Source organism: Sycon ciliatum, chromosome 9 (genome assembly GCF_964019385.1).
Source record: "Sycon ciliatum chromosome 9, ocSycCili1.1, whole genome shotgun sequence".
Classification (NCBI taxonomy): Eukaryota; Metazoa; Porifera; class Calcarea; order Leucosolenida; family Sycettidae; genus Sycon; species Sycon ciliatum.
In genome coordinates this window covers 24371114-24435087 of record NC_088651.1, presented here as the reverse complement: position 1 = coordinate 24435087, position 63974 = coordinate 24371114, and the positions used below count along the sequence as shown (strand labels likewise).

The window sequence follows — 63974 nt, the reverse complement described above, 5'->3', positions numbered from 1 at the left end:
ACTAGAGGAAGATGCCTGGCATCCAGTGGCTTATGCTAGCCGAAAATTGTCTGCTGCGGAACAGAATTATACAGCTACAGAAAGAGAAACATTGGCCGTAGTGTTTGCGCTAAAGACCTGGCGCATCTACCTCTTTCAACACTTTGAGGTCATTACAGACAACATGGCGGTAGTTTATCTGAAAACAAAACCAAGCATTACAAAGAGAGAGGCGCGATGGGTTGAATTCCTAGCTGACTATAACTACACAGTCCGTCACAGACCCGGCAGAGAGAACCCTGCAGATCCCCTTTCGCGTCGCCCAGATCTCCATGAGAGTAACCTCGTGGAGAATGCAGTACCACGTTTGAATGCTATTGAGTATGCTTTAGCAATGAATGATGACGTGTCCAATACAATATCAGATGCCTACCAGAGAGACAAAGAGCTAACTCCCATCATAGAAAGATTGAAGCATTCTCTCCGAGATAATTTGCATGATCGCTATTATTGGGACGAATCCACTGATCGCTTGTACCTCAAGGCATCCCCCAATAACCGGTTGTGCATACCACAGTGCGGTGTCCGGTTAAAGCTCATTCAAGAACACCATGAGTGTGCAACGGCTGGCCACCCGGGTCGTGATCGAACGTACCTCCGCCTAGCACGTTTTTTCTACTGGCCCCGAATGGGTCTCGATATCAAGAGATTTGTCAAAACCTGTGATCTCTGCCAGCGAACGAAGGGAGGTCAGCCACGAACAGGGCTTCTCCAGTCACTTCCAATACCTAATAGTCCTTGGCAGGATATCTCAATGGATTTTATTGTTGGATTGCCCCTTACTTCTCGTGGCTTCGACGCAATTTACACCTTTGTGGACCGACTTACGAAATGCGTACATCTCGTTCCAACAAACTCGAAGATTGATGCTAAGGGCAGCGCTCAACTGTACATTCAAAACGTGTTTCGTCTGCACGGGCTGAGCTCAACCATTGTTTCCGATCGCGATCCACGATTCACTGCAGCTTTTTTCAAAGAAGTATTCTCTCAGCTAGGAACTAAATTGGCATTCAGCACTGCTAACCACCCTCAAACGGATGGTTTGACAGAGAGAGTTAACCGGCAAGTGGGAGATGTTCTAAGAGCATTTGTGAACTTGAGACAGGACAATTGGGATTCGCTTCTACCACTCTGCGAGTTTGCAATAAATAGTTCACAACAGTCATCTGTAGCTAATACACCGTTCTATCTGAACTATGGGTTTGACCCTAAGTCCCCGCCCGAATTCATTCTTACGGGAGGGGAAAGGAGTGATTCGGTCGATTGGCTTCATGAGCAGGAAGCCGCACTAAGGATAGCTCGAGATGCTATGCTCGACGCCCAGGCAAGGCAAGCTCTATACGCAGACCAGACGAGAACGCCCAGTGATTTGAAGGTTGGTGATAGCGTTCTTGTCTACAGAGACTTTCTACTGACCCCGGAAGCTCGTGGCCAGCCCTCTCGGAAGTTGCAACCCAAGTGGTTTGGTCCGTATCGTATCCAGGCTAAGATTGGAGCGAATGCTTTTCGCTTGGAACTACCCCGTGAACTTCGCTGCCATCCCGTGTTTAATGTCACTGCTCTTAAACGCTACGAAGAGAACACGATTCCTGGAAGACACCAACCCCCGCCTCCGCCCTTCACAGATCTAGATGGACACACACGCTATGTTGTCGAAGCCGTTTTGAATCACCGACACCGCAGTGGTGAGCAACACTTCCTGGTGCATTGGAAGGGTTACCCCAGCAGCGAAGCTACGTGGGAGCCCGCTGGCAACCTATGTGATGAGTCTGGTCGGAATATTAAACCGCTGCAGAACTATCTAGCCTCACAACGACAGCAGCCTTGATCTAACTGGGCTGAGCCATATGCATCTCTTACTGAGATAGTTAATAATTATGTTATAGACTGATATCGTTTTGCGTCATCTCCTTGTGAGAGTGATGAAGTTGAGTTGGATTACACTTCAATGTGGTTATGCATGTGCATGAGTGATTATTTAATATTCCCCTTTCCACAATTGCATCTCCTAACTGGATTGTGTTATCTAATAGAACCTTGGGCTTCCTATGGGGCCGGGAGAGTGTAATAGTTTTACCTTGACACTTCTTGCTTGTCTTATGGTAACACCTTGTGTTCCTAGTATTCTCACTCCTGCGGTTCTCACCTTTCTTTTGCTTTATAACCTCTGGTTTGAACATCATTCGACGAATTCTCCAATCAATCAAGTCTATACTGTTACAATGACACCACCGAGGGCAGTTGCAAACCAGCACCGGCGCTCCACTCGCCACCAGCAAAAGAACCAGCACCAGCACCAACTAGCACCGACACTGCCTGCCGGAGCCCGTAATAGTGCTCTCCGATCATTCCCCCATGCCACGATCCAAGACTGGAATCGTCTCCCATCTGCCCTGCTACGCAACCTTCCCACGCAGAAGGGAATGCAGGCATTCAAGGAAGGCGCCTACAAGTCGCTCCGCAGCCGAGACTGGCGTTCAGCCACAGATGCCCTCTGAACACTCCCTGAACACCCTCTCTGCTTGCACCCTGGCTCCCCCTTTTTTTATTTATTTTTTTATTTCTTATTTTATTTATTTTTTATTTTTTATTTTTTATTTTCTTCCTCTATCACATGTATCATCTTTCCGTTTTTCCTTCCTCTATATAAATGTACCCCCCCCCTCCCCTCCCCCTGTGCCTACTCCTCCCCAGTTTTTGGTGCTCTGAAGTGTCGCTGAAGCCGAGACCTCAGGTCGGCGGAGATGCTCCAGTTTTCACCACGACAGTTGCGTCTGCAACCACCTCTACCATGCAGTATTCTGTTCTCGAGGTTCGTGGTTTCTCGTAAAAAAAAAAAAAAAAAAAAAAAAACCATAAAAGGGACGTACCTGCACAGCAATGTTCCTGACGGTCCAGCCCTCCAACAGCAGCCTTTGGAGACACTCTTCCTTATCCAGAGTTACTACGCAATGTCCCCGGATACGATCAAAATTTACCTGCTTAATGCAGTCAGGGCTCCTTATTTGGGCTGCCAAAGCATCAAGGTTGGGTCGAAAAGACTCTGGGCCGTAGCCATCTACCGGAAAAGACTCTGGGCCGTAGCCATCTACCGGAAAAGACTCTGGGCCGTAGCCATCTACCGGAAAAGACTCTCGGCCGTAGCCATCTACCGGGAAAGACTCTGGGCCGTAGCCATCTACCGGAAAAGACTCTGGGCCGTAGCCATCTACCGGAAAAGACTCTGGGCCGTAGCCATGTACCGGAAAAGACTCTCGGCCGTAGCCATCTACCGGAAAGGAACAGTAATGGTACATGTCAGCAGCACTGCTCGATCTGACCAAGGATGGATCAGAGCACCAAAATTCCAAACCGACTTCAAAAGCTACGTTCAGAGTGATGCAGCGGCAGCTTGTACGGCACCTCGACCACACCGACGCTATCAACTCTGTTTGTCCAATACCTGAGATAAAACGTCTTTCTTGTTGATTTTCCTTCTCCATGTAGCTGCTTCCAGCATGGTAAACGACAGTACCATGGCCTTTTCAGATTTTCATTGTACCTATTTGTTGTACCTCCCGTGATCAGTATTTTCCACTTGAAATAATATCCACCCCAATGCCTCATTCTTAGCATTCTTTTATTCGCTTCAATGTAATTGGACTTATTGCCCGTTTGGTATTGCGAATTCAAATAAAAAACAACAACAACAACAACAAAATGTGATCCATAAAGCATGTAAGGAAGTAAAGGGCAGAATAGAAGAGGATCGCTGGCATTCGGATAGCGACGGGCGGATGGTTCTCAGGGTGGTCAGCTTCTGGGAAGTTTTACCTACTACGTTGGACACCTGAGCTTCCCACCTAAGACAGGAATCGATCTGTAGGCCCGGAAAGCGAGCAGTGGTGGTCTGAGTGAGAGGCGTCCTGTTGCTGTTAACGTTGAGTTCCTGGGTACTACGGCGTGATGCCTCAATGGCTAAGACCTGCGTCTTGTCGGGGTTTAAAACCAGGCCTTTCCCGTGTAGATAATCAGCCAGGTGTGACACAGCAACTGACAAGACTTGATCTAGGATTGCTACGGATCTGCTTGCAGTGTCGAGAAGGATGTCATCGGCAAACAGCGGGGAGTGTGCTGGGGTGGTGAAGCTTTGGACGTCCATGGTATAATTATAGTCTGTGGGAAACACCCTCGTAAATAAATAAAAAATAATAATAATACGAAGTAGTGGTTGCGACTTCGGCGATGATTTGTAAGAAATGGTTTGCTCCCCACACCGGAGCTCGCGCTATTCCGCCGACTTTACTTGACACTTGACTGACTCACGACTGCCATCCAGAGCACACGAGAAGTCCATCGAACCTTCGACTCGGCAAACCTGCAAGAAAGCACCACTCCCTGCTCAATACACAGTGTTTCGGGGAATTCACCCCTCATCAGTTGAGCTTGAGTAGGCTGAGGAAGATTGTGCCTGAAGAGCACCACTTATATAGTGCTCTCCAGGCACAAACATCACCAGGGATACAAACTTACAGAGACGCTCCGTTTCAAGCGCGACAAACACCTCGTGAACACCAGATAGCAGCGTGAGTCAGTGTCGCTCCTGGACGGTGAGACAGACGTCGAGGACCCTCGGTCATTCGCAACGCTGTCACCTCCAAACCAACTAGTCGCAAGCCCGCGCTGGGCACAACATTACGAAGTAGTGGTTGCGACTTCGGCGATGATTTGTAAGAAATGGTTTGCTCCTCACACCGGAGCTCGCGCTATTCCGCCGACTTTACTTGACACTTGACTGACTCACGACTGCCATCCAGAGCACACGAGAAGTCCATCGAACCTTCGACTCGGCAAACCTGCAAGAAAGCACCACTCCCTGCTCAATACACATACTGTCACACAAAACTCGAAGTAAATAACAATAGTGACAAAAACATAGTTAGCAAATTAAGTTACTTTGTTAACACCTCGACGAGGAGTAACACCAAACAATTGTAGCGACAACACATTTTCTTTCTGTACACAAAGTTCAGGATTTAACTTACGGATATATAAAGCTTCTAACACAGCCAGATGCAACGCACATCTACCACGTGACAATATTGAGAACACATTATTGTGTTCAACGGAGCTAAGAATCGCACTTCGTCAATCAAGCAACATCTGTCAGCCCATACCAATTGTCGTGAGTTGTACAGTGATAATGTGTTCTCAATATTGTCACGTGGTAGATGTGCGTTGCATCTGGCTGTGTTAGAAGCTTTGTATATCCGTAAGTTAGATCCTGAACTTTGCGTGCAGAAAGAAAATGTGTTGTCGCTACAATTGTTTGGTGTTACTCTTCGTCGAGGTGTTAACAATGTAACTTAATTTGCTCACTATGTTCTTGTCACTATTATTATTTCCTTCGAGTTTTGTGTCGTGCTGAACTTGATAATTTTCCACCTTGTCACGAGTGTTGTTATCTCATATCTTTACGCTATATTAGTTTTAGTCTTTCCAACTTGAGCCATTCCCTGTATAATCCTTGATGAGAAGGGACCGAAAACGTTCGGATACTTTGACAAGTGCCTTATTTTGACTGGATGTGTGTTTGCGTGGATACTTACGACCCAACACGTACCTTCGTTATTAAAATAATAATAATAATAATAATAATAATGCACTTGTCATCAGTATCCGAACGTTTTGGGTCCCTTCTCATCAAGGATTATACACTGTGCCGTTAAGTTGTATTCCGCTTGATGCGCGCGATTGTCGTCCTCGCCGTGGTCGTCCTCCAAAATGTGCTGTCCAGTCCATCGGTGGATCTTCCTCTTTCCGTGAAGATGTGACTGCATGCCCGTCCTCCTCTGCGTGTGTAGGACAAGGGCCAGCTGAGACCAGCATAAAAGATGGTGAAAGACCCACACGTAAACCACCGAAACTGACAAAGGATCTGTCGGCGTCGGAAAGGGTGACGAGAAGCCAAGTGAAAATACGGACTGATGAGGACGAACGTACAACGACAACGGAAGTGACAACAACAGTCAATATTCGAAAACGTGGTAGACCGCGAAAACTAACCTCAATATCGGACACCGGACAAGTGGGATCAAGAAGCTCAATAGAAATCCGCAATGGAGGAGACGTAACGGAAAGGACACCGGGTATTGCGCACCCAACGGTTAGTGTCAAGAAACGTGGAAGGCCGCGGAAACGCGAAGAGACAGATAGTGGTGATGCCACGAAGAGGCGAGATGACGGGACATTGGAGGAGACAACACCCAATGGAGCTAAGAATCGCACTTCGTCAATCAAGCAACATCTGTCAGCCCGTACCAATTGTCGTGAGTTGTACAGTGATAATGTTTTCTCAATATTGTCACGTGGTAGATGTGCGTTACATTTGGCTGTGTTAGAAGCTTTGTATATCCGTAAGTTAGATCCTGAACTTTGCGTGCAGAAAGAAAATGCGTTGTCGCTACAATTGTTTGGTGTTACTCCTCGTCGAGGTGGTAACAATGTAACTTAATTTGCTCACTATATTGTTGTCACTATTATTATTTTCCTTCGAGTTTTGTGTCGTGCTAAACTTGATAATTTTCCACCTTGTCACGAGTGTTGTTATCTAATTATCTTTACGCTATATAAGTTTTAGTCTTTCTAGCTTGAGCACGTCCCTGTATAATCCTTGATGAGAAGGGACCAAAAACGTTCGGATACTTATGACAAGTGCCTTATTATGACTGGATGTGTGTTTGCGTGGATATTTGCGACCCATAACTTACCTTCGTTTTAAAGTATTATCCGCCTCCGACCTCTTTTAAAAAAAAAAATAATAATAATAATAATAATAATGTGGAAGAGAAAAGGACATATGGATACGAGTTAAGAGTAACTCTCCATCACTGTAACATGATACTATATACAGTCAGAAAGTGCAATAACTAGGCACAAAACTGACAGAGTACTGAAACATTCCACGTCCTGACACCTAGCTTCAACACATCTCCGTAGCGCTAACCGACAGCCTTCCAACTTGGAAGGTTCAAGGTTATGGAAAAGACCAAAGAGGGGAAGGCAAGCGCAACGAAAACGAGCAAAAGCTACAGTCCCAACGGAACAAAGAATGTCGATTGTTACTGGACGATGACGAGACCAGTACGATATTTGACACAGCGGTCTAACTACAATTCGAAGCAGCAAAGCAGCACACCACCCAACTTGGGTGGGTCATAAATATCAAAGATAAGTAAAGAAAGGGAAGCTTTGCGAAAACGAATTGTACAAGCCGAAAGCCAAATTTCTACAGTACTCCTCATGCATGACATTGTGATGGACTAGTTGACTACAAAACAAGTTGTTTCACACGACGTACGTTTCGCCGTATGGTTCGTGACGGCTCATCAGGTGTGCAATTTGAAACTCGGATGTTGAGCCATAAATAAATGTGGAAGAGAAAAGGACATATGGATACGAGTTAAGAGTAACTCTCCATCACTGTAACATGATACTATATACAGTCAGAAAGTGCAATAACTAGGCACAAAACTGACAGAGTACTGAAACATTCCACGTCCTGACACCTAGCTTCAACACATCTCCGTAGCGCTAACCGACAGCCTTCCAACTTGGAAGGTTCAAGGTTATGGAAAAGACCAAAGAGGGGAAGGCAAGCGCAACGAAAACGAGCAAAAGCTACAGTCCCAACGGAACAAAGAATGTCGATTGTTACTGGACGATGACGAGACCAGTACGATATTTGACACAGCGGTCTAACTACAATTCGAAGCAGCAAAGCAGCACACCACCCAACTTGGGTGGGTCATAAATATCAAAGATAAGTAAAGAAAGGGAAGCTTTGCGAAAACGAATTGTACAAGCCGAAGTTTTGTGCCTAGTTATTGCACTTTCTGACTGTATATAGTATCATGTTACAGTGATGGAGAGTTACTCTTAACTCGTATCCATATGTCCTTTTCTCTTCCACATTTATTTATGGCTCAACATCCGAGTTTCAAATTGCACACCTGATGAGCCGTCACGAACCATACGGCGAAACGTACGTCGTGTGAAACAACTTGTTTTGTAGTCAACTAGTCCATCACAATGTCATGCATGAGGAGTACTGTAGGAATTTGGCTTTCGGCTTGTACAATTCGTTTTCGCAAAGCTTCCCTTTCTTTACTTATCTTTGATATTTATGACCCACCCAAGTTGGGTGGTGTGCTGCTTTGCTGCTTCGAATTGTAGTTAGACCGCTGTGTCAAATATCGTACTGGTCTCGTCATCGTCCAGTAACAATCGACATTCTTTGTTCCGTTGGGACTGTAGCTTTTGCTCGTTTTCGTTGCGCTTGCCTTCCCCTCTTTGGTCTTTTCCATAACCTTGAACCTTCCAAGTTGGAAGGCTGTCGGTTAGCGCTACGGAGATGTGTTGAAGCTAGGTGTCAGGACGTGGAATGTTTCAGTACTCTGTCAGTTTTGTGCCTAGTTATTGCACTTTCTGACTGTATATAGTATCATGTTACAGTGATGGAGAGTTACTCTTAACTCGTATCCATATGTCCTTTTCTCTTCCACATTTATTTATGGCTCAACATCCGAGTTTCAAATAATAATGTAAAAGGGAAAAGGACATATGGATACGAGTTAAGAGTAACTCTCCATCACTGTAACATGATACTATATACAGTCAGAAAGTGCAATAACTAGGCACAAAACTGACAGAGTACTGAGACATTCGACGTCCTGACACCTAACTTCAACACATCTCCGTAGCGCTAACCGACAGCCTTCCAACTTGGAAGGTTCAAGGCTATGGAAAGACCAAAGAGGGGAAGGCAAGCGCAACGAAAACGAGCAAAAGCTACAATCCCAACGGAACAAAGAATGTCGATTGTTACTGGACGATGACGAGACCAGTACGATATTTGACAAAGCGGTCTAACTACAATTCGAAGCAGCAAAGCAGCACACCACCCAACTTGGGTGGGTCATAAATATCAAAGATAAGTAAAGAAAGGGAAGCTTTGCGAAAACGAATTGTACAAGCCGAAAGCCAAACTCCTACAGTACTCCTCATGCATGACATTGTGATGGACTAGTTGACTACAAAACAAGTTGTTTCACACGACGTACGTTTCGCCGTATGGTTCGTGACGGCTCATCAGGTGTGCAATTTGAAACTCGGATGTTGAGCCATAAATAAATGTAAAAGGGAAAAGGACATATGGATACGAGTTAAGAGTAACTCTCCATCACTGTAACATGATACTATATACAGTCAGAAAGTGCAATAACTAGGCACAAAACTGACAGAGTACTGAGACATTCGACGTCCTGACACCTAACTTCAACACATCTCCGTAGCGCTAACCGACAGCCTTCCAACTTGGAAGGTTCAAGGTTATGGAAAGACCAAAGAGGGGAAGGCAAGCGCAACGAAAACGAGCAAAAGCTACAATCCCAACGGAACAAAGAATGTCGATTGTTACTGGACGATGACGAGACCAGTACGATATTCGACAAAGCGGTCTAACTACAATTCGAAGCAGCAAAGCAGCACACCACCCAACTTGGGTGGGTCATAAATATCATAAATATCGTTTTCGTTGCGCTTGCCTTCCCCTCTTTGGTCTTTCCATAACCTTGAACCTTCCAAGTTGGAAGGCTGTCGGTTAGCGCTACGGAGATGTGTTGAAGTTAGGTGTCAGGACGTCGAATGTCTCAGTACTCTGTCAGTTTTGTGCCTAGTTATTGCACTTTCTGACTGTATATAGTATCATGTTACAGTGATGGAGAGTTACTCTTAACTCGTATCCATATGTCCTTTTCCCTTTTACATTTATTTATGGCTCAACATCCGAGTTTCAAATAATAATAATAATAGTAATAGTGAAAACGCCCCCCCCCCTCCGTCCTGATGGTTCGTGGGAGTCGCTGTGCATTCCGTGCACCTGGTCTGGCGGCGGGTGTGGATGCTGTTTCTGTGGAGGCCTGCATTCCCGCCACTACGTGACGCTAAGTCCTCCTGCGGTTTTTTTTCATCCCGTTCTCCCCTCTTTTTTGGGGATTCTTTGTACTCCCGTCTTTCTTGTTTTTTCTTGTTCCTTTGTTTTTTGTAAGACAGATTTTTGGTGTACTGATTTCGGTTGTTGTTGTGTCTGACTCTATTCCCAATATCTAATTCTGTGGTTGGTTTTCCAACTCATTGGGTTGTAGTTTCCATCATGAGTTTGATTTCATCGTGAGTTTGATTCCATCGTGAGTTTTGATTCTATTTGCTATTTTTCGTTCCATTTTTGAGCTCATATTTTATTTTCCTGATTTCTTCTCCAGTGTATGTTGTATTGCATTTTAATACATTGTGTTAATTTTGCCCGTAAAAGAGGATTGCACCCCATAAAAAAAAATTATAATAATAGTGAAAACAGCAAAGGACCCAGTACACTACCCTGAGGGACTCCACACTCGCCTGCAGTTAGGCCCGGGCACTGCTCACTCGCCAGAACTAATCTCTGTCGACGGTCCGTGAAGTAGCTCGCAAACCAACGCAATGCAGTCGAAGATGCACCCAAAGCAAACAAATCTTGGATCATGAGCTGGTTGACACTGGCCACAAGTCTGGTCACTCAGCTGAGTAAGCTGGGTGTTCCCGTGAAGAACATGGATGACCGTTCCAGCTGCCGACAAGACAGACTGGAAGAAACTGTGCAGCTCGACACCCCAGGAGAAATCAGTATCAGCAGCTAATACACATTGCTGATGAAAATCTCAAAACAGAAGGGGAAAACACTAAGTTTCTTTGTCTAGTGTTCTACTACGCGAAATGAGCTGTTATTATTATTATGGTCTTCCATTTCTTTTTTTTATTCCTTGGCTCTCCTTCCGAGTTGAATACCGTAGTGTAGTGTATCTTTCTGGTATAGAAGACTGGTTTAAATCCAATCCTGATTTTCAAGATACATTTACGGGATATCATCCCGATTATTTTAGTGTTGATACACATAGGATTGCCTAATTTTAGAAGAAGCCTAGCCCTGACTTCGGCTTCTTCAGGAAAATTAAAAAATTAAAAAAATTAAAAAGTTGCCACGGTTCGCGTGAGACTCCGCCAAAGGCCGAGTTTTCCGCATCCGCAGGAACATGTCCACCCTCTTGGATCAAGGCGCAGATGCAGCTCCCAGGCGGTGGTAGGCGAGTAGATCAGACCCATCACAAAGTGGTCAAACACCGAAATCCCATTCACTGCGTCCATGTTTCCATCGTGCCGAGCCACAGGAATATGCCCGGTTAAAAACATATATTGAGCGAAGTTTACTAAACCCTGCACATTATAGCAATTATGCAATCACACAAATTCTGGTGGTGTGCGTTGCGCATGGACCGCAATGAGATCGAGAAAAACAATGAAAATGTTGTACAAGAATATCTGATTGCTCTTATTATTATTATTATTAGTTATTACTCAATCTGCGGACAGCATGCTGTTTCGTTCTTTTTGAACTCATCAGCGCAGCACAGAGGAAATGAGGCCGAACCTGATAGCAATGGAAATAAAAATTTCCAATCAGGCCCGAACGTACCTTGCCAGAGTGCTCAAACTGACAAGTCAGTGAGCTCTGCATAACGCAAACAGCAAAGGCACTACCCCACGCAAGAGTGCTCAACTGCTACAAGAGCAGGAGCGAAATACTCAATCTGCGGACAGCATGCTGTTTCGTTCTTTTTGATTATTAGTTATTATTATTATGGCAAATAACGCCGAGTAATTACACGAATGCATAAAAACCAGCATTAGCTTCCGGGAAGAATTCACAAACATAAGGCAAAAACACCATGGCTCAATGTAACTGCACATACGGAAAGCAGATTCTATTGTCAATTTCGAGTGGCAATGTCAGAAAGACGGTAGACTGTTCGTGCACGTTGTTCACGATGCAGGGGTTAAGTCTAGGACGCTGCTCGGCAGAGGAAGATGAGTGCCGCGGGGTGCCATTCCACCGTGACTTATGGCCTGCCAACTGCCGCAGCTAATTAAGGCCTCTGTGCTCATACGTGTACATGTAAAAGAGAAAAGAAGAATGAGGCCCCAAAAGAAGGTGTTTGTAAAATTCTCTAGTAGAATATACCACCGCTTCTAAGGTGTGTTCAAGCCAATCTGGTAACGTTATGCTAACGCTTTGTTGTTCCGTATGTATTAGGGATTTCATATCATAGGAACATCAGCTCGGTGTTACAAATTTTGAATCACACCAGGAGCACCTCATACTCTCCAAGCAAAACAATGGACAACGGGAACTGGTAGGGTGGGAACGACATTTACATTTATATATTTATATTTATTACAACATCTCAAGACTCGGTGGAAACACCGGCAAATGTTAAGAGAGTGGGTGATTGCCAACCACGGCGATTAATAAAAATTAGGGGAGGAAAAAGAAAGAGAATGAAGTTGAAGAACCCACTGCAGCTGTACTTATGGTTGAATAATATGGTGGTAAAGACACACCTGGCAATATTGCGGTAAACACACGCCTGCCCACGCACGCTCTCTAGGCTGCAAAGTTCTGGCACAGAGCTCTCCTTCTCACCACCACCACCATCAATTCGCGCCTGGCGCCTGGTCGATGCATGGCTGGCGGTATCCGGCATAGCAGGCTGGTACATCAAGTAGCGCATGGCACATAGATGATGACACAGCAACGACATAGCTCAATTGCGACGTACGTTTCGTTTCGTCCCCGCTGGACTCATCAGGCAATCTTCTTCTTGGATGGCTTGACTCGGGAGAATGAAGTTGAAGACACCACTGCAGCTGTACTTATGGTTGATTAATATGGTGGTAAAGACACACCTGGCAATATGGCGTTAAACACACGCCTGCCCACACACGCTCTCTAGGCTGCAAAGTTCTGGCACAGAGCTCTCCTTCTCACCACCACCCCCATCATTTCGCGCCTGGCGCCTGGTCGATGCATGTGGTGTCTTCAACTTCAATTCCTTTGCAAGCAGCGTTTGCTCAAACTCTTCCACGGCTGAAACGCGTGCATAGCAGATACCAAAGTATTGGGTTTCGGCAATTGTGCATGCGTATACATCAACGCCCCTATCAGCGCACCAGTTGACAATGGACTGTGCCTTACTTCCAGGACTAACATTCCCGACAAAGAAGGCACATCGCTTGGGAAGATGTGTGCCAGTGAGTGTGTTGGGGTTGGAGTTTTCTGTGGCCATTTTTCCGTAGACAAACACAACTTTGGATTTTGTTGCCCGGGCAATGGGATCGCTGTGGGCCGCTGATTTATTGCCACTTCGCCGCTGTTCAGTCCGCTTATGCTCTTCCCTGCATCTATTCCGTAATTCAGTACTTTCATTTCTAGGGTACCCTGTAAGAAGGCCTAGGCCTGTGGGGATTGCCCTATCAAAATTTAATAATAATAATAATACGAAGTAGTGGTTGCGACTTCGGCGATGATTTGTGAGAAAGGTTTGCTCCCCACGCCGGAGCTCGCGCAAGTGTCAAGTAAAGTCGGCGGAATAGCGCGAGCTCCGGTGTGGGGAGCAAACCTTTCTTAATAATACTAATAATAGTAATAATAGCTATAAAGAGAACAAATTCTGCTGTCATCGCAACACTACAACAGAGTCATGAAGGTTTACCAAAATCGATTTTCTTGTCACAATCATCAGTGGAAAGCCGTGACTGAAGAATAACCATGCCAAATCAATAATTTATATACATTCAATAATGTGTTACGAGAACAAAACAAAGTGCTAAAAATAGAATGAGGGAAGGTGAGACAATCTCCCCCGCCAAGGCCTGGATAGTGTTAGCAAGGCTATCTAGCTTAGAATCATTAATCCACGACGTACCGCTGTCAGTGATGGGCTTCACGCCAACTCCGTGCTTCCGCAGTGCCTGCACCAGCTCTGGCCAGGCGAGGCTCGAAGGGGAGTCCAGGGACTTGCGTTCAGCGATGGCGATTAGTTCCTAGTACCCCATTGGGGAAAGATCGAGGTTCTGGTCCAGGGACATTCTTAGTTTCAACAAGGACAAAGGTAGAAGGGTAAACTGCTGTGGGGGGGGGGGGGGGGCTCCCGAAAAGCTGTTCCGAGGAGCACCAAAAACGTCAACCACCCCTGAGATTCAAAACTTTTTATTTTATTTTTTATTAGGGTAGATGATGAGACTCAGACAAAGACGAATGGAGCGATTACCAGCCCGCCCGCCCGCCCGCCCGCCCGCACAAGTAGCTTCCCAGGCCAACGGAACAAAAGGCGACAAAAGATGAGTACGATGTAACAAATTAGTATGGTGTACATGCAGGCCAGCTTGTAGGTTGTAGAACGAATGGGAGGAGGTACCTAACACAACATATTCCACACACGGAGTTACCACGATACAGCTTGGACAACAGGATGATCATTGGAACTCCTGAACAGCACTGCCACATAATGTTTACATGTGCGTTGGCACCTAGTGTATTCATGACTGGCGCTGGAAGTACTCATGATCCACCGATTCAATGAATAAAACATTTGAAAAATTATGTTGGACTTCTATAAGATGATGAACGCACGTTAAAAACTGTTCACCTGTTTTCTCCAGAACATTGCACTTTTCTACATTACTTCATCATTTAGTATCACCTGATTAATTGTGACAAACTTGTAACCGTGCGGGCTAAGTCGCACGTGTACACGTAATTGGATTCTGCCAAGCGATGGATGCTGCTCGGACAGAGGCGTTATGATGAGGTCTGAGACGATCACCGTCAAGTCTCCAGCCGGGAGGTTCGTAGAAGTGGCTTGTCCGAATAATGTGAACGTATATATCTGTCGCAATTCTACTAATCCCTGTATGACGCCCGCTGCTGAATGTATATTCGTATTGGTTCCAGCGTGACTGTAGAGCACACTCATCGTAGCGTTCTTGTTAAAGAAAGGCGATCCCCACAACAACGGGTAAGGACCCTGTCCGGGAACAGGTTGAAACGCCGTATCGTTTATATCAGCCAGATCTGCCAGCTGCGACAGTACTCCAAGGAACATACCCAGGAGTCTCTCGCTTTCGGAAGTGCTAAGTGTTACTGGATGTTCGTTCATTTTGATCAGGGCAACTCCAGTCCTCGTCAGGAAAAGAAATTGAAGTCGGTCCAGCACAAGACGTTAGAGAACGACGACAGATACAACATTTTACTATATCAGTTTTTCTGTACGGGAGAGCGAGTGACGCCGCTCGGTCATGGCCGTCAGCTTCGGTTAGCCCATGGGTAATGTCTCTTCGCCAGGAAACAGGCAAGCTTGTGGAAGTATTTTGAGTAGTGGAGCAAAAGGCGAGGGCTTGTTTCGCATTGGTACGTTCAACGTCCGTGGACTTACTTCAAATTTCAAAAAAAATCAACTTATTTCAGACCTCAATAAATACAGAGTTGGACTCTGCTGTCTTCAGGAGACTAAAATCTCCGAAGGGTACGATGGAAATATTGACAACTACCGTCTACTGTGTCTCTCGTCGTCGTGTCGACATTATGGACTCGGATTCGTGGTGGAAAAGCAGTTACTGCACCGAATATATAGATATTGGCAGGTGTCGGACCGTATCGCCGTGCTACAGTTATGGCTCTCCGGGAGAACGCTGTGCTCATTTGTAAATGTCTACGCCCCGACGTCAACACGCGTTGCAGCAGACCATTCATGCCTAGACGAGTTCTACAACAGCTTGCTGGAAACAATTCAAAAACTAAGGTCTTCATCGCTGCTGTTCCTGATGGGAGACTTCAACGCAAAACTTGGGAAACGACCACCCAGTGACTGCCACTCCGTATCCTATGCTGGTTCACACTCAAGGGGCCATCGCAACTACAGCGGCCAGACTTTGGCTGATTTCGCGTCCAGCAATTACCTATTTGCCTGTAACACGGCGTTTCAGCACCGTGCAGAACATATCACCACATGGACAGGCTGGCGCCACAACCCTAGTGGAGGTCCACCTTTACCCATTTACAACCAAATAGATTATATCCTTTGCCGTCACAGTGAAAGGTTTGTGGTGACGGATGCCAGATCATACGCCGGGACAAGCTTAGAAAGCGATCACCGTCTTGTGCTGGCAAACCTCAACCTGACTAAGTTGTACAAAAAGCTCAAGAGGCCGCCAGTAGCCATATCCAGCAACGCAAAATTCAATATATCGGAATTTAGTGACCCGACCAAGAAAGCAAAGTACAGAGAGGCTATCAACGAACATCTACAGGACCTCGGCAGAGAGCAGGAAGGTGTCAATGCGGAGCAACATCTGCAGTATATTGTGAATGCTATGAGTGAGGCAGCAAACACATCGGTGGGCCGCGTCCCTAAAACAAACAAGACGCATAGAAATGGCTTCAGCGGGGAAATTGAAAAGCTAGCAGCAGAGAAACGCAAACTGCGTCTCGACATTACGGTGTGCAGAGATGGAACGAAGGTAAAAGAAATGAAGACGCGACGCAACAGGCTGGCACACCAAATTCGCCGGGAATGCCTCAAGTTAGCATCGACTCGACTGGACGAACGTGTAGCTGAAATAGACCAAATGAAAGACGACGCGAAAATGTTCAAAGCAACACGACTACTGCGCCGACAGCAGCAGTCACCAGTTGTGGTTGAAGACTCTGATGGCAAACTCATTGCACAACCTAGTGAATCAGTCGAAGCATTAAGGCAACACTTCCGTGCTATATTCTGTGATCCTGCTCTGGAGTCATCTAGGCTCTTACGGACAGAGGAAGACCTTAAAAACCCTATAAAGCAGCCAGAGGTACATGCCGCAGCTAAGCACTTGAATAATGGCCGAGCTTCGGGACCAGATGGGATACCTGCTGAGCTTATCAAATATGGAACACCAGCACTGTTCTCGAACATTGCCACTACATTCAACAATTATGCCAAAGACAAATCACTCAAGCTAGGCGATGGGCTACTGATCCCGATACCAAAGCCGGGAAAGAAAAGAGGTCCTCCTGGAAATGTAAGACTAGCTACCCTGTTGAACACCCTACGTAAACTTCTTTCATTGGTCATCCTGACGCGGGTCCAGCCAGCTATCAATGGGTACTTGTCACTGAACCAGAGCGGGTTCCAGTCAGGGAGAAGTACTGGAGACGTGGTATATAGCTATCGGTGGTTATCAGCAAGATGCCAGCGTGTTGCGTCGGAGATCTCAATCTTAGGCATTGATATGTCAAAGGCATTTGACACTATATCAAGGGTCAGGCTGATCGATATACTGTCAACAGTCATTGATCATGATGAGCTGCACATCATCCAGTGCCTTCTGACAGACACCACAATAAAAGTAAAGCTGAATAACATTCTCAGCCAACCATTAGTCACACATAATGGAACCCCACAAGGCGATTCTCTATCGCCAGTCCTGCTTACTGTCTACCTCGAGGCTGCATTGAGGTTGATTCGAGAGCGACTCTCACCGCGACCAGCATTGGATATTCAGCTTCAATTGCCCAATGAAACAGCGTATGCGGATGACGTAGACTTCATCAGCACCAGCCTACAATATTTGCATGACAATCAACCCATACTATCATCCTCGTTAGCGGAATACAATTTAAAAATGAATGAAGCCAAAACCGAATATACTACAATTAAAAGAGAAAAGGACAGAGTAGACGAGCGATGGCGGAACACGGTCAAACTAGGATCGATGCTTGGAGTGGAGGAAGATATCAGTCGGAGAAAACGTCTAGCAACATGCGCCTTACATCAGCTGTGGGTGATATGGCTAAGAGGTAACCATGCCCGTGAACCCCTTCGGATTAGGTTATACGGCAGCTTTATTCTCCCAATACTTCTTTATAACTGCGGCACATGGAGCCTGACAGAGACTCAAGAAAAGAAACTTGACTCGTTCCACCGCCAGCAGTTACGAGCAGTCATAGGGGTCAAATATCACCGTATAATACGCAATGAAGCACTGTACAAGCGCACTGGCTCCAAGCCACTCAGCAGAATCATCCAGTCTGCTAGGTGGAGAATGTTTGGCCACATGCTTCGACTAGACACCTCATCCCCGGTCCAGCAGGCTATGTCAGCATACTTTTAGCCAGGAAGCTCAGGGTTCCGAGGCCGCCCGAGAACAACACTCCCGCGATCCATCAACAACGACCTGAAAAATTCCAGATCCACAAACTCCCTCACATCACATGAGGATCTAATTGCACTGAGGCAGCTCGCCCAGGATCGTCGAAAGTGGAAGGAACTAATGTGTGCTGTGAGTAATGGCTGAAGTTATACAATTACACTAGAAACCCTTAACAATAATAACGGATACAATTACACTAGATACCCTTAACAATAATAACGGATACAATTACACTAGATACTCTAGATACTAGATACTCGGTACTCTAGATACTAGATACTCTAACAATTTTATCAAACATTATGATAATTACCACATCAAATGCTGCGGAGACCTATCCAGAATCGGCAATATGCTGGCCCTGGCCTGGAGATCTGCGACTATAATCAGCTTCTACTTTGCAACACTAACGGATTAGTCCCCTTTGTCGATTGATGGATCAATCGGTAGATTCGGCTCTGTTTTTCTTTCCTTTCTTTCTTGTTTTGAATTGTACGTTGAGTTCATTGGATTTCTTTGTATTCTGTATCTCGTTATCGTTATATTTCCCTCTAGCCCTCTCGCTTAGGACGAGCTTTCTTTTTTATGGCAGCTTAACCCTTTGCCGGTCTAACTCAATGTATGTGAGGGGTGGTCACGCAAATACATGTACACACAACCAGCAATAACTCAAGAACCATGTGATGTAGGTATGGGTAAACCATATATTTTCAAAATCTGTGTGCCTGAACGCGTCCAGAAAATTCAAATATGACTAGGTCCAGGCAAGGATAGGGCCCATGGTAGCCCTTCAAGTTGAGAGAAAATACAATTGCGAATGAAATAATCGAATATCACAGCACGAAGGGCATACCAAGTTCGTGATGGAGCTGAAGTCGTACGATAAACAATCAGGTAAGGGCTACGTCTTTACAAGAAACGTAGGCTCTCTACAATACCGCCATTGAACACCAACACCTCGCCATGGGCGGTACGCCAGCAGCAGCAACTCCCATTGCACGATATCGCAGTTTCGGTTTGTTCATCTCAGCGCTGCTCGCGTCAGATTCACTCTCGCTCAGATGAGTACTCAGGCGCGAGCTTACGCATGCCGTGATTCTCACGGCCAGGCGAATCAGCTGATCGCACCTGACGAGTCCTTGTGACAGTCGCTGTCGCCGTGTCGGCAGCAAGAAGGCTTCCTCTCTGTTTGGAGAATTTTGTTTCTTCATTCGTGGACGATATATTTTTTGAACTAGCAGGACTCAACGGAGCTCTTTTTCTCAACACACTACACTGCAAAACCTCCCATGACATCCAGCCTCGACTGGTGATGTTACTGCTCTCAGAGCGCTTGTCAAACACGGCCCCAAGAGATGCACTCGCATTCTTGAAATGCGCGCATGGCGGATGATCGTCTTTTCCAATTTCAACAAACTTCAGTCGATCGATACGGCAAAAATTTGTATGGTAAGCATGGTTGTTTTGCACATCGTCAGAAAGCCTTGGACCTCAGCTACGCGTAGAGCGCCATTTTAGCTGTCTCCTAGCAACAAGACCCCAAAAAAATGAGGGCCAAACGTACCGATACTATAGTATCGGTACGCTTATGGTAGACCGGTAAAGGGTTAAGCGAAGGCTATATACCTGCTTTGTGCAGGTTGATGCCAACGCGAACAAGCAAAATAATAATAATACGTTTTTCTCATCTTGTTGATCTGTTTTAAGATCTCAAAGCATCAATGCTATAAGCTGTTTAGGTGCTATGTGTAGCTCTAAATTTCTCAAAATGGCGATCATCCTAGCGACATACGTGAAGCATCTTATCACAACCCGGATATGAAATTGCACATTTTCTGCGGCGTTCATTGCTTGCTGCGCCACATTATAACCACCTTTTCCGTTTCCCTTGGGCGGGATTGATCACGCAGCGTTGAGTCGTTGACACCAGCATACTGTGCAGGGCCTGCTCTAGACATTCAACACAGCCCGGTCAGAGTGAACCTGGCGCATGCAGGCCAGCCGGGTCAGATCATCCAGCACAAAAACAACCAAAAAGCCTGCTCAAAACGCAGGAAAACAGAAGGGCGAATTTATTGCCGGAAATCGGACATTTTAGAGAACAAGGCGAACTATCAAAATCCGCAAACGTAGAAGGTACCGGTAAACGACATTATGTGAAGAATGCAAAGCAGTTCCATTGGATTCTGATTTAACAAATTGAAAAAAGGAATTCTGTTAGTGCCAGTAGCAGGACGAACATGTTCACATAATGGATCACTGGGAGGTGCCTGCAGCACCTTGTGGAGTGGCTGCTTGCTGCTACCGCATCATCTGCATGGCCAAGCCGACAGGCATCTGCTGCACCATCTGCTGAAAGGCTTCAGCAGACAGGAGAACTGGTAGAGTTGCAACTTCTGCTGCTGCTGCTCCAGCTGCTGCTGGCGCTGCTGCTGTTGCTGCTGCTGCTTCTGGCGCTGCTGCTGGCGCTGCTGCTGCTTGTGCCCCTGTTGCTGCTGCCGCTGCTGCTGCTCTGGGTGTGCGGGTCAGGTCCCTTCGTTCAGACGAGGTTGACGTTGCAGTCGTAGTGCGCCGAGTCACCTCAGAATGCCATGCAGCCATAGCATTGTCGTAGTTGAAGTCAGCGACGGCAGGAGCGTCGAGCTTGATTGCCATGATCATCTCCAGATTCCTCGTCGACAGCGAGTTCCGCATCGCCGTCTTCACAAGCTTCAGCCAGGGTCCACCTTTCTTCCAAGAGTCTTGGAAAGCGTGAGTTATTTATCTCTCCAGTGCGGTCTCCATCGTCCAAATCACCAGTCGGCTGAAAACTTGCAACTGTGTCAAAAGCTATAGCCAAAGTAACTTAGTTGCGCTTTTGACTGACTGCCCCATCTATTTTGAATGTCCTGACTTCCTGCTCGCCGCTGGCCAGATCGCGCTCGAACAATTTGACCCCAGTTGACCCTAGCCGAGTTTCCGTCACTTGTACACTATATAGTGTAGTGCGTGCGGTTGCACTAGATTTCCAACAGATGGGGTCCGCGAGTCGTAAAATACCGGTATGTTAGGAATCCATTGTCAGTTGGAGACATTTTTCAGCCTTACGTTAATAAAATCCAAAATGATAAATTATGCTTATCGATTTTTTCGCTGCATAACTCGTTCTCATGTGGTTCTTCTCTTTTTTACATTTATTACTGGCTCAGTATCCGAGTATAAATTTTGCACACCTGATGAGCCGTTACTAACAACTCGGCGAAACGTACGTCCTGTGGAACTACTTGTTATTGTAGTCAACTCGTCCACAATAGTGTCATCCATGAGGAGTACCGTTAGATATTGTCGTCCAGTTTTGTACAATTCGTTTTCGCAAAGCTTCCCCTTTCTTTTATCTTCGATATTGCTGACCCACCCAAGTTGGGTGGTGTGTTGCTTTGCTGCTTCGAATTGTAGTCAGACCACATTGTCATGTTATTAACTGGTCTCGTCTCGGAACATTCCAACCATACAGGAAACCGAATAGTACACCCCTGTACGTCGTTGTGCGGTCCTGTCACCCACCGCAGGTGCTGAGACAAATACCCATTGGCGTCAACAAGAGGCTGCAACGTATCTCATGCAATGAGGAAGTGTTCAACGATGCTAAAACGTTGTACGAGGACGCACTGGCCTCAAGTGGCCACCCGCAAACCATGACATACAAGGATGAACCGAGCAACAAGAAGAAAAAAGCGAAGAAAGGGCGCAGCCGCGACGTCATCTGGTTTAACCCGCCGTACAGTACCACGGTCAAAACCAACGTTGGCGCAAAGTTTCTGTACCTCGTCAAGAAACACTTCCCTGAAGGGTCGGCGCTACACAAGGTGTTTAACAAGAACACAACAAAAGTAAGCTACAGCTGTATGAAGAACGTAGCGTCGATTATCAAAGGGCACAATGCTGCAAAACTTCACTCGCGACCGCCAGTTGTGCCATGCAATTGTCGGGTCAAGGCGTCGTGCCCCCTCAACGGTGACTGCCAGTCTTCCGACGTCGTGTACGAGGCGCATGTAGCATCCAACGAAGTCAAGACCTACGTCGGCATGACAGCTACCACATTCAAGCAACGCTACAGCAAACACACTTCGGACTTCCGCCATGAAAAGTACGCCGCATCGACTAAGTTGTCCAAGCACATCTGGGATCTGAAAAACGAGAACCGCGGATTCGACATCAGATGGGAGATCAAGGATAGAGCACCTTCGTATAGTAACATCAGCAAGAAGTGTGGCCTATGCTTAACCGAAAAGTTCCACATCCTGAAAGCTTCAAAAGCTACCTCCCTAAGCAAGAGAAGTGAGCTGGTATCTAAATGCCCTCACCAGCGCAAGTTTCTGCTGGCCACCCTATAACATAGACAACTATGACCGCTGCGGGTTTTTTGACGCGTGATTGCAGGAGTTTGTGTGCGCTTAGATTTGTCATACGAACGCAGATGCCTGTGTATACGTGAGGACATGTGTCTATAGGTGTGTGTATATGCGTGTGTGCGTGTGTTTGTGCGTGTACGAGTTAGGGTGTGTTGGGTGGATGGGTGTCCTGTGTGTGCGTGCGCCCGTGTGCAAGTTAGGGTGTTGTGGGTGTGTGTATGTGTGTGTGTTAGTGTGTGCGTGTATGTGTGTATGTGTGTGGGTGTTACTATGTGTGTGCGTGTTAGTATGTGTGTGTGTGTGTGTGTGTGTGTGTGAGCGAGATTAAGCGCGTACTTGTTAGTGCTAGACCTCCTCCTACTGCATCTGCCTCTGAAATAGCCCGTCCCTGTATATATGTAGGACTCAGTGAGCAGTCACGTCTCGATGACCGATCACGATCCCCGTGACCAATCAAACAGTCACAAATCCCTGAAGAGCAGTCATAAAGTCACACACCAGTTTGAATCCCGGTGACCAGTCACAAACAGCCGCGACTTTCTCTGTGAACGGTCACAGGGTCCACGTCAAAATATTACGACTCAACTGTAGGCATTCACGCGATCAGCATACTTTTTTCCTTCACAGGTTTCAGAAGTGAGCAAGAAAGATTTCGATCAACTCTCGATCTCCGCGTAGTTTACTTGTAGCTCGAGTCTGGTGTGTGTGGGCTCTTCAACGAAGAGTAGTCGAAAACCTTGCAGGCTTCAGATAGAATCTCTTTTGAGAGGACGTTCTGGCTAGTAGATTGTGCTGTTCATCATATTTGAAGAACAAACTTCGTCGTTCAGAAAAGCTATTTCGGAATATTTTCAGTCAAGTAATATTTTGCATGCCGATCTTGCTAGAACGGAGACTGATTTCAACTGATCCAGCATACAAGCAACACCCGCTTTGTGTTTTTGGAGATGATGGGTGACAAGATTACAGAGTCAGAAGTGGACATCGTCGACGATACAGAGACGAAAATATAATGAAGATGGAAAAGAAAATATGTTCATCTCCAAGAAGGTACTGAGTACATCAAGCACCTTCGTGTGTGTAGCTCTGTCTTTCTTGTGGAAGACTCCACAGGAAAACATGTCCAGCTTGTTGAAACTGAAACTGCCTCTCAGTTGAAGCCGTTCAGGGAAGACATCTATTCAAGACATCATTGATCCATTCTCAAGAACCATCGTAAGAAATTAAATCAAGTCATGTTAGCGATAAGAATGGCGAACTAGACCACAGAAGTGTGAGTGTCTATTTTTGACTGCAGGAAACTGTATTTCAATATTGTGGCTCAACGTAGTGCTTACGCAGTTTACTGCTTCAAACACATCTTCATTCCTGCTCCCAAAATAACTCTTACCTTAATTAATTTTGTCCATTACGTATTTTCCTTCTACTTATAAAAGGGGAAACATACCCTAAAATCAAATTTTCACCAATTGTAGTCTTCTGGGTGCTGAGTCAAATGGTCTTGGTCCGAGGAAGCTGCGACGCTCCCTTCCTTCTTTTTTCCCAATCGAACCCGCGCACTTCCACCGAAACTGGGTGACTGCGCCCTACTAGATGGGGATTTGTATGCAAAATGTCACTAAAAGTGCTATGTCGTTCTTATAAAAACACGGATGACCGCGATTGGCCCATATGTTGTAGTCTTTTGGACGCTGAGTCGACTGGTTTTAGTCCGAAAAGGCTGCGATGCAGCGTTCCTCCTTTATTCCCAATCGAACATGGTTGAACAAGCGGTCACGTGCTCCTGGGTGCCCAAATCACCTGGTCACCGCGCCAGCAGGCGACAACTTTCACATCAAGGTTCAACTCGAGTTCAACTCGAGTAACAGGACTGCACCCAGAAAAGGTCAAACAGGCTAGTAAGTTGTACCCTGCAGGTACGGTGACCAGGTGACTGGTGTACGCAGGAGCACGTGACCGCTTGTTCAACCATGTTCGATTGGGAATAAAGGAGGAACGCTGCATCGAAGCCTTTTCGGACCAAAACCAGTCGACTCAGCGTCCAAAAGACTACAACATATGGGCCAATCGCGGTCATCCGTGCTTTTATAAGAACGAAATGGCGCTTTTAGTGACATATTGCATACAAATCCCCATCTAGTAGGGCGCAGTCACCCTGTTTCGGTGGAAGTGCGCGAGTTTGATTGGGATTCCAGTAGGAAGGGAGCGTCTCAGCTTCCTCGGACCAAGACCATTCGACTCAGCACCCCGAAGACTACAACTAGTGAAAATTTGATTTTAGGGTATACTTCCCCTTTAACTTTATAGAAATATTCACTCACTACAACTTCTTGTGATTGCTGGTGCGAATGTACCCTGCGATGCCTGCTTGTTAGTGAGAGTGCACCAGACATGTATCGATATGTATGTCTGACGAGATGTTCTTGAACTGGCATATCAGTATCACCAAGGGTACGGTTCTTCCGTCTACGCATCTCTTCTTGGCTTGTGGATTGTTTGAAAAGAGATAAAATAATGATACAGAAATACTTGTGTCCAAGTGTCGTCATGAAAACAAGCTCTACCTCTGTAACTTTGTCCACAGGGTCACGTGAATCTAGCTGGTAGTCCCGCTGCCAATTTGTGTGTGTGTTTGTGTGAGTGTGTGTGTGTGAGTAAGTGTGCGCGTGCATGTGTGAGCTTGTGTGCATGCGTGAGAAAGAGAGTGCGTGTGTGTGTGAGAGAGAGAGAGCATGTGTGTGTGTGTGTGTGCGTGTGTGAGAGAGATAGATTTAGAGAATGAGCATGTGTGTGTGTGGGGGGGGGGGGTGCGCGCGTGTGTGGATGTGTGTGTGCGTGTATGTGAGAAAAGGAACAGTGTGGGTGTGAACATGTGTGGATTTGGCATTTAAGTCCCCAGCTCTATTCTATATCATTTACGCTGAAACTGCTGCTGCATAGCCCCAAGTCTGAAGACTTGGCAACTTCACGCCTAGACCTGACTCTTGCGCTATGATACACGTCGCCTATGATACCCTTCAGAATTTCCCACCTTACTCCCCCTTATGTTCAGGATGCCCGTTTTGGAGCCATCAGTTGCCTGACGATTGTAGTATAGGTGAAACTCAGAGTTGTGACAAAGCTTCCAATCTCTCTTGTAATACAGAAATACCTATATTTTGCCTGTGACTACTCACAGAGAAAGAGTGGTCGCAACTGTACATTCCGCATATAACTGTTCGCTTGGAATTATAGTGGTCACAACTGTATTCTGTGACCGCTCAAAGGGAATTATAGTTTCCGCAACAAATCCTGCAGTACGAAGCACTCCGCGAGCAGTCACGAACTGTGTGCTTTACACATGTACATGTATGGTGATTTGTGACTGGTCATGGGGCATTGTGACTGGTAACCTAATTTGTGACTGGTCATGGGGAGTTTGTGACTGTTTCACTGGTCACGGGGACCGTGGTTGGGGCCTTGACTGGTCACTGAGTCCTACATATATTCACGCGATTACTCCTCTCGCTATCGTATTATCACACCTCTCTCCACTTAGATATACCAGCGCTGCCTCCTATTCCATTATCGGTGTCTGATGATTGGTTCAGCCATGAAACTCTGAGCCACAACGGAATTAATTCGCAAAGGTTTTCATTGTGTGCCTTTGTGTCAATAGCGAATAGAAGTTCTCTGCCTCTGCGGGGTTTGACGTAGAACTCAGCAGAGTCGGCGCATAGCAGCATATCACTGTGATGGACCTGCTGTCACGGCGCGAGCAGAGCTTGATTCTGATTGACACGACTCGTTCTGAGTGGTTGTGATACGAGGCAACATTGTTTACAATTCTCTTATTTACCAGAATTCCGACACCAAACCGAAACGACGTCCCGCCTGCGCCATACAGAGTATGGCCGTTGTCTAGAACGTCGACTCCATCACCATTCAGCCATGTCTCCGTAAGACCCAGCACGTCGAGACGATACCGTTCAAAATCCTGGATAATATTGTATGTATGTATGTATGTATATTTTTATTTGAATTCGCAAGTACACACGGGCTACAAGCCCAATTACATGGAAGCGAATGCCATAATGAGGCCAATTAAGAAAAAAAGGTGGAGGAAGGAGGAGGACGGTAGCAAAGCAACAGGGAGGACAATTCAGGACCAAAATCAACAATTGCACAAATGTGAGAGCACCTGAGACCGAGGGTACCTGTGGAGCGATAAAATGCCAAGCAAACAGAAGAAAGGAAATCGCAAGCCAATACACGCTAAACTGCACTTGAGTTAGAATGAAGGGGAAAACCGGAGCTCAACAAAATTATAACGTACAAAGTCATAATAAAAAGTCAACTGGATGAGAAGTAGCACAAGCAAACATTTCCTGACAACGAGAGGGGCTGTAACTACAGCCACAGCAGTAGCTGCTGTAGCAGCAGCAGCAGCAGCAGCAGCAGCAGCAGCAGCAGCAGCAACAACAACAACAACAGCAACAGCAACAGCAACAACAACAACAACAACAACAACAACAACAACAACAACAACAACAACAACAACAACAACAACAACAACAACAACAACAACAACAACAACAACAACAACAACAACAACAACAACAACAACAACAACAACAGCAACAGCAGCAGCAGCAGCAGCAGCGCCGTGCAGACTACTCCAAGGGGAGTATGGGACTGTGAACACAGAAGGCGGGAGAATTCACGGAGCTTGCAGATCTAGCCCGCCAGCGTGAAGGGCAGTGCAGCTACGGCGAATTCACTGGGACGATTGAGTGGGCGAACTTCGCTGGGGAGGGTGTTCCAGAGGATGGCACCACAGTGCGATGGACGGGATGTCCCTGCTGCTGACCAGGCTAGCGGCAGGCGCAAACCCTGTCCTTGCTGGAGGCGGGTGGTGTTTCCATGAGCACTTCGAAACTTGTCCTGGAGGGCTGGGCTGGCTCGATTGTGCTGGCAACGCCACACAAACCTCAGCATCTTCTGCTTGTGCAGCTCCTGAATGCTGTAGAGCTGCAAGCTGGTCAGGAGGGGTTGAACATGAGAGCGGGGTGGCTGGCCAAACACTGCCCTGGCAGCTCGGTTCGGGAGAACTTGCAAGCGAGAGACTTGCTCCTGTCGCAGGCAGGCGAAAAATGCTGTCGACCCGTACAGCAGATCAGGCATGATGATGGACTTCATGAACTGTGTACGGGCCTTCAGACTTAATGCTCGCCTAGATCGCCAGAGCGCCCCGATCTTCTGCGATACTTTCTTGGCGATGCTGTCCACGTGTTTCTGCCAGTTGAGGGAGCTGTCCAGCAGAACTCCGAGGTACTTCGCAGTGCTTGCTGCTGGCAAACTAGTCCCATTGCAATTTACAGGAATGGCTTCACTGTGCATGCTCAGGACTTGGCTCTTCGTGGAGTTCAGGATGAGGTTGCGATCCTCTAGCCTGTCAGCCACTGCAGACACTGCCCGGGTAAGCGCCGCGGAGCATTCAGTAGGCAGCCGGTGGCTGAAGTACAAGCCAATATCATTATTATTATTATTATTTTTTTTATTATTTATTCACAATCACGTGGCACTAGCCAATGAAATGGTGATGTGGGCGATAGCCAGCCATGGCGGTAATACAGCTAGAGGGGGGAAAGAAAAAGAATGAAAGGGGAACTGAAAAGCAAAAGAAGCTAGGGCAGGGCTGGATATCAACTAGTATGTTGCATTCTGCAGTAGCTGTGTGAATGTATTGTAACATTGGCAGGATTTTAGATGTTGTGGGAGGAGAGACCAATGGCGGTAAGCAAGGAAGAGAGGAGATGTTTGCATAGAGGCAGACCGCGCAATAGGGAAGCGGAGAGAGTTTCTGGTGCGCATGTCTTGAGATTGAGCAAACCAGCTTAGGCAGGAGAGAGCATGAAGAGGAGCAATGCCCAGCTTAATTTTATGAATTGTCTGGCATGCCAAAAAACGCACGCGGACCGAGAGCGGCACAGCAGAAGCAAGGCGGTATAAGTCTGCGCTTGGAGTCAGGCGAGGAAGCCGAAATAATATTTTCAAAAGACGCCTATGCATAACTTCGAGTCGAGCAATCAGTGTTTTAGAAATGCCAGCCCAAATAATGCAGCAGTAATCAAAAATAGGCAGAATGTAAGATGTGTAGATAACATGGCGACAGTCGGTGTGCAGGTGGGTGATGTGTGATGAGAGAAACCCCATTACTGAGCTAACACGGCTGTCTAAATTTTCGATCTGGGATTTCCAGGTTAAGTGTTGGTCAATAATGACGCCAAGATGCTTGTGTTTTTCAACGATGCAGAGCGGGGTTGTGGTGCCTGGAAAGGTGAAGGGACTGGTTACTAATGAAGATAGGTCACAGGAACAACTGGGGGGGATACACATTACAGCAGTTTTCGAAGAGTTGGGTTGCAATTTCCATTTTTCCATCCAATGAATAACGCCATCTATGTTGGACTGTAACTTGGCACTAGCCTCGGGGAGAGTGGGTGCTGTCACAAGTAGTGCTGTATCATCAGCATATAGTGATGTGTGATCCATTTCTGCCAGATCGTTTACATACATAAGGAAGAGGAGAGGCCCCAGGATTGATCCCTGAGGAACTCCAGACCGTACATGCCCTTTGGCAGACAGAGCAGAGCCGACACGCACCCTTTGCTGTCTGCCCGTCAGGTAAGTACTGAGCCACGTGAAGCAAGTACCATGGATTCCATGGCGCGACAGCTTGTATAGGAGCCCGCGTGTCCATACGGTGTCGAAGGCCTTGCTTAGATCAAAGAAACATAGCATGCTGTAATGGCCGTTCTCACGAACAGAAGACATCGATTGAACAAGTCTGAGAAGCTGCCAGGACGTAGAGTCGCCTTTTCGGAATCCAGACTGGGACGGATGTAGAACAGGAGACAGGTAAGTGTATAAGTGGTTGTACATAATACGTTCACACAGCTTGGAGATTGTTGACAATAATCATCCGCAAACTGTACTGTGGGCACGTCACCAGCAACCTCTGGTATGCCGCGCGTGTATACACTGAACAAGATTGGTCCTAAAACGGATCCCTGTGGAACACCGCATGTGCATGCATTACAGGGTCCGTCCTGGGTTCCAATGCGCACTTGCTGGGTTCGATGGCTGAGATAGTTGGCAAACCAACTTAATGCCGTTCCAGAAACGCCAATGTCGAACAAGTCCTGCAGCAGCGTAGGGTGACTGACTTTGTCAAACGCCTTTGACATGTCAAGTAGGCAGATGCAGCAAGGCAATGCAGAGTCCTTTGCAATGAGAACACCATCTGTTAGTAGCACAAGTGCATCTTCAGTGGAGTGATCCTTCCTGAAGGCAACTTGGGTCGGTGGTAGAACATTGTGTTCATCGAGAAATGCCACAAGCTGCCGCTGCACGAGCTTCTCTAGCAGCTTTGAGGCAATCGGCAGCAGGGATACTGGACGATAGTTCCCAGGGGATGTTGGGTCTCCAAACTTGTACAGAGGCCCGACAAGGGCCTTCTTGAAGGCAGAAGGTACAATGCCCGTTTCGTGAAGATCCGTGTGAGGGATGGCGTGAGGATATCACTGCAGGATTTGAGAAGCAGCCCAGGTATTCCATCACTGCCAGTTGCCTTCACCGGAATTATCGCTTGCAGAAGCTTATTCACAGCAGCATAAGATGCTGGTCCCAGACAGCTGAGTGAGTGTTCAGCTGGGGGTCCATTCGGTAATGGCAAGTGGGCTGGCCGATCAGGGTCAGTTACAATGTTGCTAAATGCCACGCTGACCTTGTTCACATCACATGCAGGGTCTTGCTTGCTTCCTCCTCTGCCAGTGATGGAGTTTAACAGGGACCACATCTTCCTTGGATTGCGATTGTTGACAACACATTCATCACTGAAGTACTGGTTTTTCCTCCGTCTGACAAGGTTTGCTGCCGCCGTTCGAGCACGTTTGTACTGGTGGAATAATGCTATGTTAGCCCGGTCTCGCAGCCATCTTCGGTGCAGCCTGTTCTTTGCCATCATTAGCTGGTAAGTGTCTCTGTTAAGCCATGGCCTTCTTCTGGAACGCTTCTTAACTGGGGTCATCGGGGCATGATGGTCCAGTACACGCATTATGCTAGCGTGCCAAGTGGACCACATATCGTCGACGCTCGCATATGGAGGAAAAATGTGAAGGTCTGCTGCAAGCAGGTCAGCGCGGAGAGCTGCTATATCCACTCTGTGCAGCTGCCTAGTGAGGAGGGAACTCGCTGGCTGGCTTACTTCAGTAGCACAGCTGAGTGAAGCACTCACAGCAAAGTGATCGCTGATGTCACATGGTACGATGTTCCAGGATGTTAAGCTGGCATGGTTGACCAAGACTAGATCTAGTATGGTTCCACGCACACATTGGGGCAGAACACGAGTTGGTGCTGTCACGACGTTCTGCAGTCCATAGCTTCCACACGTGTCATGCATGTGGCGCAATTGTGGGCCAGGAGAAACTGGGTCAGCATTTACATTGAAGTCGCCCATCATAGTGACCGATCCGGTGTTGTTGGTGGCTGCCTGTAAGACAGTCTCTAGTCTGGGCCAGAACGCAACTGTTTCACTTGGCGGCCGGTACACACACCCTAAGAGATGAGGCGCCCGGGCACCTTTAAGCTCGATCCAGGTGCACTCTACATCATCCGCCGTCAAATCCGGGCGAGGCTTCACGGGGAGGGTCGACCTGAAGTAGATACATGTTCCACCTCCTCTTCCACCGGCACGGTCCTGACGGGAAATACTGAAGTTTGGGATCCGGATTTCTCCATCAGACACTGTGCCATCAAGCCATGTTTCAGCAACACCGACTATGTCCCAGCACTGGTTCACGATCAGCTGCTCCAGGGCGTCGACTTTGTGCCGAAGTCTACAAATGTTGATAAAGCCAAAGCGTACCCAGGAATTTGCTGGGGCGCCTTGATGGGATCGTGGTGTAAATGGTATGGCATTAGGGTTGAGATGTCTAGTGAAAAGACCCGGAATAGATGGGGCGGCATTAGGATTAGGTTCGAGTCCTGTTGGAGAATTAGGGTCCCGCAGTGTTGCCATCATTCTTTATCACTGGTCGGATCTGTGGTGGAATGTTTCCCATTGCTGCTGCCAATATTGTCTTGTGATGCTGCATTCTGATGTTGGTCACGGTCTTTAAACTGCCATGGTCTGGCGTACAGAGGTCTTGGCCAGAAGTTTGGGGATACAACAAGCAAGAGGGCACTTGCTTCAACCATTAGTCGTGCTGACACCTTTCCATTTTCTGCTCTGTGCATGCTGCAGTCATGCACAGTGGTTTCTGCTCCAGCCTTGGCTGACCTATGTATTGACTTTTTTTATTTGACTTCGGAGCGAGGGAACATTGTACGTTCCGGATCTACACGAAGGTGCTGTTTGATCCCGGCTCACAAAAACCGAAGCAGCTTTCCCTAATCTGTCTAACTGTATTCTCATTTCCAGTCTCTTCTACTCGCGGAACAAGAAAACCCTCGCCGAAGCGAGAGCTGTTGGGGTTCAGACCGCCAGCCACAGGAATAAGTCCGGTATAAAACATATATTGAGCGAAGTTTACTAAACCCTGCGCATTATAGCAATTATGCAATCACACAAATTCTGGTGGTGTGCGTTGCGCATGGACAGCAATGTGATCGAGAAAAACAGTGAAAATGTTGGACAAGACAATCTGTTTGCTCATACGTGTACATATAAAAGAGAAAAGAAGAATAAGGCCCCCAAAGAATGTGTTTATAAAATTCTTCTCTCTTGATATCAACCACCGCTTCTAAGGTGTATTCAAGCCAATCTGATAACGTTATGCTAACGCTTTGTTGTACCGTATGTATTAGGGATTTCATATCCTAAAAACATCAGCTCGGTATTACAACTTTTGAATCACACAATGAGCACCTCATACTCTCCAAGCAAAATCCAACCAGTGAAAACTTCATTGCCTTTAAGCGCAAGCGTAACGAAGTAAAATGTTTGTCACGTACCCTCCATCGTCAGTATGTACAGTCGGTTCATGCCACCCTGTCTTCCCATGATCGCCCTAGTCTCCATCAATTTCTCCGCCATCTCCGTAAGAACTGTAGTCGGGAGCCGATCCGATCAATGACAGCTTCAGACGGCACGGTAGCAACAGACCCCGCAGACAAAGCAGACATATTGAACACGCAGTTTACGTCGTTTGGACTTCCTGACGACCCTACGTGGCCTATACCACCACTCACCCCTTCACCCTCAATACCTGCGTCCCTCCTATCATTGTCGACTGGTACAGCCCAAGTGAGGAAATATCTCCGTAATCTGAAAACTGGCAAGTCCCCTGGTCAAGACAGAATTACCAACGAAGTTTGGAGAGCTCTTGCTCCGTCTGTTGCCTATCCTGTGTCAATTATCTTGAATATGTCATTTCGTGAAGGGAAATTCCCAGCCATGTGGAAAACTGCGGTAGTCGTGGCCACCTACAAAAATAGAGGACCACGCACCACCCCCAGCAACTATCGCCCTATCTCATTGCTCTATACTTTATCAAAAGTGTGCGAACGTGTTGTATATGACATCATTTATGATCATGTTCCCATTTCACTTTCGCCAGCACAGTCGGGCTTTTGTCGGGGTGACTCCACCAGGTACCAGGTTACCCGCCTCGTGCAAGACATCCACACCGCCCGGAACGCCCATAACCATGTTGGTTTAGTTTTCTTCGATCTCGCAAAGGCCTTCGACACTGTTTGGCACAGGGGTCTCTTAGCTAAGCTGCGAACAGTATATCGCATTGATGGCAAGGCTATCGGCTGGCTCTCATCGTATGTCTCTAACCGACATCAGCTTGTACGCCTCTCAACTGTGTTATCGGAGCCTTTACCCGTTACTTCTGGAGTCCCCCAGGGTTCAATCCTTGGGCCACTGCTATTTCTCCTGTATATTAATGACCTCCCCGATATTGCCCCTGGTGTCAGCCTTTTCGCTGACGACACAGCTCTGCTTTGCTGCAATGCTTGCCTTATACGCCTGCATGAAGCCAGGCAAGATAGCATTGGGAAAGTTATAACCTGGATGCATGATTGGAAGTTGCAGCCAAACGTTGATAAAACGGCAGCTATGTACATTTCCCCTTCTCCCCCTTCCCTGCCACTTTGTTTTCCTTCTTCAAGTGTTGCTATTCGTATTGTTGAAGAGCATAAGCATCTTGGCGTTATTATTGACTCTAAATTGACGTGGTCACCCCATGTGCAAGCGCAAAAGCTCCATCCTTGGGGCTCTTCAAGCCCACTGTAGACATCTTCCTCTTTCTTGCAAACGCTTGTTTTATCGTTGCTATATATTGCCCTTACTTGACTACTGTGATACTGCTTGGTCTGGCATAACTACTACTGTATTGAACAAGCTAGAAACCCATAACCGCATGCTCCTTAAAATCTTATTTAGCAAAGATCGTCGCTTTCCCTCCGCTAGTCTTTACGAAATTGCCAAGATCAGTCCCCTTTCCACTCGACATAAGTACCACCTCTGTGTTCTCATACATAAAATATTACTAAATAAAATACCCTTGCATATGCAGGCTTATAATTGGTTCTCCGAAACACGGAATACCCGGAACTCACTCAGTCTCCCACGCGCTGCCTCCACCCTATTCACAAGATCCCCGATCTTTGCGTGCTATGTGTTTTGGGCAACATAACCAACGCAGGCCAAGACCAGCACGTCGATGGATAATTTTGTTGATAAAATCTCTGCTCAATTATAGGTTTCATGTATATCCTGCTGGTTTGTCTCCTCCTTTGCCTTCTTTGCCTCTTATTTGTATTCTTTTATCTGTTTTACTGCTGTGGTTGGCTTTCACCCTTGTCTCAGTTTTATTGGCCGACATCATGATGTGCCATGAGATAATGATATAAATACAAATACAAAAACAATGGACAACGGGAACTGGCAGGGTGGGAACGACATTTATTAGGGAAGATGACTCTCTACTCAGACAAAGACGAACGGAACGATTACATTGTGAAAGCGAGAGACAAGAGAGAGAGAGAGAGAGAGAGAGAGAGAGAGAGAGAGAGAGAGAGAGAGAGAGAGAGAGAGAGATCAACTGAGGGAAGCAAGACAAAGAGCCTGGGTAGCTATGGCAAAATAAATATGTGCGCGCAAGTAGCTACCCAGGCCAACGGAACAAAAGGTGACAAAAAGATACAAAAGGTGAGTACGACGTAGATGGTGTACATGCAGGCCAGCTTGTAGGTTGTAGAACGCATGGGAGGAGGTACTTAACACAACAAAGTCCACACATGGAGTTATCACAATACAGCTTGGACAATAATGATGATCATTGCAACTCCTGAGAAGCACTGACACGTAATGTGTACATTGTTTATGAAGGTGTCCATGTGCGTCGCCACCTAGTGTATTCATGATTGGCGTTGGAAGTACTCATGATCCACCGATTCAATGAATAAAACAATTGAATAATTATGTTGGACTCCTGTAAGATGATGAACGCACGTTAAAACAGTTCACCCGTTTTCTCCAGAACATTGCACTTTTCTACATTACTTCATCATTTAGTATCACCTGATCAATTGTGACAAACTTGTAACCGTGCGGGCTGAGTCGCACGTGTACAAGTAATTGGATTCTGCCAAGAAAATGATACCGGCCGTTAGGAGGTGTTATGATGAGGTCTGAGGCAATCACTGTCAAGCCTCCAAGCGGTAGGTTTGTAGAAGTTGCTTGACCGAATATTGTGAACGCATACAGGTCTCGGAAACCTACTAGTAACCTCATGACGCCATATGCTCCAAGTCTATCCAAATCGAGTCCAGCGTGTCTGCAGACCAAAAAAATCGTAGCGTTCTCGCGAAAGAAAGGCAATCCCCAGAACAACGGGTAAGGACCGTGTCCGGGAACAGGGTGAAACTCCGTATCGTATATATAAGGCAGAACTGTCAGCTGCGACAGTACTCCAAGGAACATATCCAGGAAGCTCCTGCCTTCAGAATGGCTAAGTGTCGCTGGAGGTCCGATCATTTTGGTCAGGGAAACTCCAGTCCTCGTCAGGAAAAGAAAATGAGGTTGGTCTAGCACTAGACGTTAGAGAACGACGACACAAACACTATTTCACTATACCAGTTTTTCTTATCTTGGTGATCTGTTTTAAGATCTCAAAGCATCAATGCTATTAGCTGTTCAGGTGCTATGTGTAGCTCCAAAGTTCTCAAAATGGCGATCATCCTAGCGACATACGTGAAGCATCTTATCACAACCCGGATATGAAATTGCACATTTTCTGCGGCGTTCATTGCTTGCTGCGCCACATTATAACCACCTTTTCCGTTTCCCTTGGGCGGGATTGATCACGCAGCGTTGAGTCGTTGACACCAGCATACTGTGGCGAAACATCATGCATCAAACGCATGCATCGTAACGTTAGTTCTAATTGTTGGTGTGTGCCCTTCACACATCGCTCACTCCCAAACTACATACCGAGTTCTAGATTCACGAGCAGTCTCGAACGAAGTCAGTGTCGCCTGCCGATCTGGCTAGGGACAAATTCCAGTTCAAATTCTAACGCTATCCATCATCAAAAGCACAGTTGTGATTCATTGCACATAATTGTCGTTGTACTCACCTGTTTCTGGCTTCTGCTAAGAATGCTTCCCATATAGCACAGTATGCACCCTCACGTAAATAAAATCCAAAATGATATGCTTAATCGGTTTTTTGTTAGATCTGGATAAGAAGAACTCCCGATAAGACAAAAAAATTTGTTCAGTGCTTTGAAATTAGTTCTAACGAGATTTGACTATACATGCAATGCGCTGAGAAGTACACGTAACATCGCTTTGAACCCAATTATAGCGAAGAGAGCACTACTAGTATCTTTTATAATTCATTTTAATGATTTCAACCGACGCATTCTAGTTTTATCTAGCAAGGGTGAACCACAAAGTTATGATTTAAAACATTCTGGAAATTTCACCTCGTTTGTATACTGTTGAAGACTGTGTGTTGGGGCAAAGCTAGCTGTCCCATCGCCTCTCAGGACACTCTGATCTTGGTCCTTTAAACCGTTTTAAAAGACTTTCTCGTTTACTAGGCAGCATTGCGATCGGTGTGGCCAGTCACTTAGAGCTCCGCTGAAAAACCAGGTCTCAGCAGATATATACTGGGAGATTGCGTAATTTCCCATCAGGAAGGTGAGAGTTGGTTTGCTGCTTCCAGACGTGAAACAGCTTGTCAGTTTTGTGCTAATTGCTGCACATTTTAACTCATCGCGTTGGCATCAATGCAATGTTGATATACACAGCATGTATAGCTTTCGCATAAGCCGAAGCGACCACAGCCAAACAGGATATTGATGGCAATATAAAACATATGCAATATAAAACGCGTGACCAATATAAAATACAATTAAAACAAGCAAACGAGCAACTCAACCGAGTTGAATTTGAATTTGCTGATCATTATATCAGGGTTCATCTGTGAGCAGCAACATATCTCTCCAGGATACGGCCGCTGAGGTAGGTCCACGCCCCGCGGGTCTGGGCGATGCTCCTCAGCTCCTCAAGATCTGCCGAGGTCTTGAGGGTCCTCCCAACCAGCTCGAGATCGTGTCTGAGCACGACCGGCAGAGTTGTGCGCGGCCTGCCCCTCCAGGTAGGCTCAGTGGATGGCTTGAAGTAGGAGCACATGGACAGGTTCGCCGGTGCACTCTGGTCCAGCCGCACCCTAACTAGCGCGAGAAAATGAGAGTTGAATGAAACATCAATCAACGATATCAGGTGACAACAGATGCAATAAATCTACCACTAGAAAGTAACCATGCAACCACAAACGAGAACTACTGATCTCAATTCACAAACAATTTCAACGTAAACAAATTATTTTTCTGCCTACACAAAATCGGCTTGGTGGTAAAAATATAGATAGACTCCAATACACGCAAATACGTGAACGAGACCAAACAGCAAAGCAATCATCAGTATAACTAGAACGACAATCACTATTCTGAACAAGATGGTTAGCAACGGAAGATTCATACACCTACTACTAGAACCAGTACATACTTTGGAATTACGTGACAATGAAACCAACCTGACATTCCTTGCCGCTACTGCCAATCCAGACGAGGCCGATGTAGTTGTCAGTACCAAAGGCACGTCCATTATTGGCACTGCCTGCTGCGATGGGCACGGACACGCCATCGCAAGTAGCCATGAGCGGCTATTTTGACAACTGCAACAAAGCATCTCGTGGGCTGCCAAGGTTGACACTGGCAACAAGGCTGGTCGCAAGGCTGGTCGCTCAGCTGAATAAGCTCAGTGTGCTCATGAAGACCATGGAAGACCGTTCCAGGTGCCGACAACAAGCAACGGACAGGACAGACTGCAAGAAACTGTGCAGCTGGACACCGGAGGAGAAATCAGTTTCAGCAGCTACTAAACCTTGCTGATGAAGCTCTCAAGACAAAAGCGGAAAAAACACTGAGTTTCTTTGTTTAGTTTCCTACTACGCGAAATGTGCTATTATTATTATGGTCTTCCTTTTCTTTTCTTTTTAATCCTTGGCTCTAGACCAGACCTATCACAAAGTGGTCAAACATCGAAATCCGATTCACTGCATCCATGTTCCCGCCTGCCGAGCCACAGGAATAAAAATAACAATAATAATTATAATAACAGCTCGCATGTGCCCCATGAGTGAGATCACCCATGGGGGTAACGCATCTGTCGGCAAAAAAGAGTTAGAGAAAACTAGAAATACATGACTTACACACCTTCTCCATTCTGTTATTGCAGGGAAAAACTACCTCGATTCCACCATGAGCCTAGGCATGAGGAATATAATATTAGGTACAGGATGTTATTTACCAAAAAGATAATTATTTGAGTAAGGGCAGATATTTTCAGCATGATAAGTTAGTACATTGATTCACAATGCCGAGCCAAGCTTCCCTGTCTTGAGAGATGGCGTCCGCTTCGGCAATGGAGACGTTTATTGCTTTTAAGGCATTCTTGATGTTGTCGATCCATCTGGTTATGGGGCGTCCTCTGTGCTTTATGATGTCTTTGGTGTCGATTTAAAGTCTTAGAGCTTTATGGGATGTTGAGTCATTGCCTTCTCTGATTACATGGCCGAACCATAACAAGCGCCGTTTTCCTCTATGTTCTGGTGATAGGCAATTGGCTGGACAGCTTGTATAAGTTTTTATTCGATATTTTTTCGGGATACACTACGCCAAGAATGGATCGTAGTTTTCGGCGATGCCACGTGTCGAGGCTGTTTCCGAATGCTTCTGTTAAGGTCCACAGGCCACAGTTGTACAGTAGAACCGGAAGGATAAGTGTGGTAAACATAAGCAATCTAGATAATAATAGTGTGTCTCTTCCAGGCTATAGTGCCAAAAGCTCGATTAGCGGCATTGATACAGTTCTCGATGTCACTGCCACAGCCCAAGAGACGTCCAACTAATTTCGTCTTTCTACATGCGTCATCATCCTTGGAAGGAGTTACAAATTGAGTTTTTGTTAGATTTAATCTCAGGTCAACCTGGGCGAAAATTGCCTCACATTTCGCTGCAGCGGCCACCGCAGCATCACGATCAGTGTCCTGTATTGTGGAGTCATCTGCATACTGTGAGAAATGAGTAGGCTGGCTGGCTGGCTGGTTTTTTATTTCACTTCGCACATTCAAACGGGATGACGACCCAATAAAATGACGGCGAAGGCTTAGCCTAGAAATGGCTATGGAAGAACATAGTAAAAGCCATGGAAGCACATACTTGTAGTAAGAGAATAGGATACTAATAACTGCGAGTAAACGGGGGGAGAGAGAGAATACGATGTATCTGTGATACTACGTAAGGGTTACTGAACTGCACGGGGAGGGAGAGCAGAGCGATCAGCAGCAACTCGAACTACTCCCTACAGGCGTATGGTACACATGCATGCTTAAACCTGGGTACCCGGGTAGTTGTGCGGACCTCACCAGGTAGAGCGTTCCACAGCAGAGCACCAGCAACAGAAAATCTCCGCTGACCGCAGCGGCTACGGTTTGCCTGGCTTAGTAGGCCATTTTGACTGCTGATGGTGGGTAGGGGTGCCTTGTGCTGGGGTCAGAAGCTGGGCGAGCACAGGGCTGATGCGGGCGTGGTAGGTAGGCATGAATGGGAGGTGCAGGCTGCTCTCACCTGCCTCATCGCACCTTCTGCGTAGACAATGAATATGGCCGGACACATCCGGTCTCCCTGAACCACGCTGATATTGGTCGAAAATGGAGCTCTCAGCTGCCCAGCAATCTTCATCTTAGCTATCGTATCGAAGACTAGCAATTTCATCATTGAGGTGGGTGCACCCGAAGCGGCCTTTCGATCGAGTGCCTTGCCATGGTTCACTGTGTCGAATGCACCGATGAAATCTAGTAATGCTGCCGAATAGTTCCAATTTCCGAGCAAAGCTCTCTCACACAGAGACCGCACACAGAAAGCCCTGTCAACCGTTGAGCGACCAGGTCTGAAACCGCCTTGTGACTCATTCACAAATTGCGGAATATTGGTGCTAATTCTCTTTGTGATTATGGTTGTAAGGACTTTCCGAACCACTGACAATAGCATTACTGGTCTGTAACTCTTCGGGGCTCCCTTCGGTTTGCCATTTTTGTATATTGGCACAATAATTCCAGTGGTCATGTCTGCTGGGCAGTGCTGTAATTGGCAAATCGGCTCTTGTTTGGAATTATTTACCAGACGACCTGAAGTCCTGCACTACTATCGCAGATTTCCGCGTCAAATTGGCTATTTGGCTAAAAGACAGCTTAACTCTTAATCATTGTTGTGATTTGCTTTCAAGCAATGTGCATAATCAGTAACTTGATGTTGCTGTTTTTGTTTTTTTTGTTTTTTTGGTTTCCCGTTCTCGGGGCCTTCTATTCGGTACTCTTTGTAGTTGTACTTCTGTACTGTTGAGCTATCCGAATTCAAATAAACATTAAAAAAAAAAAAAAAAAAATTGGCGAATGATATTGAAAAATGAGGACAGCCAACCAGCTAGAATGTCAGAACCTGCACGCAACATCTCATGGCTAATTCCATCCCGACCGACTGCTCCGCCTCCGTTTTGCTTCTGTATCGCTGCACGAACGTCTTCTTTTGAGAAAGGCTCACCATCCCCGACACCAGTCGCCGCTGATGAACCGGTTTGCACGGCATGCTGAAATCGCAGAAAATTGATGAACAATACTCACCAAATTTCTGGAGGTTCCAACCAATGTCCCGGATGTTCCTTCCATCAGCATCAGCTAGTTGGATGGTCGGTGTATTGTCAGCCGCTCTCAGTTTGCGAAGGGTTTTTTTTTAGAGAGCATGTCTGAGAATACCAAAGTATGTGTGCAAGTGGATCTCTCCGATTTCGCTCAAAATTTGCAGGTAGGTTCCCTTTGGGGTGTGGATCGATTATGCAAAGCCCTTGAAAAAGTTTCTGAAGGGAACCTTGGAATTTGCATACCCCTCAAAAATGGCCGAAATATCACATTATTTATGGGTCTAGAAACGAGTCACGCCACAGCGTATACGAACAAGCTATGAACAAAACTCCATCAAGCCAACATTGCCTCACCTTAGAAGAGTTCCTGGAGCAGTACCGCTTAGCCACGCCAGCATCCCAGAAGACGAGGTCCATCACCCCCTGACCGTCCACAAATGATCGTCTTGAAAATAGCCAATTTACAAGCGCTGGCAAAACAGCCAGCTACGTCCTCAATTGGCAAGAACTATACACCGGCAGATACATGTAGTAGAACACCTCTTCTAGCGCTGAGGACATGTCCCCCATCTTCCTTTTGGGGTTTTCTTGAAATAAACTTTTTTGAATTTTTCCACTCGACCATGCTGAAATACGGCCAAAGTCATACCTGCGCAGGAAAGCTCGCGACTCCGCGACGTCGCCTCAGCAATTTCTACTCCAACACTACTCCCAAGGCCGCAGAACAACGTGTAGTGTTGACTCTGACAAGGAAAAGCAGCGGTGATCACTTGTCACTCCAAACGACAAGCTTCTCCTTGCGCCACCAATAATTTTTTGCGCGACTGTTGATGCAAAAGTGACTGAAGGCCTGAGCGCAGTTTTGAATTTTATTGCAAGATGCACGGTGAGATCGCGTGCTCTGTGACGTAGGATGACGCTTCCTGCATCACGTTACGCGGCCATCGATCGCGAATGTGCCTGGAACGCTACTCGGAACAGACCATGATGGCAGAGGTAAGATGAGCTTCAATTCCTGCTTGAACTGCTGAGAACCCCCACAAACTGCCCTAGGAGTGTTGCAATGGGAGCAAGCCGTTGGAATATGCCCCGTACAGCATGGAGGGTTATTCGTCTTTCACACTTACCTCCTGCAATCCCGAACATAGTCCAACAGTAAAAGTCCCTTGTTTTCATGTCGATGCTCGACAAAAGCGACTAGCTCGGTCCCTTTGTGTTGACTGGCACGCGAGCAGCACTGGCTGCACGCACTTGTCGCGTGAACTGCATGAGAGATTTCTTACGTCATAAAGAATGTGATTTCATCATCATTTCACTGGTCTTCGACCTACATGGTCAGGGAAAGTCCCGGTTCGTAGGCCTACAACACGGTCAGCGTGTTCTTGAGCGATGTAACAACACAAGTGTGATCACTTCCAGACCAACGGGCGTTCAAGGCGAGTAACAAGCGCACTTGACAAAGGTGACTCTGAAATCTCGTGAGCCGTGGGCCACGCGACTTGGCATTCTTGCGTCACAAGGCACGTGATTTCACCGTGCATCTTGCAATAAAATTCAAAAACTGCGCTCAGGCCTTCAGTCACTTTTGCAGCAACAGTCGCATCAAAAAATATTGGTGGCGCAAGGAGAAGCTTGTCGTTTGGAGTGACAAGTGATCACCGCTGCTTTTCCTTGTCAGAGTCAACACTACTCGTTGTTCTGCGGCCTTGGGAGTAGTGTTGGAGTAGAAATTGCTGAGGAGACGTCGCGGAGTCGCTCGGTATTACAACTTTTGAATCACACAAGGAGCACCTCATACTCTCCAAGCAAAACAATGGACAACGGGAACTGGTAGGGTGGCCCACTGGGAACGACATTTAGTAGGGAAGATGACTCTCTACTCAGACAAAAACGAACGGAACGATAACATTGTGAAAGCGAGATACGAGAGAGAGAGAGAGAGAGAGAGAGAGAGAGAGAGAGAGAGAGAGAGAGAGAGAGAGAGAGAGAGAGAGAGAGAGAGAGAGAGAGAGAGAGAGAGAGAGAGAGAGAGAGAGAGAAAGAGAGAGAAAGAGAGAGAAAGAGAGAGAGAGAGAGAGAGAGAGAGAGAGAGAGAGAGAGAAAGAGAGAGAGAGAGAGAGAGAAAGAGAGAGAGAGAGAGAGAAAGAGAGAGAGAGAAAGAGAGAGAGAGAGAGAGAGAGAGAGAGAGAGAGAGAGAGAGAGAGAGAGAGAGAGAGAGAGAGAATAGAGAGAGAGAGAGAGAGAGAGAGAGAGAGAGAGAGAGAGAGAGATCAACTGAGTGAAGCAAGTCAAAGAGCCTGGGTAGGTTTGGCAAAATTAATATGTGCGCGCAAATAGCTACCCAGGCCAACGGAACAAAAGGTGACAAAAGGCGACAAAAGGTGAGTACGATGCAACAAATTAGTATGGTGTACATGCAGGCCAGCTTGTAGGTTGTAGAACGAATGGGAGGAGGTACCTAACACAACATATTCCACACACGGAGTTACCACGATACAGCTTTCACAACAGGATGATCATTGCAACTTCTGAACAGCACTGACACGTAATGTGTACATGATATATTTAAGGTGTAAATGTGCGTTGCCACTTGGTGCATTCGTGACAGGCGCTGGAAGTACTCATGATCCACCGATTCAATGAATAAAACATTTGAAAAATTGGACTACTATAAGATGATGAACGCACGTTAAAAACTGTTCACCCGTTTTCTCCAGAACATTGCACTTTTCTACAATACTTCATCATTTATTATCACCTGATTAATTGTGACAAACTTGTTACCGTGGGGGCCGATTCGCACGTGTACATGTAATTGGATTCTGCCAAGGAATGGATGCCGGCCGTCCAGAGGCGTTATGAGGAGGTTTGAGGCAATCACCGTCAAGCCTCCAGGCGGTAGGTTTGTAGAAGTGGCCTGTCCGGATATTGTGAACGTATACATCCGACTGAATCCTACTAGTACCTGTAGGACGCGCGCTGGTTCAGGGATATCCAGACTGAGTCCATCGTGACTGCAGACCAAACTCATCGTAGCGTTCTGGTGAAAGAAAGGCAATCCCCAGAGCAACGGATAAGGACCGGGTCCGGGAACAGGTTGAAACTCCGTATCGCTTATATAAGGCAGAACTGTCAGCTGCGACTGTACGTCAAGGAACATATCCAGGAGTCTCTCGCCTTCAGAATGGCTAAGTGTCGCTGGAGGTCCGTTCATTTTGATCAGGGCAACTCCAGTTCTCGTCAAGAAAAGAAAATGAGGTTGGTCCAGCACTTGACGTTAGAGAGCGACGACACATACACTATTTCACTATACCAGTTTTTCTTATCTTGGCGATCTGTTTTAAGATCTCAAAGCTTCGATGCTTTTAGCTGCTCAGGTGCTATGTGTAGCTCCAAAGTTCTCAAAATGGCGATCATCCTAGCGACATACGTGAAGTACCTTATCACAACCCGGATGTGAAATTGCACATTTTCGGCGGCGTTCACTGCTTGCTGCGCCACATTATAACCACCTTTTCTGTTTCCCTTGGGCGTGATTGATCACGCAGCGTTGAGTCGTTGACACCAGCATACTGTGGCGAAACATCCTGCATCAAACGCATGCATCCAAACGTTATTTCTCACTGTTGGTGTGTGCCCTTCACACATTGCTCACTCCCAAACTACATACCGAGTTCTAGATTCACGAGCAGTCTCGAACGAGGTCACTGTCCCCTGCCGCTCTTGATAGGGACAAATTCCAGTTCAGATTCTAACGCTATCCATCATCAAAGGCACAGTTGTGATTCATTGCACATAATTGTGGTTGTACTCACCTGTTTCTGGCTTCTGCTACTTCGAGTAAGAATGCTTCTCATATAGCACAGCATGCACCCTCACGTAAATAATATCCAAAATGATATGCTTATCGATTTTTTGTTAGATCTGGATGAGAAGAACTCCCGATAAGACAAACATATTTGTTCAGTGCTTTGAAATTAGTTCTAACGAGATTTGACTATACATGCAATGCGCTGAGAAGTACACGTAACATCGCTTTGCACCCAATTATAGTGAAGAGAGCACTACTAGTATATTTTATAATTCATTTTAATGATCTTAACCGACGCATTCTAGTTTTATCTAGCGAGGGTGAACCACAAAGTAACAATTTAAAACATACTCGAAATTTCACCTCGTTTGTATACTGTTAAAGACTGTGTGTTGGGGCAAAGCTAGCTACCCATCGCCTCTCAGGACACTCTGAACTTGGTCCTTTAAACCGTTTCAAAATACTTTCTCGTTCACTAGGCAGCATTGCGATATGTGTGGCCAGTCATTTAGAGCTCCGCTTTAGAGACCAACAATGTCATAGCGGATAGACGTCGGGCGATTGAGTAGTTGCTCATCAAGAAGGTGAGCGATGGTTTCCAACTTGAAATAGCTAGGCAACAGCTCGTTGAATGTCAGTATCACATCAGTCAGTTTTGTGCTAATTGTGGAGCATTTTGACTCATCATTATCCTGCTTTCTACGTATTGAATCGCTAGTGTTGAACAAAACAAATACGTTGTAACCTTATAGTGCTTTTTTTAATAATTTTGTTCCCTTGACTCTCCATCCGAGTTTGATTCCCAAGTGTGCTTTATTAAAGCCTTTCTCGTATAGAATGCGGGTTTGAATCTAATCCTGATTTTCAAGATACATTGTCACCATATCATCCTGATTTAGTGTGGACACACTTATGAATGCCTGGATTGAATAGTAGCCTGACCACGCCACCACTCCCCTTAGTCAGTGCTCACGCATGACGGGTTAACGTGACTCTAGTAAAAAATGTGAATAGAAGCCTAGCCCTGACATCGGCATGAACAGGAACATAATGAATAAATAAAAGTTCACCATTCGCGGGAAACTCGGCCATCAAGGGGCAGATACAGCTCCTAAAGCAGCGAAAGGTGAATAGATCAGACCCTACACAAAGGGGTCAAAGACGGAAATCCCATTCACTGCATCCATGCTTCCCTCGTGCCCAGCAACAGGAATTATTTTGAGCGATATTTACCAAGCCCTGCACATTATGGCGATTACGCAGTCACACAAACTTCAGTTGTGTGCGTTGTTGTGCATGGGCAGCAATGTGATGGACGAAAAGAGAAAAAATGTTGGAAAAGAAAATCTGATTGCTCATAACCTTAATTGTACCAGTACATGTAGAGACAAAAGACAAGACAAAAGAAAAAAGACGCCAAAAAAGGATCTGTTTTGTAAATTTCTCTCGCGATATCAATCATTACTTCAAAGGCGTATTCGAGCCAAACTGGTATGCTCACGCTTTGTTGTCCCGTATGTATTAGGGATTTCATATCCTAGAAACATCAGCTCAGTGTCACAGAATATTCTACACATGGAGTTACAACGATACAGCTTGGATGATCATTGCAGCTCCTGAACTGCGTTGACACGTAATGTGTGACTGTGTTTTGTGGCAAAGCTATCGCCTGTTAGGATTCTATGACCTTGGTGCTTTAAACCATTTCAAAATACTTTTTTCGTTCACTAGGCAGCATTGCGATCGGTGTGGCCAGTCACTTAGAGCTCCGCTGAAAAGACAAACAAGGTCTCAGCAGATAGCTGTCGGGAGATTGCGTAAATGCCCATCAGGAAGGTGAGCGTTGGTTTGCTCCTTCCAGACGTGATACATCTAAGCAACAGGTCGTTGAATGTCCACATCAGTCAGTTTTGTGCTAATTGTGGCGTTTTTAGACTCATCATTATCCTGCTTATAATGGTGTAGGACATAACGAATAACGTTTAACCGTATGGTCCACTCTTCTTTAATTTTAGTCCTTGGCTCAATATACGAGCCGTTTAATGTCGTAGTGTGCTGTATTAATGTATTAAAGAAGGCTAGATAGAAGGCTGTGTTGAGTACGATCCTGATTTTCAAGATGCATTGTCGGGATGTCATCCAGATTTAGTGTCGAGGAATGCCTGTATTTAAAAGAAGCCTGAGGGGAATAGAAGTCTGATGCGAATAGAAGCCTAGCCCTGACATCGGCTTGAACAGGAATAATAAAAAAGCAATCCACGGTGCGCGTAAGACTCGGCCAAATGCCAAGTTTTCCGCATCCGCAGGAACTCCACCACCCTCTTGAATTAAGGCGGAGATACAATAATTACGCGACGTTACTGTGCATGGACATCCATGTGATGGACAAATAGAGATAACATGTTGGAAAAGACAATCTGATTGCTCATAACGTTACATTCACATGTAAAAGAAAAAAGACGCCGAAAAAGGATCTGTTTTGTAAATTTCTCTCATGATATCAACCCTTGCTTCAAAGGTGTATTCGAGCCAAACTGGTATATTAATTAACGCTTTGTTGTTCCGTATGTATTAGGGATTTCATATCCTAGCAACATCAGCTCAGTGTCACAAAATATTCTACCTCCGTGAGTTACAACGATACAGCTTGGACAATATGCTGATCATTGCAGCTCCTGAACTGCGTTGACACGTAATGTGTACATGATGTATGCAAGGTGTACACGTGCGTTGCCACCTGGTGTTTTCATGACTGGCGCTGGGAGTATCCATGACCTACCGATTTACTGAATAAAACATTTAAAAAAGATGTTGTACTCCAAAACGATTATGAACACACGTTGAAAACAGTTAATTTTCCCCATTTTCTCCTGAACATTGCACTCTTCTACACTACTTCATCATTTAGTATCACCTGATTAATTGTGACAAACTTGTAACCGTGCGGGCTGAGTCGCATGTGTACACGTAATTGGATTCTGCAAAGGAATGGATGCCGGCCGTCCAGAGGCGTTATGAGGAGGTTTGAGGCAATCACCGTCAAGCCTCCAGGCGGTAGGTTTGTAGAAGTGGCTTGTCCGGATATTGTGAACGTATACATCCGACTGAATCCTACTAGTACCTGTAGGACGCGCGCTGGTTCAGGGATATCCAGACCGAGTCCATCCTGACTGCAGACCAAACTCATCGTAGCGTTCTGGTGAAAGAAAGGCAATCCCCACATCAACGGGCAAGGACCGTGTCCGGGAACAGGTTGAAACGCCGTATCGTTTACATCAACCAGATCTGCCAGCTGCGACAGTACGCCAAGGAACATATCCAGGAGTCTCTCGCCTTCAGAATGGCTAAGTGTCGCTGGAGGTCCGTTCATTTTGATCAGGGCAACTCCAGTCCTCGCCAGGAAAAGAAAATGAGGTTGGTCCAGCACTCGACGTTAGAGAACGACGACACATACACTATTTCACTATACCAGTTTTTCTTATCTTGGCGATCTGTTTTAAGATCTCAAAGCAATGATGCTTTTAGCTGTTCAGGTGCTATGTGTAGCTCCAAAGTTCTCAAAATGGCGATCATCCTAGCGACATACGTGAAGTACCTTATCACAACCCGGATGTGAAATTGCACATTTTCTGCGGCGTTCATTGCTTGCTGCGCAACATTATAACCACCTTTTCCGTTTCCCTTGGGCGTGATTGATCACGCAGCGTTGAGTCGTTCACACCAGCATACTGTGGCGAAACATCATGCATCAAACGCATGCATCCAAACGTTATTTCTAACTGTTGGTGTGTGCCCTTCACACATCGCTCACTCCCAAACTACATACCGAGTTCTAGATTCACGAGCAGTCTCGAACGAAGTCACTGTCGCCTGCCGCTCTTGCTAGAGACAAATTCCAGTTCAGATTCTAACGCTATCCATCATCAAAGGCACAGTTGTGATTCATTGCACATAATTGTCGTTGTACTCACCGGTTTCTGATAGACGTCGGGCGATTGAGTAGTTGCTCATCAAGAAGGTGAGCGATGGTTTCCAACGTGAAATAGCTATGCAACAGCTCGTTGAATGTCAGTATCACATCAGTCAGTTTTGTGCTAATTGTGGAGTATTTTGACTCATCATTATCCTTGAATCATTAGTGTTGTACTAAACGAATACGTTGTAACCTTATAGTGCTTTTTTTAACAATTTTATTCCCTTGACTCTCCATCCGAGTTTGATTCCCAAGTGTGCTTTATTAAAGCCTTTCTCGTATAGAATGCGGGTTTGAATCTAATCCTGAGTTTCAAGATACATTGTCACCATATCATCCTGATTTAGTGTGGACATACATATAAATGCCTGGATTGAATAGAAGCCTGACCACGCCACCACTTCCCTTAGTCAGTGCTCACGCATGACGGGTTAACGTGGCTCTAGTAAGAAAATGTGAATAGAAGCCTAGCCCTGACATCGGCATGAACAGAAATATAATAAATAAATAAAAATTCACGATTCGCGGGAAACTCGGCCATAAAGGGGCAGATACAGGTCCTAAAGCAGCGGGAGGTAAATAGATCAGACCCTACACAAAGGGGTCAAAGACGGAAATCCCATTCACTGCATCCATGCTTCCCTCGTGCCCAGCAACAGGAATTATTTTGAGCGATGTTTACGAAGCCCTGCACATTATGGCGATTACGCAATCACACAAACTTTAGTTGTGTGCGTTATTGTGCATGGGCAGCAATGTGATGGACGAAAAGAGAAAAAAATATTGGAAAAGAAAATCTGATTGCTCATAACATTAATTGTACCAGTACATGTAAGAATCCATACATCCTGTACACACACCTTGTACACACTCTCTCTAACGGTCTCTAGGCTACACTGCAATTGATATACATTAGCTCAAATTTTCGGGCAAGGCCCATCATCAGGAATAAGTTTACTGTACACAGAACAGGGGTTTATATATATGTGACAAGTACTAGTGGCCAAAGTGTGATGGTATAGCGTACAATGTTGCAATACCACAGGAAGCGAGATTATAATTCTGTGTGATATGTATGAAGTGAAAATATAGTGCAGTGATAGTGCGTTGACCGCAGAATCACATTGGGAAAGCCATGGGGAGACCATTATCGACAAAAGCAGCACACCTTCCCATCGTCACCGCAGTTTTCACCATTCGCCCATCTGCAAGTTCTCGCCCGCAGGCAACGGTCATACGTTGACCGCAGAATCACATTGGGAAAGCCATGGGGAGACCATTATCGACAAAAGCAGCACACCTTCCCATCGTCACCGCAGTTTTCACCATTCGCCCATCTGCAAGTTCTCGCCCGCAGGCAACGGTCATACGTTGACCGCAGAATCATGGAGGCACTATTCATGAGGAAGAGGAAGCCGGCAGTGAACAGTGACAATGGTTGGCGACTGTTGGGTGATGTGTAAATATGTCTGTCATTACCATAATTTGTGCAAGAATGTGTGCACTGTGTGTGTGTGTGTATGTATGTGTGTGGGTGTTGCTAGAAGTGTGTATTGTTCTGCTTTGTACTCACGCTAGTAATCCTGCACTATCACTGCACTATATTTTCACTTCATACATATCACACAGAATTATAATCTCGCTTCCTGTGGTATTGCAACATTGTACGCTATACCATCACACTTTGGCCACTAGTACTTGTCACATATATATAAACCCCTGTTCTGTGTACAGTAAACTTATTCCTGATGATGGGCCTTGCCCGAAAATTTGAGCTAATGTATATCAATTGCAGTGTAGCCTAGAGACCGTTAGAGAGAGTGTGTACAAGGTGTGTGTACAGGATGTATGGATTCAAGTATTGGCTACAGTGGAGTCTCCAAACCTTGAGAAAAGTACATGTAAGAGACAAAAGAAAAAAGACGCCAAAAAAGGATCTGTTTTGTAAATTTCTCTCGTGATATCAACCATTACTTCAAAGGTGTATTCGAGCCAAACTGGTATGTTAACGCTTTGTTGTTCCGTATGTATTAGGGATTTCATATCCTAGGAACATCGAGGTATATTATGCTCGGCAGGCCGCGAAAGAGAGCCCGTTACCTGGACACTTAATCGCGCGGGTAGAGCGAAACTGAGCACCCTGGGATGCTAGCAGGTTTTTAGTACTCCCGGGTCCAAAATCTCACCACCAGGCCGGGATGATCAAAACGTCTGCCGGGTCTGCAGCCTACAAACGTGGATCTGCCGACACTGTGCTGTCGACGACATGTCCGGCAAGGCACCTCCTTGCGTGAAAGCAAGGAACGCTTTTTTTTTTAGAAAGGAAGCTTCTTCTCCAAAATTTAAAAAATTTGAAAATTATTCCTTCTGAAAATATCATCGCGTTCTTGACCTCGAAGCTGACTGCTGAATGCGATTAGGAAAGAAGATTCCTGAAGATACACCAGACTGATTCTGGCAAGCCGTCTGTCGTCTAGATATGCAGTTGTTCGTCATGCATGGTCAGCAATCTTCCTCGTTCGTCCTTTCGTTTTCCTGACCACGATGATGACAAGCAGCTCTCATGCTCAGGTTAGTGCTGTACTTGTATGTCTGGGCACACAACACATCTGAGATTCACCCACTGACGTTATCGAACTGAAGAATGCAGCAAGGGTTCCTCGGATTCTCTTGATTTCGGAACAAATTTCCTTCACTTTCACCCTCTCAGTCTCTTCCCCATGCCCTTCATGCATGCACAATGCAGCTCAATTGCTGTTTTTTATACTTTGGCAGTGCCTCTGCTACACTTTCATATAGAGTGAGGTCCTGTAAATAGGATCGAACATTGTTGGTGGTGGTGTGTGTGGGGGGGGGGGGGGGTACGTTTGCAGCCAGGATGTAGGAATGACACTTCTGCACAGCAGGTGGCAATAGTCAAAACTGGTCACTCTACAAATCTCATACCTGCCAACCTTTGCAAACCTGAGATCCAATGACATACCTAGGCATGAAAATGTATACAAAAGAAGCTCGCGGTGAGGCATGGAACTAGTGCACTTTTGGGTGCCTATTACCGCCCTCGATATCGGGACGGTCCCGGCCAAATCGGGATGGTTGTCAGGTATGAAATCCCAACCGAGAAAACCATTTAATTAAAAGATAAACTCGGCCAGGACATAGCGACTTTCTGTTTGCCGGGGGGGGGGGTCATCGTCCGCAATATTGGTAGAGTTACGGTTACATTGTATATGTAGATACATGTGCATCAGGGATTCATAGCACCTGGGGAGACGACATGAGACCTAAGTACCCAAAACGTTGTGAGTTGTGACCCCGGATGGGGTAGTTCTACGTGATCTGTGTTTCTATAGACCTTATTCGATAACGTGATTTTTGGACTCGCCTCCAGGGATTTGTTGTAAGCTGGGGCACGCGTACGTGAAACGAGTGGCAAGAAAGGCCCAGTTCGTACAAGGGAGTAGTAAAATACCGGTATTTTTCTACTCCTATGTTCCAACGCCGAGTCCACTGTGCACTGAGTGCAGGTCTCTTGCCGCTCCCTGGTTCCCGGGACCCTGGTTCACGTGATTGTGACGTTTATTGAATAAGGTCTACATGTATATGCGGGCATGCATAAATCAACCCTTCCACAAGGACGGCTCAAACAGGCAGCCAAGGAGTGAAAATTTCGCTCCTGGGGCTAGGAGTGAAACGAAGGCCTCAATTTGCCAGATGAACCTTCTCCATCGAAACGAACGAAGGTGTCGAATAATTCTTTTACCAGTTCACAGTTGCCGTTCACGTGCACTCCCCGGGGTGGGGGGGGGCTACTATGCACTTGTAGTGATACTTACCGTAAGCCAAGTGGAACACGACTAGTTGACTGCACAGACTACAGTACAGTATACATGCACATGTATACAGTGAAGATCAGTGCGTGCATGCCTGCCATAATCGTATGTTGACCTTCGTTCGAATTGAAAAGAGAGGGTCGTTTCGAAAAAGAAAAAAAGCTCGATGGAAGTATGATGCTGCTGACAATTCAAGACTCACTGAAGTCGCCTTTCTGGAATGGATCATGCACTCTAGGTTCATCCAATTGGATATGGACTCAAATCATTGTTACACCATTATTGTTTGGTTAGTTATTGTACATCCCATAGCATGTACAACCAACCTTGTGAATAATCTACCTCGGGTTTACAAAACAACTCGCAAATAACGACACAATCTTCAGATCCAGTGAACATTTGATTGCATACTTCCAACCTCACGAGTAACAACAATGCGAATAGCGACACTTTTCTCATTCACAATCGAGGGTCAGTATTCCCCAGGTTGACTGCAATTGCCAATCAAACAGGAGGGGCGAAAGTCGACCACGGCTGAAAAGGCATAAAGAAAAATTAATGTATATCATGAGCTAGATGGCTGAAGGAGGAAGTAGGTTTTCTGAGAAAGCAAGAAACAGAGGTGAATGAAGCACCAGGTCTGTCCATGCAGTGGATAGACTTATTGCATTGAAAGACAGGCTCTTTACATCAGCTTGCTACTATTATACCTACATTTGCTTTCTGCCTTTTTCATGCAGGATTCTGAAAGCTGGAGCAGCTCTGCTTACCTCGACCACTGAACTTACAACTAACTTCCAACCAAGTACAAGGCAATATTATGATGAATCAAGCACGCTTGCCATCATGTCATCATTGCAAAGTACATCGACAACATAGATTTGGTGCCGACTATGTATGATGTAGAGTGTGCTCTATGTATCTATACTACTGATTGGCCTACATTGTACTTATGTGGGCTGAGAGTAATCGATTGTGCTATATGGCAGTTTACTTGTATGTCATAGATGTTAACATTGCACACAGCTTCTGAAATGCTTTCTGTTGCACTGGCCTACTGCGGCCCACTGCAAATAGATTGTGGCATGGACCATGCCATAATTATAGTAGTATACCGGTACTACACCAACAATTTCACTGGTGCACTGTACTTACTGGTACGAGTAGATCTACATCATGCACAGCCTTGTCACTGCTTTTCTCATTTTTTATTAATTTACTGTACTGTACACATTTTGGCACAGCTCTTCCACAAAGAGATACTAGTATTTTCTTCTGCATACCTACTGTATACAGTGACCTGACTGGCAACATCTATGGCTGTGAAATCACAAATTTCTGGGTTGACAGCCTCGAACCTATACGATTTGTTTCTAAGAACGTGCTATAAGAAATTTTCCATTGAAGTATTCTACTGTAGCTCGCAGGACATGGAGTGCAATTACGTAAAGTTTGGAACACCACTCTTCTGTGATTTGGATGTCAAATTATGAAATTCAGTGTGTGAGGTAAACCCATGCATGGCATACACTGCTATAGTATGACTCGGGGTAAAGTGTTCCAACGCATACTCATTATAGTGAATAGTTGTGTGACCAACGTTGTTGCTGCTGGATAAATAGTACATATTCTGAGATAACTGAAGCTACACAGCCATCTAATGTTCAGACATGCATCGAAGGGGCCGTAACGAGATCTGCAAGGCATGATTCTATACCTGTATTTGATGCTCTCTAGCCTAGGACATTCACCTGCCTCATTTTCTCTGTGCTGCATTGATGAGTCCATTAGTAACTAAAGGACGAAACAGCATGCTGTCTGCAGATTGGTAATTGTGTAAAGACAGACGTGTATGTAGTGGTAAAGCTCAGATACATGTGCAACATAACAATCCCGGTGTTTGACAACAGCACAAACCTACACCGCAATTCTTAATTTTGGGCTGTGGTGTTCTTAGTATTCCAGGTTGGATGTTCTGTAGGCTTCCACGTTCTTGGGCGCACGACTTTACTGTGCCGAAGAATATTTTCAGCCAATGAACCCAGAGCTTGGTGGCAGATGAGTGCCATGGAACAGCCTTTTGCATGTGGCTTTCACTACATGCACATGTATAACGTTCAATTGATGCGGAAAAATCAGACGAGGACTTTTGCAGTTATGAGCAAGGTCCCCACGAATGGTCATGTCACTTCACAGAATACATGAACTGATAGAGTAGACCTCGGTCCCCTCAGAGAACGCTTGGGGAAGTCGGGTTCAACCATAGATTTATACTTAACAGAGAACGCTTGGGGAAGTAGGTTTCAACCATAGATTTATACTTAATATTCTTTACAACAAGGATCGATGTGTTCCTTCGGATGCCCTTTATCGACTTTCACACACTTCTCCTCTCTCCTTTCGTCATAAGCACCATCTCTGTACACTGGTTCATAAAATATTTCTTCATAAAACCCCTTCACACATAATGAAGTACAATTGGTTTTCGACAAGCTCAACCCGTAACGCGCTTATCCTGCCTCTTGTTAAGTCAGCCCGGTATCTAAAGCCCCCTTTGTTTTCCGGTTATTCTCATTGGTTAACTGGGGACATGTCCAAAACCATACTAAGTACTTGAGCTGCTCATGAGCCCCACAATTATCAGGCCCGCCGGTCTGGTTGGTCAGGTTATCACCAGACCAACTTGTTGGCCACCAACAAACGTTTCCTACCGTGGAGGACGTGTGTACCCGCCATGAAACTACCGGACCAATCAAAAACTGCTTCCGGCGGTACTGATTATAGTACAGGTTTAAGTTAAAAAGCGGCTCCATTTTGTCATACATTAAACCAGCTCTGTCATTGCTATGCTACTCAAAAAGAGTAGTGATGTTTATTCACAAATGAATCACAATGCTATCAGAGAAATTCGATATTCTCCAATTTTAGGGGCACTGCAATACTATGCAAAATTAATGCTGCATGGTCATTGTTATGAAGCAGTCACCTTAGTACAGCAATTAAACAGGCTGATTATGTGAACGAGATTCACGGCAAATCTTCTTCCATCAGTGCTGTTCAGTCTTGAGTGGTCCATTGAGACAGGAAAACAACCTGTTCGGTCCTTCCATACGAGAAACAGAAATTGAACATGTTCCAGGGTGGAGGTGGCGAGTATCGGCAATGTAATGCACCTTTAGGCCAACATGACCATCATTCCGACATGGATTCTCAAACACCTTCGCTCGTGAGAGTGCCTCAGAGTGGTATTCATCAACAGATGGCAATCCTGTAAAACACATGAAAAGACATAGCAGCAACAGAAAGAAACCTAATGTTATAGAAACGAATTCGAAAAACAAAGTCTACTATTATTCTAATACAGTGAACCAAGGTACAACCACACTCCAGGAGGCAAGCAAAAGAGCATATAATCCGAAGGTTGCGATGCCTGTATGTATTGTATTTATGTATTTACGGATTCTCCACAGGCTAAATCGAGGGAGTCTTTGTCATGCCACACTGGATACAACATGCTACCAGAATCACTTTCCCCAGAATTGATGATCTTTTCTTAGGGTGTTATATAAGACACATCTGTAGCCACTTCATCTTGCTCACGAAATCATACACCACCACACAAACGGGTCCTTCGGCTATTATACTTTGGGTGGTACATGGTGATGTATGATATTGATAATCTATTGATACCATATTCAAGTCTGACTCTCACCGTGAGATCCTGGCAACAATATTACCTGGTACACGACATATTCAGACACTGACATAAGCATCTTTTTGGAACAACAGGTGTGCCTATCTGCTAGTGTAATGTGACACACATGCAGAACACATGCAGAATCAGTCATAGCTAATTTTACCCCCTCACTGTTGTATGCGCAGACTCCACTTCGCGGTGTCAAGTACTCTTCTTTCGGTGGGCTACTCCACTAAGGCGCTTGTCTAAAAGGACTCACATTCATCCTGCAAACCAACACGACTTGCATAGTTTTCACTGTCGGCCAAAGTGCGTGCATTGCACACATTGAGATTCACTCCCTCCGTACAGGCCAGTACAGAGCTGCCCACCAATTGAGTCTGTTTTGCGTACTCAGACTTCTGATTTTCCGTATCTTGCAGTGTTTTGCGTACTGCCGTGTACATTGCATGCATACTTGCACTGTAATGTTTTTTGACACGCACATGCATGTCGGTGGCTGCATTTGGTAGTGTAAAACATGTGTGACTTGCACTCACGACATTATTATTTTTGTGCTACATGTACATGTTGTTGTGGTACGGCATGCACTCGCTTTGGTACAAGACTATTCATCACTCAGCTTACACTTGCAATGCTTCTACACAGCTGATTGATCCTCTCCGATTTTCTATACCATTTGCTCAATTTCCGTAGTGCGCACAAGGAGTGATTTTCCGTACAAATACAGAAAATATGGAGGGCTGGTACTTGGTAGCACTGCTAGTATGGTAGTACCAGGCTAAGCTGGCTGGAAGATCAAATACTTCTTTGGTTCTTTCAGTCATTTTCACGACATATGTTTTCTTTATCATGATCCCCGGGGTGTGACATTCTTATGAATGCAGAAACTCAGTCTTTCTAACCGAGTCTTACGTGCAATGTGAATTTGTTCTTCTTTTCTTCACAATGCCATGTATCGATTCATCCCTTCTTCCCACCCGAGATCCTATGCAACAGCGATTTAAAGATTGGCTTTATCAAATAGTTAATTCAGAGAGAGAGGATCAGTTGTGGATGCTGTGACAGCATAGAGTGTAGATTGGTGTAAACATCATTGCCCAGCAGAACCGTATTCACAGGGATCTGCGTTTAGCATATGGAAGCTATTTTTTTAGAATTTTTACACGTCCAATAAGCCTGAAGAGAAGAACACCTAACTTAGACTGTCCTAACGTTATCGAACGCACTGCCAAAGTAAAAACAACATTTGAAATGCAAACTCGATTGTGCATGCATGGAGGGCATGGGGAAGAGACTGAGAGGGTGAAAGTGAAGGAAATTTGTTCCGAAATCAAGAGAATCCGAGGAACCCTTGCTGCATTCTTCAGTTCGATAACGTCAGTGGGTGAATCTCAGATGTGTTGTGTGCCCAGACATACAAGTACAGCACTAACCTGAGCATGAGAGCTGCTTGTCATCATCGTGGTCAGGAAAACGAAAGGACGAACGAGGAAGATTGCTGACCATGCATGACGAACAACTGCATATCTAGACGACAGACGGCTTGCCAGAATCAGTCTGGTGTATCTTCAGGAATCTTCTTTCCTAATCGCATTCAGCAGTCAGCTTCGAGGTCAAGAACGCGATGATATTTTCAGAAGGAATAATTTTCAAATTTTTTAAATTTTGGAGAAGAAGCTTCCTTTCTAAAAAAAAAGCGTTCCTTGCTTTCACGCAAGGAGGTGCCTTGCCGGACATGTCGTCGACAGCACAGTGTCGGCAGATCCACGTTTGTAGGCTGCAGACCCGGCAGACGTTTTGATCATCCCGGCCTGGTGGTGAGATTTTGGACCCGGGAGTACTAAAAAGCTGCTCGCATCCCAGGGTGCTCAGTTTCGCTCTACCCGCGCGATTAAGTGTCCAGGTAACGGGCTCTCTTTCGCGGCCTGCGGAGCATAATATACCTCGAACATCAGCTCAGTGTCACAAAATATTCTACGCACGGAGTTACCACGATACAGCTTGGACAATATGATGATCATTGCAGCTCCTGAACTGCGTTGACACGTAATGTGTGACTGTGTTTTGGGGCCAAGCTATCGCCTGTAAGGATTCTATGACGTCGATGCTTTAAACCGTTTCAAAACACGTTGTCGTTCACTAGGCAGCATTGCGATCAGGTGGCCAGTCACTTAGAGCTCCACTGAAAAGACAAACAAGGTCTCAGCAAATAGCTGTCGGGAGATTGCGTGAATGCTAGGCACCGGCGGATTATGCCGGCGTAATTATTGGCATAATTGGGTGGTTGAAAATGTTTGAGCATAAGTTGGCATCCTTTCGGAGGTAGGAGCATAACTACATGATTGCACCACAGTTCTAGTATGTAGGCTACAGAATTGTGTACAATGCACCTGATCAGCGCTAGTGATCTGTTTGGTAAAGGGTTTGGAGGTCATGCAGATATACATGTAGTTTTCAGTGAAAAGCAGGGTTTTATGAGGTATCCCGAGGTGGACGAGATATTGATGGGTAGTCTACAAACGGACTATGCAGGCTATGGATATTGCTCTAATAATTAGAAAATATCAAGTGAGGTATTGTTAATGTTCGATCATGATGGAAGGAGAGGTGGAGCTACGAGAGAGATGAGCTGATTATTCGCAGGGTTAGGTTGACATCGGTAGGACGAGTATGACGATTACGAAGACAGTCTGTTGAACATGATAATTTTGTAAGGTAACTCAAACAAAATTTAGCAATGAAAAGTCTTTTTACAAAAGAAGTTGTAGTGAATAGAAGATGCAATGTTTTCTCTTTTCTATGTTGATTTCTAGCATGCATGGACACCTTGGTATGGGGATACTCATGTATTTTGTTGTACTTATGGCCACTTGGCACTTGCAAGTACATGTACGATTTGTATTGTATTTTTGTATTGGATTTTATTATTTTACTTGGGCATTCCCAACAGACCCTAAGGTGTTCTTACAGGGTGCCCAAGATGAATGAAATTGTTAAGTTCCTGGCGAAATGAATTGGGGATATGATTTGTGCGAAGGGATTCGGGAAGCGCATTAAAGCGGTCAGCACCAAGGAATGAAATAGATCTGTATCCAGCTTGGGCTTGCACAATGGGTAAGGAAAGGGAATAATTGACTTGCCCTCGGGTTACTCTGTCTGTGTGAGCGCAGTCACAGCGAAGGGAGAACATGTCAGAGAGGAGTGAACTGCAGATATTGTGGATGCAACGGAACACGAAGAATATGGACTTAGTATGATATCTTTTGTCTAAGCTAATTATGTGGTATCGCTCAAGCAAGTATGATGTCCGCGTGAATGTGTCATGCTCAAATATGCATCTAAGTGCTCTCTTACTTATGCGTAGCAGCTGATCTCTCACTTTGTCAGCGAGGCAGTGGACATAGGCAGTGCTGGCGTACTCGAGCTTGCTCTGGACTACTGACAAGTAGAACTGCCTTCTGGCTTGGACAGCAAGGTTCCTCCTTCCACGTCGAAAAGCACCTAGTTTCTTTCCGATGTCTTCCCTGAGGGAGTTAACGTGGGCACTGAAACTTAAAGTTGAATCGAGAGTCAGTCCTAGATACTTAACTTCGTCAGACGGGGCAATAACAGTCGAACCACAGACAATGCTCAGGTTAGGTGGGGGATGTGAGCGTCTGCTGTGGATCAGTAGTACTTGGCTCTTGCTGGAGTTCAGGAGCAGGCCGCGATCTGTGAGGTGCTGCTTAACCACTGAGCAATCGTCTTCTAAGTAAGACATGAGAATTCGTGGACACTTTCCAGAGGCATACAGGGTGGTGTCGTCTGCATAAAGAAGGCATTGGGAACGCAATGGCAGAGTGGGGACAAGTCGAGTGTAGATGCTGAAGGGGGTATGGCCTAGGACGGAACCCTGGGGAACGCCCCTAGTGCAGGTTCTACAGTCACTTGAGGTTCCGTTCACTTCTACGCGTTGCTGTCGTTGAGACAGATACGACTTGAACCACTCAAGAGCATTTCCACGGATCTTCAGATTGTGAAGGTCATCTATTAGCGTTTGATGGTGGACGCGGTCAAAGGCTTTGCTCATATCGAGCAGCAGTACGGCCGTATAGTCTCCGGTATCCATGCTTCTCTGCCAGTTATTGATGGCAAGTGTTAAAAGGTCCTCAGTACTGTGGTTCCGCCTGTATGCAAACTGTTCATTTGGAATTGCTCCGGGTGTGATGTCCAGATGGTCGTGAAGCTGCTGGAGCACTAGTGATTCCAAGACTTTGGAGATAATGGGCAGTAGCGAGACTGGGCGATAGTTGGAACTGTCGTAGGGGTCGCCTTTCTTAACACTGGACACACAGACACTAGTTTGTAGGCTGACGGTACCTTTCCGCTAGACAATGACTGGTTGAAGATGGAAGTTAAGGAATTGGCCAGCTCGGCGGCATGGTGTTTCAAGATGTAAGCTGGTATGCCGTCTGATCCAGATGCTTTCGTGGTACGATCATTACAATGTACGAAAAACGCACAATTTTCCAAACTTTGAGGCTCCATAAGTACAACAAAGTGAATGCGTATCCCCGCGTGCCAAAGCATAATATGAGGATTTTGCGAGCATAATGCGAGATTCCATGAAAGCATAATTCCATGATTTCGGGAGCATAATCCGCCGCAGCCTAGTGAATGCCCATCAGGAAGGTGAGCGTTGGTTTGCTCCTTCCAGACGTGACACATCTAAGCAATAGGTCGTTGAATGTCTGGATCACATCAGTCAGTTTTGTGCTAATTGTGGCGTTCTTAGACTCATCATTATCCTGCTTATAATGGTTAGTGTAGGACATAACGAATAACGTGCTACCGTATGGTCCACTCTGCTATAATTTTAGTCCTTGGCTCAATATTCGAGCCGTTTAATATCGTAGTTTGCTGTATTAATGTATTAAAGAAGGCTAGATAGAAGGCTGTATTGAGTACGATCCTGATTTTCAAGATGCATTGTCGGGATGTCATCCAGATTTAGTGTCGATGACTGCCTGTATTTAAAAGAAGCCAGAGGGGAATAGAAGCCTAGCCCTGACAACGGCTTGAACAGGAATAATAAAAACAATCCACGGTTCACGTAAGACTCGGCCAAAGGTCAAGTTTTCCGCATCCGCAGGAACTCCACCACCCTCTTGGATTAAGGCGCAGATACAACAATTATGCTACGTTACTGTGCATGGACAGCCATGTGATGGACGAAAAGAGATAGAATGTTGGAAAAGACAACCTGATTGCTCATAACGTTACATTCACATGTAAAACCGCACCACCGGTATTGTTTTTAAGATTAACATAATTATTACTTTTGCATATGCATTACATCATGCTGGCTCCATTCCTTATCTCCTCAGCTACCACCCCCCCCCCCCCCCCCCGTGCGTCTGCACAGTGCTGACTCCGAGACCCACGGTCGGACGAGCTGCCCAGGCCTCACCACCACTGCCGTTTCCGTGCTGCCTTCTCGATACATCCGTATGTACACTGTATATCATGTGCACATTCACATGTCTGAAGGTTTGTGGTTTTTCAATAAAATTAAATAAAAAGAAAAGGAAAAAGACAAAAAGACAAAAGACGCAAGAAAAGGATTTGTTTTAAAAATTTCTCTCATGATATAAATCATTGCTTCAAAGGTGTTTTCGAGGCAAACTGGTATGCTAAAAACGCTTTGTTGTCCTAGGAGCATTAGCTCAGTGTCAAAAAATATTCTACACACGGAGTTACCACGATCCAGCTTGGACAATATGATGATCATTGCAACACCTGAACAGCACTGACACGTAATATGTACATGATTTATGCAAGGTGCACATGTGCGTTGCCACCTGGTGTGTTCATGACAGGTGCTGAGAGTATCCATGATCTACCGATTTACTGACTAAAACATTTTAAAAAGATATTGTACTCCTATACGATTATGAACACACGTTGAAAACAGTTAATGTTCCCCATTTTCTCCAGAACATTGCGCTCTTCTACACTAAGTCATCACTTAGTATCACGTGATTGATGGTGACAAACTTGCAACTGGTGTGGCCGACTCGCACGTTTACATATAATCGGATTGCGCTAACCGATGGATGGTGGCCGGATGAGGTCTGAAGCAATCACCGTCAGGTTCCCAGACGGGAGTTTGGCAGAAGTGGCTTTTCCCAATAGAGTGAACGTAAACGTCTGTCGCAATTCTGCCAGTCGCTGCATGACACCTGCTGCGGAAGGTATACCCTCATCGCCTTTACCTTGTCTGTAGAGCATACTCATCGTAGCGTTCCAGTGAAAGAGAGACAATCCCCAGAACAAAGGGTAAGGAGCCTGTCCGGGAACAGGACGAAACGCCGTATCGTTTTTCCCAGCCAGATCTGCCAGCTGCGACAGTACGCCAAAGAACATACCCAGGAGTCTCTCGCCTTCAGAATGGCTAAGTGTCGCTGGAGGTCCGTTCATTTTGATCAGGGCAACTCCAGTCCTCGTCAGGAAAAGAAATTGGAGCTGGTCTAGCACTAGACGTTAGAGAATGACGACAGATAGAATATTTTACTACATCAGTTTTTCTTATTTTGTTGGTCTGTTTTAAGATCTCAAAGCATCGATGTTATTAGCTGCTCATTTGCTATCTGTAGCTCCAAAGTTCTCACATTGGCGAGCATCCTAGCGACATACGTGAAGTACCTTATCACAACCCGGATGTGAAATTGCACATATTCTCCGGCGTTCAGTGCTTGGTGCGCCACACTATAACCACCTTTTCTGTTTCCCTCTGGCGTGATTGTTCACGCCGCGTTGACTCGTTGACACCAACATGAGGTGGCGAAACATAATGCATCAAACGCATGCATCCAAACGTCTTTGCCACCGGTTCATGTGTGTCCTTCACAAGTCGCTCACTCCGAAACTACATACTGAGTTCGAGATTCACGAGCAGTCTCGAACAAAGTCACTGTCGACTGCCGCACAGCCAAGCTCTTGCTAGAGACACATTCCAGTTCAGATTCAAACGCTATCTATCCATCTTCAAACGCACAGTTGTGATTCATTGCACATAAATGTCATTGTACTGACCTGTTTCTGGCTTATGCTAAGAATAACATGCTTCCCATATAACACAGCATGCACCCTCACGTAAATAAAATCCAAAATGATATGCTTATCGATTGTTGTGTGTGATCTGGATAAGAAGAACTCCCGAAAAGACAAACAAATTTGTTCAGTCCTTTGAAGTTCGTCCAAACGAGGTTTGAATATACATGTACTGCGCTGAGAAGTACACGTAACATCAATTTGCACCCAATTATTTATGGCGCATAGAGCACTACCAGTATCCTTTTAAAATGCTGCTGATGATCTCAACCGACGCATCATAGTTTTATCGAGCACGGGTGAACCACAAAGTAACCATTTAAAACATGCTCGAAATTTCACCTCGTTTGCATGCTATTGAAGACTGTGTGTTGGGGCAAAGCTAGCTGCCCATCGCCTCTCAGGACACTCTGATCTTGGTCCTCTAAACCGTTTCAAAAGACTTTCTTTCACTGGGCAGCATTGCGATCGGTGTGGCCAGTCACTTAGAGCTCCGCTGAAAACACAAACAACGTCTCAGCAGATAACTGTCGGGAATTTGCGCAAATGCCCATCCGGAAAATGAGCGTTGGTTCGCGCCTTCCAAAGGTGAGACAGTTAAGCACCAGCTCGTTGAATGTCAGTATCACACCAGTCAGTTTTGTGCTAATTGTTACACATTTTCACTCATCGTTGTCCTGCTTATAATAATGTTGGACAAAACGAATAAGATGTAACCTTATGGTCCTGTGGCATTCCACCAGGGTCAAATCCGATCATTACTTGGAAT

General features: G+C 45.8%; 3 protein-coding genes across 3 annotated transcripts; 1 reads left to right on the top strand and 2 right to left on the bottom strand.

Moving 5' to 3' along the window:
* Nucleotides 1-15774: 15774 nt before the first annotated feature.
* LOC135824377 (uncharacterized) lies at nt 15775-18288 on the top strand. Its single transcript, XM_065337109.1, has 2 exons — nt 15775-17532; nt 18232-18288. Exons 1-2 carry the CDS (start codon nt 15775-15777, stop codon nt 18286-18288), a joined length of 1815 nt encoding a protein of 604 aa, XP_065193181.1.
* Nucleotides 18289-20445: 2157 nt separating this feature from the next.
* Nucleotides 20446-20838, bottom strand: LOC135824376 (uncharacterized). Its single transcript, XM_065337108.1, has one exon. It carries the CDS (start codon nt 20836-20838, stop codon nt 20446-20448), a length of 393 nt encoding a protein of 130 aa, XP_065193180.1.
* Nucleotides 20839-29937: 9099 nt separating this feature from the next.
* On the bottom strand, nt 29938-31596 carry LOC135824375 (uncharacterized). Its single transcript, XM_065337106.1, has one exon. The coding sequence runs from the start codon at nt 31594-31596 to the stop codon at nt 29938-29940; it is 1659 nt and encodes a 552-aa protein (XP_065193178.1).
* Nucleotides 31597-63974: the final 32378 nt, after the last annotated feature.

Bases quoted from the DNA above. Each gene is read 5' to 3' on its own strand.
- LOC135824375 (XM_065337106.1), bottom strand. From the start codon at position 31,596: ATGGCAACACTGCGGGACCCTAATTCTCCAACAGGACTCGAACCTAAT.
- LOC135824376 (XM_065337108.1), bottom strand. From the start codon at position 20,838: ATGCGGAACTCGCTGTCGACGAGGAATCTGGAGATGATCATGGCAATC.
- LOC135824377 (XM_065337109.1), top strand. From the start codon at position 15,775: ATGGGAGACTTCAACGCAAAACTTGGGAAACGACCACCCAGTGACTGC. The intron at 17,533-18,231 runs GTAGACTTCATC...GCACTGAGGCAG, and splicing joins AAACAGCGTATGCGGATGAC to CTCGCCCAGGATCGTCGAAA.